Genomic DNA, 72,089 nt, shown 5'->3' on the forward strand with positions numbered 1-72,089 from the left:
ACTAATGACGAAGGGAAGTGAGACCCAACTTATCCATCCAAAAGATACCTTTCAGAGAACGTGGTAAAAGATGTTGTTCTTCGTAAATGACATTGTTTCTCATTTCTCATTCTCTAGCGAGAAAATCAGTTGCACTATTGCCTTCCCTATATTAATGGATCACTATGAAGTTCACTCCTTCTAACTCCACCACGAGGTCCTCCCAAAAATCTCAAAGATATCACAAAATACATCTACCTTTCCAAAATCAATCAACAACAATTCTTGAGCTACTTTCAATAATCATATTAAAATAATGAAGTCATTTGCATAAACGAATTCCTTCCATAATTGTTTTTAATTCCGCACTATTGTTCGTACCATTACCAAAATAGCTTGAAAAAGCCGCTTTCACCATGCCATGATAGTTCTAAATGATTCTTCCACCTCCTGAAGTACCCGGATTATCCCTACAGCTTCTATCACAATTAAGTTTTATCCATCCTGTTGTGGATTTAACACACGAGATAATTTTTTCAAGCTTGATGCAAACTCCCTGATGTGGAATTTGAAATTCTTTCAAAATGGTAATGTTCAATATCTTCAATTTTCGAAAAGAATTAAAGCTCTCAGATAAAAAACTAACCCAGTATCGAACACTTCTCCACGTCTGATTTGTACTTTGATAAACTCGTTCCATTCTCGTTTTGCATCTTCGATTCTAGAGGTACCATGTAATTAAACACGGAATCAGACCGATTAAAAATACCTTTAATAGATGATTTTCGAGCATAGTGGAACCAGTTTGCAATTCTGCTTTTCCAAGAAAGGAATCGTCAGAAAGGAATCCCTGACACCACACTAACCTGACGCCAAACCTCTTAAGCCACCTCGTTGAAAGAAAGAATGTGATAAGTGTTGTCCTAACTTCTCTGCACGCAGCAATCACAAGCCAAAGCCATGGATATTCTTTTTGCCTGAATTCTATCATCTACTGCCAGACATCTAAACTAGACTTTTTATAAACACATTGAGACTCTTTTAGGTTATAGAGAATGTCAAAACTAGTCATTCCACTCAAAATTATCACTTCTGCTCCTCACAGCCTTTAACTAGCCAATAGCTTAGTTACCTATACAATTTTTTCTTTGGTATTTATTTTTCAATATCCTAAGATACTCAAAAGAAGTTACGAAACCTATTTTGTTGGATTTGTAATGTATTTTATATTCATGACCACATGGATGTGCTGAGAGATATGCATATAATTATCAATGATCAACTTATGTCAATATCAGTTCTATAATAATTTACTCTTATATTTTCTCTCTCTCTTTGATTTAGTCTTTAACAAATAATATTCTCTATAGTCAATCTTATGTTTGGTTTAAGTCATAGAAATTTTACTGAACTTGATTGGGTGGTAGGAGGAATCAAAAGTCCTTCATGTAGTAGCTGGAGTGACTCAATCCATTAAAATTGTGATTATGCACATAGCCTTTCTATTTAGAGTGATCCTTAATGATACACATATTAATAATGTATCTTCCTTTTTTTTAAATGCATCTCAAGAGACCATACAATAGTTATTAAAAATATATGACTCTTATTATTGCATCCTATAGATTCAATAAATATGATACTTTACATTGGTCAATGTATCTCTTATTATAAGTTCATGTGGTCATGAAAATCAAAGTTGGTGGTTTGGATTGAGTTTAAGTATTCAAATATGTTTATTGCACAGGTGTAGACCTTGTGAAAGAATAGAACGTTGGGTACCCTCCAACACAGACGATGACCTACATACGTGTGAAGTGGTCGTGCCTAAGCTAAATCCATGTCCAAGTTAAAGAAGAAGATATTTATTATTGGTTGTAATTACTTAGTTGTTGTGCAATGGAATTTTTCATTTATTTGTTTGAAGATGAATGATCATATTTGGAAAAGCAAATTCAATTAAATGCGAAGTAATTCAGACAAAACATTTTCCTTAGAACAACAAAAGAAGGAGCGAGGGAGAGAAGAAATGCTAGTTTGCTAAAAATTTTGGATTGAAGGGGCTTGGGTAGTCAAGTTGTTCTTGATGATTGGATGACGATTTCCAATTTAATTGAGTTGGATAGTGTGATTTTCTTTTAAATCTCTCTAGAATTGGTTTCATAAAAAGGACAACAACTTATATCTTTTTTTTTTTTGTTGAGACCTATCTATTTTTATTCTTATTTGATTCCACTTTCTTGTCAACCATTTTCGTATTGTATTGTTCATGATTGTTAAGAATTTCCTATAGTTTATAGGAGACTTATCACAATCTACTTTTGTGAAACAGTAAAAGAGTAAAAGCAAACTCGAATCCCACTATTTCTCAACTAAAATACAAACATATTACACATACATTACATGTATCAATGGCCAGAAACATACTTTCTCGATCCATTTGTCGTTTTAGGGAATCAAGTGTCATGATTTCGCACCAATTGTCCACTAAAGGGATCTCAATCACATAAAAATGCTTACTACGAAACAAAAGTGACAACAGGATGTGCTAAAATGAACAATATTTGACCGAAATTGAGGAGAGAACTTTGCATCAATCAAGTGGGGGAAGTGGGAAGAAAAAGAAAGAAAGAATCTGGTATGTTTTCTCCACATTCACTCACAGGATGTTCTGCTTCACCAACCAAGCAAGCTGAGGGGAATTACATTCCTTTCCACACCATTCTTAAATATTTGTATGCATTCATTTCACCCTTTTCCAAAAGCAGTGTGAGATTCATAGTTCATGCCCCCTTCTAGACACTTTGGGTCTCTCACCATATTCTTTGAATAGAATAAGGCTCCCAGCAGCAGCCACCATTTCAATTAACTATATATTATCTGCATATGTCCCACAAAAAGTTTTTCAATCTTTAAACCCTAAGTTTTGTGCGTGTGTATGTGTGGGGTTAGATGATAATAATGTTCGAATCTCGAAATGGAAGTACTGGACTTCGGTATTTTATTATAGAGGTTTAGAGAAAAAGGTTCGTTATCTTGGTGAGTTGATTGAGTGATCAAAGTGTCTCTAGCACAAATAATTAAAAAATGAAAAGCATCTCGAACATCTTCGTATTTCTAAAAAAATAATAATGACTGTTTATATTAACGTATTATGATTTGTGTTCTATGTATGTCTCTGTGTAGTTATTTATCTCTTCCTTTAGCTCCTTGTCAGAGTGGCTCAATGCCACAATCCCATAATCCTCCTTCCCATCATAGGAAATATTTAAAGTGTTTTTGTTTTTCCTAAATGTCCTTTTCATCCGCAAACTTTTCAAATGTTCTATCTTAATTCACGAAGAAAAATGTTTATATTTTTGAGTTTAAGGATAAATTTAAATTGGACTTTGACTAATTAAATGAGCACATGATAATTGGATCGTGATGCTTGCATTACTTGCAAGAAAGTTAATGTTATAATGTCATGTGAGTGCACATCACAAGTCATCATGTACTTATTTGGTCAATTCTTCTCTTTCTATTATTTTAATTATCATGGAATTTGATAAATGTATGATAATTGGGATCTAAACAAGTACTTAGAGGACCAAAGAAGACCTTTACCTCAACAAAATTTAATAATAATAATAATAAAAAGGCAGTCAGGTGCACAAAGCTCCTACATATGTGGGTTCTGGAGAAGGGACGAACCACAGTTGGTCTACAGTACGCATTCTTACCTTAATTTTCGTACAGAAATTTTAAAATAAATTAATAAAATTTTATATTTATAAAATTTAGATTCAAAATTAAAATTTAGAAGTATTTTTTACTATAAAAAGTCCCTAAACAGCACGTGTTATGTTCCCTTGGGAATAACGTGAAAATGTATTTTTTATTTGCATAAAAACTGCACTAAATGCAATAATTATGTATTGTCTTCCCCCAAAAGTCTTAGCTCGGTAGTCCATTGACGAGTTTATAAGAAACTCGAGATTGAAAATGTGGTGCTACTTCTTCTATCCTAAATAAAAACTTACTCTTATTGCATATTAAAGTGATTAAAACAACATTGATTACTTGATTCTTTTGAAATAATATTTTTAAATTTATAAAGTTAAAGCTATTTTCAACCAAAAAAAAAAACTCGTGATTAACGTGAATGTATATATATATTTCATTTGCAAACATAATTGCATCAAACACTAATTGTGTCTTGTCTCCTTTCAAAAGTCTTAACTCAAGCAGTTAATTGATTTATTAAAAATTTGATGTTGAGAAACGTGCTTTTATCCTTTTGTCAGGGTTAGGACCACTAAAACAATATTAATTAACTTAAATATTTTTCTATCAACTAATTTTCTCGAATTTAACACACTTTTTTTTTTTCAATTTTCTTATCTTTAAGGTTATGATAAAAGTAATGATTGAAGATGTGCAAACTCTTTTGTAAACAACATTGGATGCAAAGTAAGAAAAACATATGATTAATTGGATATTTGTAGGAATGCTCAATTACAACACGCGAGAATGGTACAAAAAAGTCTATCTCTACTACAAAAAAGTCATTCACAATTTATGCTACTGGCACTTTATTTAATTAATGCAAGTGCTTATGCACCATCATTTGATATTTTTAATTAATATTCTATATCGAATATTACAAAATATTTTTCTGGTGAGAAGGGATTTGGAGGCACTCTAACCGTCTTGACTGTTATAGTCTATTTTCTATCATGATTCTAATTAATAGTTGTTGATACGATTATAATCTCCTATTTGTCTTCTATTTCGAATGAAATCTCTTCTTTCGCTAAAAGTAAAATAAAAATAAGAAATTGTTGTTGTTGTTAGAAACTGTGGTTGGTAAAAAAAAAGTTATAATTCAAATAGCTTAATCTTTCTTAAGTTTAAAAATATTTCTCAATTGTTAAAGTCTTAGCTCAAGTTTGAATCCTAAACCGAGTTGGGAGTGATATGAATTGAGATAGAGACCATCTCTTATTATGTAGTCCAAGCCTGGTGTGGGTTCACAATTGACCTAGGAATTTAAAAAAAAAAGGCATGTGTTCTTAATTTCATTAACTCTGACACTTTCACATTGACTTAAAACATGACATGTGATGCTTTTTATTAGACATTTTTACATTACTTTAATTTGATTTATCTGGAAAAATAAACACTAGTGCTTATTTTCTTATTTTACCATGCACAACACGCATTTCAAGTGATTACTCGATAATTTTTTACTCTTATATTTTTATTTTTCTTAACAATATTATTTACCAAAACAAATATAATTACCTCAATGAAGTATATGTCAATATACATAATTTTATCAAATCAGAGATTTCGAAAGTTACATTTATTTTTGTTAACTGTTTTGTATTTTCTTCTCACTATATTTCAGAAATTTTGACGATAAATCTTAAAATTAATGAATATTAAATGATGAAACACGGGAAAGAAGGAATCATTTGGCATTTATAAATACTTAAAAAAACTAAAGGAGTAAAGTATCAATCAAAGACATTAAAAAAATTCTTCAAATGGATAAGGCAAACACGTCCTATATGTCTATCTATAGGCCTATCAACTTGGAACATGGCCCAACATTTTACCCCATTAAACGTATAGGGACAATTTGGAAAACAAATAATGTTAATTGTGTGTGCTAGTAGTATTGTGCGCGCTTTGCGGTTGTTGGCCACCACTAAAATCACGCGGGAGAGTAGGCCGCAGACGACGTCGTTTCCGCTAAGCTGCTCCCCCGCTTTGGCAGCTTGCGCCTTTTCGTATAATTGCACCGTCCGTCCACTTGCTCACCCCACTTTTGGCCCAAACGATATAAACAAAAACAATATAAAAGACAAACAACCGGCGATTGGATGAGAATATATATTCATATCACACAGAGGAGAGAGAAAGCTCGGCAGAGGAGAGAGAAACTAGAGAGAGAGAGAGAGAGAGAGAGAGAGAGAGAGAGAGAGAGAGAGAGAGATTTCGCTACTGGAGCATTCATTCGATGGAGATGAGCTCTGGAGCCATCTGACAATCCCTTCGTCTACTACCCTTGCCGAAACCCGTGACCTGAATTCTCACTTACCATACCGACTCGCTGGCCTGAGATCGCTGGTCTTCGCCAACCGATGATCTTCGCGATGAACAACGGCGCCAATGGATTCGGCAGGGCGATGGAGGAGGAGTACATCAGGCGGCACCACAGGCACGAGATCAGGCACAACCAGTGCAGCTCTTCCCTCGCCAAGCACGTCAAGGCTCCTGTCCACCTCGTATGAAGCTAAACTATATATTTACTCCCTTCGTATTTTTTTATAAATTTTTTTTTTGTGCTCGATTGAATTCGTGAGTTATGTTTGAGTTATTTAGATGTGGATGACGATCCAATAAGTTTTGTTTTGCTGTGCGGGTTTTACTGTGGATTTTTTTAATGTTTGATCGATCTGCGGATCTGAGTAGCTTAGCCCTATCTTGCTTGAACTCTGTTTTTTTTTTTTTTCACTGTGTACGCTACTGTTCCTCTTAGCGTTTGGAGAACTCGTATTGTGGTGTTCTGTTTACTCTGCTGGGGTGATAAATTTTTTGTTAGTTTTTGGATGAATGTTAGGAAGAAAAAATTTGCTGGAAAGCCGAGTGGTCGTGGTTAGCAAATATTTTTCGTACGGCTGGTTGATCTTTGGTGGAGATATACTCAGTTTTCCCCTTTAATGTATATATTCGTTTAATATCGACAATATTTCATTCAAATTTTCAGTTCAAATTGGTAAGATATTGTTCATGTCGAAAGTAATGAATATGCTTGCCACTTTTTTTGGGGGAGGGGGGGGGGGTAGGTGGGTAAGGTGAGTACCGCTAGAATTTCTCTAACTTGTAATCGATGTGTGTTTCATTTTTTTTATTATTTATTTATTTTATTGTGTACAATCCAGTGATTCACTGGCCTATTGCCCGAGTGGCATCATGCCCCATGCTTTATATGTCTACGATACTGAGTTATCAGTTCAGAGTAACTCTTCTTTGTGTTTTGAGAACACGAATTTAAGGCAGCAAATTTGAAAATATGTGGATTTGGACGAAAATTCATGCAATTTTGTATTCAAATTTATCCAAATCCACACAATTTTTAAAAATTCAGTCCCATATTCATATGGCTGCACTAATATGTTTCTTTGGCATGTGCCATTTTTCTTAAATGGCCATAAATGGAGAGAAAAAGGAGATGTGAGAGATGAAACAGAATTTCCTTATTTGATGTCATTTCCTAAATTTAATGCTTCTTTATTTGGACAATCAGGTATGGTCCTTGGTGAGGAGATTTGATCAACCACAGAAGTACAAACCCTTTGTAAGTAGGTGTAGTGTGCAGGGTGATCTTGAAATTGGTAGTGTTAGAGAAGTTAATGTTAAATCAGGACTTCCAGCCACAACTAGTACAGAAAGGTTGGAGCTTCTAAATGATGAGGAGCATATCTTGGGCATGAGGATTGTTGGTGGGGATCACAGGCTTAAGGTATGGATTTTAATTTTTATTGTTCTGATTGTCTTAATTTGCATTTTTTCCTTTTACTTGCTTTCCCTTAGGCTTGAGAATATGTTATTAATTAGGCTTAGGACGTGTTGGTTAATTGGTTTTGTCTGAAATGAAGCCTAGGATCTTTCATGGTTTGGAGACTAATAAATTTAATGATATAATAGATTTATACTTAGAATTTTTACTAAATTCTGCCCTCACTGGCAATTATAATTGGAACCACTCCTTTACTTCAAAATTATGTATTTCTTTCACAGATAACTAGTTTTTTGTTGAGATACTTGCTTGCCTACCAAGTTCTATATTGTCTTATGCAGCTAGAATTGTTGGTTTGATTAGTTTGGTTACCGTATGGCCTGAAATCCATTTTGCAAGAATGAATCACCCATAAAGGTGGCATCAAGGTTGGAATATACTGAATGGCATGGCGGTGCCACAATTTTGGGGTCAAAGTTGGATGTGACTATTGGAACTTTTGCATAATTGACAAAGATATGATCATGCTATCGCTCTTCAATAATTTGTGATGTGGGACATAAGATGAAGCCTCCTTATAAAATTTATCTATATATCATGCCTGCCACAGATTGAGATGCACTCATTTTGTGAAATATTGCTATCAAACTACTCATTTAAACATCAGAATTTGTTCTAGCTTACTGTTATTGTAGGTTTTTATTTCTGGTCAGGCTATTATGAAGTTGTATTTTCATTAAACAATACCACACTTAGATGTTGCTTTAGCCACAGGCACCTAGACTGTTTGATTAAAGTTCTAAGTCAATAATATTTAGTAAAAAGTAAAAAACACTTATGTTCCTGCTTAAATAGGAATGCATTAGATCTGTTTGTGTTTCTGATTGTCAGTGGTCTCTTTGTGTGTGTAACTTTTGTTGCATAAAAGTATAAATTTACTCTAAAACCCCATTCTTATTCAAACCTGCAGAATTACTCCTCCATCATTACTGTTCATCCAGAGATCATAGACGGGAGACCAGGGACGTTGGTGATCGAATCATTTGTGGTGGATGTTCCAGATGGGAATACCAGGGATGAAACATGCTACTTCGTCGAGGCCTTGATCAAATGCAACCTGAAGTCACTGGCTGATGTCTCAGAGCGTTTAGCTGTGCAGGACCGAACCGAGCCAATTGGCCAAATCTGATAAGATAGGGTTCCAAGTGTAGAGAAGTCCAATCATTGTGGATGACAGGTTTTGAGGCTTTCTGTTGTGAGAAGCATGGACCCTTCCTTTCCTTACAGTTTATGCTTTGGTTTTTCCATCTTTTTATTTCAAAAGTGATCTTGACTGTCCATAGTAGCTCGTGATCAATCCCGTCTAATAGCTTACACGTTAAAAAACAAGCTTAGATGATATTCCTCCATGGTTTTGCTTGGTCTTTAACCATGAGGGTACATAGAGATCCTTGATTGTAAATATCCATGCTTGCTGAACCCGATGGTCATGAATCTACCTTTGCATGTTTTAATTTACCTCTAGAAAGGGGTGTTGCTTGGAGGGTACTTGCGTGCATCCACCCACTTTCACTAGGGTACATTCAAGCTAAGTTTTGACCAACTAGGATAGTAAAGTTCAAGACTCGGTTAAACCCAACTAGTTATAAAATAATATTATACATATACACAAATTATTCATAAAACAATGGAGTATTAATTACCAAAATTATTAAAAAAGTCAAACTTGATTGTCAAACTACTAACTCAACTCATATTTGAATTGAATTGAGCGGAGATATACTTAACATGCCTGATTAGTGATTACTTTTTGACCTAACTTGGTTCTGATTTTTCGCACACTAGTTGAACAAGTGGCGACTCAGTAAGGTCTTGAAAACCGAATGGAAATAGTTATCCAAAATTTGAAAAGGAAATCCAAAAAGTAAAGTAGAATTTGGCCAAATGCAGAATTTTATAGAAAGCTGACAAGACTGGAGCTCAAAGTTTGGTCTATTATGGGACAGGAGAAATTGGGAAAAGGGGAGGTGGGGAATATATATATATATATATATATATATATATATATATATGGTAGCGTACTAGCGTTACCTTAGTTTAAAAGAAATGGGAGAATCTCAACGGGTGACCAACCAAAATGGCTCTCTGTGTCTTTCTCAGCTTTATTCTTCTTGGGTCTCTGCTTGTTATCCTGCCTTGGAAAAAAAGTTGATTGGCCAGATCGCAAGATGAAGACCAAGAGTGGGTTCCTTCGTTCTCATGATTAAAGTTTGGAGGTTAAAGAAGTGTTGGAAGCAAAGTTTAAATTTAAATTTGTTTGGGTTTGTTGGAGATGGCGAGTCAATCCTTAAATCAAATAAATGAGTTAATGTTCAGTTTGAATTAAAATAAAATGTAATATTACCTAAAATATATGCTCTGAGATTTTTTGATTAAAATTTTATTATAATTCAATAAGATTAAATAGTTTTAATATAAGTTAACAAGAGGAAATGGAAAAGTGAAGATATAAAGGGCATTTAGTTTAGAAAATGATAGGAAACCATACCAATTAAAGTAGAAAAAAGATATAAAGGAAAGGACAAAGAACAACCACATGGAAGGTTGATAAGATGATCTGTGCTTTTAATAATATGTACGTAGCACTAGCAGCTGCTGCAGATGGCTACAGACTCAGCCCTGCTGACCTTAGATTGTGGATTCATTGTCAATAGGGCCATTAAGATCAGACCGTCCAAATCTCCTTGGCTAGGCGGTGGCTCATAATTGGTGTAGAAGTGAAGAAAGTAATGTATGAGGAAATTATTTAGGGACCATCTTTATTCGTTGGTGTACGTATTTATTAAATATCCAATATATATTAAATTGAACATATATTTATTAAATTGAACTTTTGTGCAGTGTTTAGGTTCTGAGATTTGAAGACTCAATATAAAATGTGTGAAATTGAACAAAATTTAGTATAATTTTGAATTTTATTTTGATTTCATATAAATTCAGAGAATTTTAAATGGACGGGATAATTTTATATGAAAGCAGAAAATTGCTAATGGTTACTTCCATGGTTTTTTATTTTTTGAGTTCTGACTCATATTTGGGTGGATGATTTACTTGAAATTTTTTGCAGGAAACTTTTCATTGATAGAAGGTATGATGCTTGAACATTAGACTGATATTAAGGCTCCATTGTGTATTGAGGGGTGTGACCCCATCCGTAGTATGATTTTGGTAATTTTTGCATAGAGTTATTTATATTTTAGTTGAGAATTAAATCTTGAAGGCAATTTTTCGCGACATTACAGTTAAAAGTTTCTAAGTTTCGTGAATGTAAATACACAATTAAATCGCATAAGATTGACTCGTAATTTTCATTTTTGTTATGGAGGAATTGGGGCTAGAAGGGAATTCTAATTTTGTAGCTAATTCCTTTACGTTGTTTGTGTTGGGTGTCCCTCCTTGTGAGGCCCATGTCTTGAAAAAGGTTCCAATATTTTTTATTGCTTTGTTGGGTTCTCTAGGCTGCAGGTCTGCGAGTTTTTTCCTATTTTATTATTAAATATAAATAAAATATAAAATAACACTCTGATTGGGAAAAATTTTCCCAAAGTAATGCTCACGTAATCTCGCAGCTTCATGTTGCGAGATTTAAACTGATGGGCCGCTCTGCCTTCGACGCGTGGCAACGAAAGAAACAGCGGGAAGCGAGGTTGGAGCAAATCTCGCAACTTGGTGCTGTGTGATTTCAAGAGAGCAGCCAGCGGGAAGGTGACACGTAGTAAATCTTGCAGGACTATCTTGCGAGATTTGCTTCATCTGCTCAAAAGCTCCCCGAGCTCTCAGAAGACTATCACAGAGGAGAAAGAGGTTGTAGAGAGGACCGTTGGAGTTTGCAGGTTGCCGTTCGAGCTGGCAGGTGATCGTTCAGGCGAAAGCAAGGCTATTTAAGGGAGAAGATGGGGTAGGCTTTTTTTTATTTAGCAAAAACGTGAGTTTATTATTTTAATTACTGAGGAATTTTCTGTTTTGAGTTGGATTATTTGGGTTCGTTGGATTATTTGGGTTCGTTGCTGCATCTAGAGGAAGGTTAGTTTTAATTGATTTAAAATTTTATAATTTTATTTTCATGTTTGGCTTGCCTGTTAAATTTACCTGACTTCAATATTTATGATTACATGCATATATAGAGTCGTGAATATGTGCATTGTAGTGGATGTATGTATGGATATATGAGAGCATAAACATATGTATATTGCTTTACATGAATAGGCTGATAACAAATGAGTATAAGCATGATGTTTAGAATATAAGTGCATGTGCATGAATGTAGAATATAGATGTGCATGTATGTGGATGTATGCATATGTAAGGATATATATATATATATATATGCATGTTTGGTCATGGATGAATGCATGGTGAACATGAAGGTGAGTTTATTCATATGAATATGAATGTATTAATGCATGAGGCAATGGGTATAGAGGTATGAATGGGAGTGTTTGGTAGTAGATACATGTGCATGGGTATTCATATGATGCATGCATAAGTAGATGGTAATGGTAGGACATGCAAATGAGTTGTGCATTTGTATGTCTAAATGGAAAACATATTGGGTGCATGGATATAAGTAAAATAAATAAATATATATTTTTATGTGTTATACATGTAGGAATGTCATAAGAATAAGGGCATGTATGTGTATGCATGTATTATGTGAGTATGCATGAGTAGTGTATGAATAAAATGTGCAAATGCCAAGATGAAATAATGAACTAATGTGCATGTGTCCTTTAGACATGACTAGACATGTATGTGTGCATGATTTTGTGTATATGTCTGTGGAATATATGCAAAAGCATAAGAGGATATATTATTGTGCTAGCATGTATTTTTATGAGTTTGCATGAATGCATATGAGATGTATATATATGTACATGATTATGCATGTGTATATGTGTAGATATATATGTGCATTGTGGTGTCAGCTTGCGTGTTTTAAGTGTGTGAACAATTGTTATAAATATTGTTGTCGCTATTATTATTTTTGAAAATCCAAAAATAAATATTTGTTGTTGCTATGTATCATTTTTGTTAAAAAAATCCCACAAAAATGTTCAAAACATCTTCGTAAAGAGATTAAAAAAGGGTATAAGGTTAAACTTTTTGAATTTTGTGTGCCTTGCATGACTTATTCTTCCTACATGTCATTTTTCCTAACTATCTAGGGGGAGAATGTTTAGGCACTCCATCACACTGGAACATAATTCTATATGTGCATGTAATTTATTAACTACTCTTATGCTTAAGTTTATTATTATTTGACCAAACTCATAATTAACTAATCCATATTGTTTTAGATCTTATCATTTTATGTTTATTGTTATTTTACCAAACTCATAATTAACTAATCCATTAATGTGGAAAAATATGTTGTAAAAGAAATATTACCGTTGTGTTACTTTAAAATGTTAGTTAGGGTTCGTAAAAAGAAAAGTAGTGTTTCAATTTTTGTGGTTCATATTTTCAAAAACATGATTTTTTTTTCATCATCACTACTTTGTCAAACATTTTCTCATACAAGTAGTATTAGAACACCACTTTTATTATAAGTATAAAAAATACGTTGTTATCAAGTGATTAAGTCTTTTTTTTTTTTTTTTTATAAATGCGAATTTAAATGCCTCCTGCATGGCTGATGCAGTGATGTGAATTACATGTTGGTAGATATCATAGGATCTCGTATGCTTAAATTATTTTATTATATTGTCTGTAAACATTTCAGGGTCATTGTAAAAATGGGTAAATGTTCAAATTACACCTGGCATGCTGCTGAAATTTCGGTACGACTTTTCGTAGAAAAGTCAGAATTGCATGCAAGAATATTTTCAAAGTGACAAGTGAAACATTTAGAGAATATTGCATGCACATGAACGTAGTGAAAATAAATCTTGTTTACTATTCACTTAGCATATCACTTATACATAAAATTTTTGTTTTGCGTAGGTCTTTTATATTTCCCAAGCGTCAATCTAGATGGCAGGAAGTTCGAGCAGTATTCCGATTTTGGTATTGTTGTACATGGGGGGTAATATTATAACCGGACAAACCGGTGTTAGTTATAGTATTCCGCCAATTCAACCTATTCGAATTGGCCATATGTGTAAATTAACTAAATTGTATACGAAGATATACAAGTACTTGCATATTGATCCAAATCAATCTGCATTGTGGGTAACCATAAGATACCCAATTATGGGGCATCATGATACAATCTTCTATGAGGTTGTTCCCGTGACTAATGATTACGGTTTGCGCATGATGTTGGATGTACACTGCGTAGGGACGACATATTTGACTGTGCAACTGTATGTCGAAAACATTCCTCACATGGGTGTCGCCGCAGATGGGCAGCTGGGAACGTCTATTGAGCACGTGGTTGAAGCGGAGGAAGCAGATCCAGCTGTTGGTGAGATGCCTGTTTTCGAAATGAACAAATGTCCACGATCGTCGTTCGAGCCGCAGACTATTCAAGGACCTACTATTGACGCGAATTATCATGTTGTCTGCGAAGAAGTTTTAGAAGAACAATGAGGATTGTTGTTCGCAATAGCGAACAACGCGCTAGACGAGGGGATGAACATCACGAACAATGTTCATTTACGAGATGACACGTATGAGGAGGAAATTGGTGAAGGGACGAACGAGTTCCCCGATGATGTCGACCCACCCCCCCGTGAATCGAACGATGCGACGTATACGACTGATTTCATGGACGAACCTCCTATGTATGGTGTAATTAACGTAGATGCTGCAGATTTGTCCCATGGTGACGAGCTTCCTATACGGGTAACTCGTTAGGATGAATCATCAGAACTGAGTACGGGGATGTTATTCGGGTCGAAAGATCAATTGATAGTTGTTGTGCGAATACCACGTTCGAACGCACCATGACTTCCACGTCTTGCAGTCGAACCCACTGTTATGGGTTGTTAGGTGTAAGAGCTCTGAATGTAGTTGGAGACTGCGTGCGATGTATCATCAGAAACACCGATTTTTCGAAATCACTCAATATGGTGGTCCGCACACATGTTTGAATGAACTCCTCTCGCAAGACCATAGTCAAATCACGTTGTCCCTCATTGCTAGGGAGATTGTGAATATGATAAGGGGTGATGCGTCGACCTCAATCGCCACATTGAAAGAATTCATAGATCGTCGTTTCGGCTATTCCATCTCATATAAGAAGATTTGGTTGGGCAAATAGAAGGCAATTGCCCAAGTATTCGGCGATTGGGAGAAGTCTTATCAGACTTTGTCTAGGTGGATGGAAGCAATGTGCTCTTATAATCCTGGTACTATCGTCAAGTGGAGGTGGAACCCTATACCAGGCAGCGATCAGATCGTAACATTTGTATCAGTTTTTTGGGCGTTCACAACATCTATTCAAGGTTTCCCCCACTGTCCTCCTGTGATATGTATAGATGGGACACATTTGTACGGTAAGTACAAGGGAAAACTCCTTATTGCGACGTGCCCGGATGTGAATAGGCAAATATTTCCCTTTGCATTCGCTATTGTGCAAAAGGAAAGTTTGGACACATGGAATTGGTTTCTGTGTTGTCTTCATTCCATTACCGACAGGGACGACATTTGCCTTATATCAGATGGGCATCCAGGGATCCTCGCTGTAGTGTCTCACAATCCCGATTGGCAGCCACCACGTGTGCACCACGGATTCTGCCTTCGACACGTGGTAAGCAACTTCAGAATGAAAGTGCACAGTGTCAATCTTAAGCGAATGGCTGAGCGAGCGGGAAGAGAGCATCAGGTCAGAAAGTTTAACATGTGGATGGAGATGATCTTCGATGAGCGTGGGGAACCCGCGAAGACGTTCTTTGATCAGATCCCTCCTCATATGTGGACTCAGTGCCACGACGGTGGCAGAAGGTATGGGAACATGACGACAAACCTCGTCGAATGTTTCAACGCCGTCCTTAAGGGCGCTCGTAGCCTCCTAATCATTGCCCTTTTGCAATTGACATTTTATCGCATTGCACATTATTTCAACAGCTGACGGGAGGCTGCTCCTAACGCAATATCAGGAGGAAACGCATTAGCTCCTCATATTTTTCTTGCGATGGAAAGAAGAAAGTTGAAGGCGACCGGACATCGCGTGACGACGTTCAACCGGTCTAGGGGTACTTTTAGCATCACGACTGCGCAGTTGGGACCTCATAAAGAAACAACGTGCAAATCCTGCGCATTCAAGATTTGCACGTATGCTCGCGTGGGAAGTGGCAAGTGTTGCACTTTCCATGCTCCCATCTTCTCGCTGCATGTGCGGAGACACGATTGAACGCTATGTAGTACGTTGAGCCTTGTTGGAGCACCGCTGAATACTATGCGACATATGCGGCGGATTTTCAGCCGATTATGCACGAGGCGTACTGGCCAGCATCGTTGTTGCAAACTATACAGGAAAATCCAGCGTATGCTTGACATAAAGGTCGTCCTAGGAGCTCCTGTATACACAATAAGATGGACGCTAGGGAAGGTAGGAAGAGGAGCACGTGCAGTATATGTCATCAAGAAGGACATAATCGCACAAGGTGTCCGAGAAGGACCCAACCTGGCGATGCAGCTGGATCGTCGCATTGATTTCGTATGCATTTTGTGACTCATTCACACCCTTCTTTTTTTTTTTTTTTGTATATAATTCATCTGATGCGAGGATGCATTTTACAGGATTGATCCAGGGCCGTCGGATCCGAGTGTCTTGACTATGGGCAATGATCACAGGGCCAGTCGAGCGTGGGCTGATGGGCATGCGGACCCCTTGTTCTGCCGAGGGGGCATGCAGTTTGCGGAGCGTTGGTTAGAGGCAGACCCCCGCATCGTCCAGCTGATACACGATGCAGGGTTTTATGGGATTTATCGGATTGCTCATATTCAGCTTGATTGGCATCTCGTCACAGCATTGGTGGAGCGATGGAGACCCGAGACGCACACGTTCCACCTACCTCATGGCGAGTCCACCGTCACATTACAGGACGTTGCTGTTTTGTTTGGGTTACCGATTGATGGGCGAGTCGTCACCGGTCGCACTGCTGGACTAGTGGAGGGACTTATAGACCGTCAGGGTCGAGTCGCCCTGCGTACTATGTGTGAGCGTTTGTTAGGCATCGTTCCGCCTCACAGCGAGTTGGTTGGTGCACGCATTCGTATGCGGTTTCTCGAGGGGGATATGTTTCGTGAGCTCCCGGAAGATGCCAATGCACAGACGATAGCATGCCACGTACGAGCCCACTTGTTGCGTTTGATGTGTGGGGTGATTTTCTCTGATATTTCCGGCAGCTATGCGCATCTGATGTTCCCTCCACTACTTGAGGACTTCGGAGCATGTCACTCATACAATTGGGGGTTCGCCACTTTGGCGTGGTTGTACAGGGAGATGTGTCGCACCGTGCATTACTCGAAGACACAGATTACGGGCCCCCTTCGCCTACTCCAGGTTTGGGCCTGGGAGAGATTTGCTTCCTTCACGTTGACGCGGTGAGGTTTCCTGCAAATTGAGAGGGGTCAGGACGATCGTCTGGTTGATCCTCTCCCACTCGCATACCGGTTAGTACAAATTTTATCTATCCCTCCTCATTCACTCTATAACTATTACGAATACTAATTTGTAATACGTAGCAGTCTTGCATTTGGAAACTTACGTTTCATCTTATACAGATGGAGGGACGACTTGAGGGCATCGATGGTTGCGCTTCACACATTGCCCTGGTACAGGTTCGAGTTAGACATGCACCGGGAGCATGAGGTATAAATCAGTTAAAGTATAGCACATGATATTCTTTCTTTCTTTCAGTTGTTTATAGTTCGCTTATCTATTGGTTTTGTCTAAGTGCAGTTTTTATGGATGCCCTACACAGAAGAGATTTTAGCTGACCTGTCGCATGACTATGTAGACGGGAGGGACCTGTGGGTAGCTCGAGTGCCACTCATATGCTTTCATATTATTGAGTGGTATCTCCCTGATCGAGTTATGCGAAATTTTGGGTTTCGATAGGTCATTCCCGCCCGATTTATGATGTCGGGGGTAGATATTGTTGGGGACGACCTCCACGGCATGGATGGGTGCGGTTGAGGGGTCACAGATTGGTCTAGTACGCATGTGATATTTGTCACAGCGTGGGAGCATCAGCGAGACTACATCATAGGAGGAGTGGCGGAGCACGGGGTGATGCGTCTAGATGACCCATACTTCACATGGTATAGGTCTATCACACGTCGCTTCGTCGACAGGACCGCTGCTATATATTTGAGCCTCCTAAGTAGACTAATGCCATTGTTCATTTTATGATATATACGTTCCGATTTGAACGCGTTCATAAAATATGTTCATATACTACAGGTTGACATAGTCATTAAGGCAGACCAGATCTCGTCGGATCCTACGATCCACCGATTGATGAGTGCTACACTGGATCTCGTCCACGAGGACGGTCGACGGATCCTAGGATGAGGAGGTCGACCAGCTCCAGTACGAGGAGGACGACATGCCTCCTCTAGTCATCCAGGGACTCCCATGTCCTCCCCACCGGTCGTATAGGCAGAGTACGTGTTCGGCCCGTCAGCGCCGTATGCGCCTTACACTGCAACTGATATTGCCGGAGCGTCGAGCAGACCGACTGATGCCCCATCCGACTCTGTTGCTACCCCATCGATGTCATTTTTGTTGGACGATCTTTTCGATGGGGTGGAGGTCGATGCACCCCCTATGCCGCCTCTTTCTCGTCTTGAGACATCGTATTCGTTCTCACCGCGTGCGCTCCGCATGGATGATGATGATTATGTAGCACCTCTTGGGGGAGACAATTCACATCCAGGACGACAGGATAGGTGACCTCATGATGCTGACCAGCAGGGAGAGGGTAGACGCAGACGGTAGCCATCACGACCCCGGAGACGACCTTGCTGCGGCACAAAATAGTTTAGCATTATTTTGATTACATTTTCATTGTATGTATATCATTGATTGTTTTAATTTCATTTGTATATAATTGATTATTTTTTTATTCTTTTTTATATATCATTTAATAATTCGTAACTCTAAAGAATTCAATACTGCCAAATATAAAAAATGACACAATTCGTATCGCTAAAATTTGCATGCCTAGTTAAGTTAATTCCTTAAATTGAATTGTCTTTTACTGCAAGATTCGTATCGGTAAAATTTGTATGGTATTTGGTTAATGGATTTTACTCTTGGCGGTGTATTTACTGTCGTGGGCAGTCAAAGCAAGATTACTTGCGTATTAAAAAAAAATAGCTTGAATTTTTTTTTAGCTAATTTTCGTATAATTTTCCAAGACTATGAAAACAAATTAGACATTTAAGTGTGCGTGGAAACTAGTATCATAGGTGTTTAAGACTATTTATTGTATTTAACTGTAATCGAGTTTTAATAAATAAATTTTAAATTTAAATTTTTAATAAAACAATTTTATACCTTATCTCAAAATAATAAATTAAATAAGAATAATCTACCTACCCATATGATAGTATCCTAAGGTAATTTTGGTATAATTTTAATTATTTCTCAGTTAAATTCCAATAGATTAGTACTTTGTTTTGTTTGGTCTCATAATATTATTCTATAAAAAGATGTCTCACAAATATAAAACTTAACAATTTTGTCTCAATCTCTTCCCCTCCATCGTTCAAAAAATTCTAACTTGATTTACCATTACATGTAAGAAATTATTATGTCACGCTTTAATTATATTTAAAATCAATTTTCAAATATTTTTTAACAGTCCCATCCTTGATGACTCGGGGGGTTGTAAATTGAATTTCTATTAAAATTGTTTCTACGCAATAGTCCACATGCGTCTAATAATTGATTATTTATTATCAATCCTAATATAATTCCCTTATAAAATAATTTTTGAACCTGACTTAATTAGGTAATATTTTTTAATTAATTATAAATCAGTACAACAGTGGTACAATGTTGTTCCATTTGAACATAGTCTAGAAGAGCTTGTCTATTCATTTCATACATGACACAAGTTTTATGCCCTTGAAAATTGAAAAATTTTAAATAGAAATAATAAACAAGAAAAATGTTTTGACTGCTACACTTTACACAGGAATAGAGTCCAATAACTTAAGCTCCTAATCTTAAATTGATTAAGCACCCATGAATTTTTAAAAGTGCCTTAAATTAATTCATATATTATATTGAGAAATTTATATTTATATATATATATATATATATTATATAGTATTCTTTAAAAAAATTGTATCATTATTACAGACAATACTCGGGTCGAGTTTTTTTTACTTTAATAAAATTTATTTTTGAACCCACTGACTGGAATTTAACTTTAAAAAAAATCTCCAAATTCTAGATCACTTCTTACTTTAGGGTTTATTTTTATTTATTATGCAGCAAATCTCGCAGGATAGTCCGGCGAGATTTGCCACGTGTCACAACACTACTAGACTCAGGGGGATAAATCTCGCAGCTTGGTCCTGCGAGATTTGCGCCACGCGTCACCTACCCGCTGGAGCTGCGAGATTTGCTCCAGCCTCGCCACGCGTCACCTTCCCGCTGTTTCTCTCGTTGCCACGCGTCAAAGGCAGAGCGGCCCATCAGTTTAAATCTCGCAGCATGAAGCTGCGAGATTACGTGAGCATTACTTTGGGAAAAATTTTCCCAATCAGAGTGTTATTTTATATTTTATTTATATTTAATAATAAAACGGGAAAAAACTCGCAGGTCTGCAGTATGTTTTTGTATTCCAAAAAGACTCACGCGCAGCAGCTGTGACCCCTTCACTTCCTTCACCATTTTTGCACTAGCTCCTCACGCCTGCAGCTAGCTACGAGCCTATGACCCTTCTTTAGCGTGCTGCCCTCCCTCCTGTGACTCCGGTAGCTTCACGATGCTGTTTCTCCGACGAGCTGCCGTTCCAGTGCAAGTATCTTGGTTTTTTGTCTTGTTCCAGCAAGCAAAAGGGATTATTTTTCAGCATATTGGGCTTTCGGTTTGTACTTACGTTTGTGCTCTATTTTGGTTGGATCTTTGAGCTCTGCTCTCGACATTTGGTGAGGTCTTTCATCTTACTACATTTGTCATACACTTTTGTGTATTTGAAAGACTTGTGTCTTTTTGTACCCACTTTGTTCGAATCTTGGTGATAGTGGATTTGGATCGTCGTGTCTTGTGGACATACCTCAACACTTGAGGGAACCACGTTAAATTTCTTGTGCCTCAATTTATTTATTTATTTGCATTACACCATTGATTTATTTGTGGGAATCATTCATATTTTTTCCTAACAAGTGGTATCAGAGCTATGTTCTTTGAACTCATTAGGATTGTGTAAATCATGGATGATAATGTTGGTCATATGATTAGCTTCAATGGAAGTAATTGGGTAACTTGGAAAACAAAAATGTAAGATCTTTTATTTTGTAAAGATTTGGATGGACATATTGAGGGTGATAGCTGAAAGCCTCAAAACATTAGTAATGATGAGTGAAATGGGCTTAATAGAAAAGTTGTTGGTGTCATCCATCATGGATGGATGATAGTGTTTTTTCATCATGTTTCTACCAAAACTTCGGCATATTGTGGAAAAAATTGGAGGGTCTTTATGATAGAAAGTTGACTACAAATAAAGCTTTTCTTTTTGAAAATTGGTGAACTTGAAATATAAAGATGATAGTCTTATTACTGAGCATTTGAATGAGATGAAAAATATTATCAATCAACTTGCTACTATGAAAATAGTTTTTGATGATAAATTGCAGGTCTTAATGCTTATTAACTCTTTACCGAAAAGTTAGGAGACTTTGGTTGTGACAGTTAGTAATTCGGCTCCCGATGGAATTGTTAGTATGAACCAAATTACTAGCAGCTTGTTGAATGAAGAAATAAGAAGAAAATCAGTTGGCTCTTCTCATTCAGAGACATTTGTGACAGAAAATCGGGGGAGAGGTAGAAGCAAGAGTAGATCTTCTCACTGCAATGATAAATCAAGAGGCTGGTCTAGCTTAGTTTCAAAAAATGATATTGAGTGTCACTATTGTCATAAGAAAGGGCATATGAAGCGGGAGTGTAGAAAATTGAAATTCAAGGAGTAAAACAAAGAGAAAATTTTTGAGAAAAAGAATGAAGACACAACTTCAGTTGCATCTGTTGGTGATCTTATGGGTTTTGTGATGAAAGTTGCATTAATTTGACAAGTCAAGAGACTAATTGACTTATTGATTCCGGTGCGTCATTCCATGTTACTTCTACGGAAGATTTCTTCACTTCCTATTCCAAAGGAAGTTATGGACTTGTTCGGATGGAAAATGAAGGTTTATCAAAAATTGTTAGCATGAGAAATGTTTGCTTGGAAGCAAATCTTGAATGCAAGTTGGTGCTCAAAGATGTGAGACATATACCTGACATTCGGCTAAATTTGATATCTAACGGAAAGCTTGATGATCAAGGGTTTGACAACCATTTTGGTGATGGAAAATGGAAGCCCACGAAGGGTAATTTTGTGGTGGCTAAAGGCAAGAAGACTAGTTGTAGAAATCCAAACCCAGAAAATAAAATAAAATAAATATAAAAGAGAGAAATGAAGTAAAACAAAAGAAAAAGAAGGAATTTGATTTGGCAGGATCCAAACCATCGACAGTTTTCTAGAGGGTGAGAAAACCATCATCGGTTTTCAGTCAACTGGCAGGGTTAACTGCCAAATTGCCGCCGGTTTTCTCCTAAGCTGCCCACCTATAAATAGAAGTGAGCTCATTTTTTCTTGGAATTTTAAAATCTCTCCTTTTTAGGCTCTGCTAGGGTTTTGGGATTTCTTCATTAAAAGGCTCTTATGGGTTCTCTCTTGTTCTCGGTTCACTCTCTCTCTCCTCCAGGCTAGTCGATACTCGTAGTTCTACCGGTTCGAAAAGCTAGGGTTTCGGGCCTTTTCGTATGTTCCGATTTCTTTTTTAGAAATAAGTAAGGGGATTAAGTTAAGCCAACTTTTTTAATGAGTTTGATCTGATTGAAATGTATTTGATGTAAGTATATTTATGTTTTCAGTTGTTACTTTGAAAACTGACCGTTCGAAATGGACCTTTTTCAAACTTAGGATATATGATATGATATTTTCAGTAAAAATGAACGGTGGAAAGTTTGGTTTGACCTTATAAACTAAATATACTATGTTTCTTGGTTGCCTACAGGCTATGTTCAAAATACTGAAATCGTGTGGCAGGTGGATATTATTTTGGGGATTTTTGTATAACCAAATTTGTGATTGTTTGTGAAATACTGGATCTGTTTGTGAAAAATACAGGGATTTGATATAGTGGTTGTGAACCAAGTTTTATATGATAGCCGAGGGTCGGGATTCGATATAGCGGCTATGAGCTGAGTTTTATATGATGGTCAAGGGCCGGGATTATGTTTAGCTGCTATGAGCCAAGATGTATCTAACGGTTGTGGGCCGGGTTTTATAATATGACAAATTTTATACGAAATGAGTTTAAAATACAGTTTTTATTACTTAAATTGCATGATATGCTTTAGGAACCCTGAACACCAGTTTTGTTATGAGCACAACACCATTGCTAGAGATTCAGTATTTGACCATGTGCGCCCACACTGTTATGGATTGAAGTGTAGGGTGGTTTTAGCCAATTAGCCTCAGTAGAGGGTGTTCCTACCCTAGAAGTCTGAATTAGGAAGTGGTAATGTAACACCCCGACCCCGAGGGGCCTGGGATATTAACTTTTTACTACTGATTTACAGCGGAAGCAAATAAACTCGACTTTTATTAAACCAGAGCGCTAATTATTCATGTTACAATTACTTATTTCAAATGAAGAGAATTACACAAACGTAAATATCTGAAATCATACTAATGTTTCTAAATAAATCTTTATTTTTCTAATCCCCACCCGCATGCTTGCTAAGCCTGATTTCCGACATGTCCTTCAGAGTTATCTGAAATAAAATATGATTGGGGTGAGACGACGCTCAGTAAGTAAATAAGATTATTATTAGTGTGTGGCCAAAATGAGCTTTTAAAGAATTTCATAAAACAATATTTAATACTATAACTTCAAGACTGCTTTTAGAATAAACATAAATTTAAAAATTCCTGCATAAAACTTTTGTCATCAATTTCAATAGTAAATTTTTATATTCATATACTATAACTGTTAAATTAAACTTTTAACTTTAAAACTGTAAAAATATTTAATGATAAACATACATATACTTTTCCTTATACGTTTTTCTTAGATCGTCATTTAAGCACCAGAATGATTCTTTTCACGTAAACTTATACTTTTCCTTCAAATCATCAGTAACTTGTATACGTAATTAAATATGTATAAACATATATTATAAAAACCCACCCTTAGGCCTGTTTGCCGTAAGTCATGTTTACCCCCATGACTGGGTTGTGCGGTCCGAAGACTGGACTTAGCTGGCTGGCCGACCAAACTAAATCAACGTACGTAAACTTTAAGTGAGATTTTCCTTATTAAGTCCTAGACTTAAACCAGGTGTGCACTCAGGAGAAATCCACTAACATAAATAACCACTCTGTAAACAGTGTGGGTGCACTCTGATCCGTATAAACTTTAAGCTGCGGTACCAAGCATCTGTAACTTTGAACTTTTGTTTGCCATAAGGGGTTTTAAAATCATCTTATTATAATTTATGCAATTTAATATAATATCGTGAAAATCTCATCTTTACTTATATTTACATAAAAATGTAACGTACAAATAAACTCATGCCACACAATTTTTGTGTTAAAAATATATATAATTTTACTTTTGAATAGAAAGAAATGCTGAAAATTTACCCGAGGGGATTAGAACATTTCTTAACCCAAAAATAGGTGCAAGTATATTAAAGATAGAATTGATATAATTAAATATGCGTAAAAATAAACTCATGGAAATTTTGTGGAACTAAATAACATAATTAAAATTTACATACAAAATAAACTCGGGTATGAATTTAAAATAAAAAGAAACTAACATAATCAAAATTTACTTACCTTCTTCTTTTACCGTGTGCTACGAACACAATAATTATCTTTAAGAAATGAGATCGGAAAAAGTGGGTGATTGAGAATTTATTCAAAAATTCTCTCTCCACCACAAATTCTTTCACTCACTAATTCTTCTCTTCCTTGGAAAATTGTTGTGAAAAATGAAAGTTGAGAGCTTCCTATTTATAGGAAAATTTTGGGGAAGAAATGAAATTTGTAAAAGTGTGGGGAGATGGGTGAAATTATAATTATTAAAAATTAAAGAATGGGCAAGGTATGGGTTGTGTATGGGATAGGGATGGAGGCCATGTGGGAGTGCTTGCCACCATTCCCATTAAATAATTTTTTTTTTAATTAATTACTTACCTAATTAATCAATTAGTTAATTAATTATTTTACTATTTCATTATTTTTCTTAATCATTATTATCAATATTATTATCATTGTTATTACTTTTAAACTATTTTTAGTATTTCTTTATTTTATTTTTTGAATAAGAATTAAATTTGAATTTTAAAAACTCATGTGGGCCCCACACAACTTCGAGACCCAAATGGATCCTGTGTCACTCGAATAACTCTCATATGATTTTATGCATCCTACATAGCTTTGAGACTCGTGTAAACCTCCATACGGCTTCGGGACTCATGTGGGCCCCACACAGTCTTGTGGGTCCCGCATAGGATACCTATATTATTATTATTTTATCATATATTTCTTCAAATTATATCAGTTAAAACATTATTTTATGTACTTATTTACGTATATAAACAGTGTCTTGTGGCTCCGGGACTCATGTGGACCCCACATAGTCTTGTGGGCCCCACATATGATACCTATATTATTATCATCTTATTATGTATTTCTACAAATTATGTCTGTCAAAACACTATTTTATGTATATATACTTATTTACGTGTACAAACAGTGTCTATCCTGTTTATCCTATGAAATTCCATTTTGACCAGGCCGACCTCCAGGGAGCGACTGAGCCGCAATGGTCTCTGAGCACTCGCTAAGACAAGGTCTTTCTTAGGCATCAAACATGGAATCAAGGATCCTACAGAAAAACACTTCCGTATTGATATTAACTTAATGACTATTTTTATTATTTTATTATTATTATACTTTAATCATATATATATATATATATATATATATATATATTTTTAGGTCATCACAGGTAAGGCAATCAGACCCGCAAGCAAGTTGTGGATGCCTGCAGTTGCAGTTAGCTGTAGATGAATGATTTTGACTTTGTCTGGGTTGATCCCCCAGGGCTTAGTCCTGGTTTCGGGCCACACAACTAGTACCATGGGAGAAATAAATGGTGTTTAGTTCCAGGGAATGTCTTTTATGAATATCAATAGATTTATGTAAATGATGTTACTTATTTACTGAAATATTTATACTATGGAAACAAGATGAGTATTTTCAACGATGTAAAGTGAGTACAATGTAAAACAGCTATTTTCGGTTATATGGAGAATGAATGTTTTCTATAAACACTAAATGCATACTGACCACACACTAATGTTAACTTAATCTTCCTTATTGAGAAGTGTGTCACCCCAATATACAAATCATCTTTTCAGGATATACTAGGGATCATGCATAGCAGACAGAGAGGTTGAGTTAGAAGTATAGTATGTGTATGTGGGGTGCATGGTTTGAGTTGTTTTTGTTTGCACTGTTTAAATGGATTGTAATATGAATAATTGGAGACTATTGTGTTAAAGGTAGTTTAGATGTAGTGACCCGATAGAAATTGTGGTATTTTAAATAATAACAGAAAGAGAGAAAATAGAAATGGAAATAGAAACAGAAGGAGACAGCGGACTTTGTCAACGAACTCAAAGTAATAACTGAGGAATTTAATCAAAGACTCATCGACGAATACAGGGGATTCATCGACAAGAATAACACAGGGTCTCGTTGATGAAGGTATGTATCGTTGACGAGAAAATACTTAGAGAATTTTTGGGCGACTGTGAATTTCGTCGACGAAGGGGAGAGTTCGTCGACGAATTTCTTGTTGACCTCATTGACGAGGTGATGTGGCTCGTCGATGAAGCCTAGTGTATAAATAGGGCCAACTTTCATTTTTGGTTGAAATCTTGTGCAAACATTTCTCCTTGTCTCTCCTTTATGCCCCTCCTCCCTTCTCTCTAAGATCTCGAGCCGATTTTCTATCGGTTCGACGATCTGAAGCCACCACGACGCTCCTAGGAAAGTTCTCTGCACGTCTGCCGGAGCGGATCGTCGGTGGGGCTGAGTTGGAAACCATCCCAAATCCAGGACAAGGCGTTCTACTCAATATTTGGTTATTTGACAGTTGTAGAAAGTGTAGTATGCGTAGAAATATAGAACTTTAGTTTTGGGGAATGTTGTTTTTAGAGTGTTGAATAGAGAACCTTGCGGGTGCAGGACTGTTTGTTTTAGGGGCTTTTCAGGACTCAAGTAAGGGGATAAACTAAGCTATTATTTTATGAAAACTATGTATAATATTATAGCATTTGATTTCAAAGAAATAAATATATTTATATATGATTTATATTTGGGAAATACGGCTGAAAATGATGGTATGTTAGATATATGAAAAACCTATTTCGTGTGGCATGAGTAGGAATTACAATGAAAAACTATTTTCTAGGAATGTGTTAATGATACAGATTTTTATAAAGGAAAACCAACGTATGAGCCGAGATTTTGATTTATTTGCCGGCGTACGAGCCGAGCTATGTGTATGATTTGCCAGCATACGGGCTGAGTTATGGATATATTTTTCCGGCTACGGATCGTGCTATGTATATGATTTGCCGGCATACGGGACGAGCTATGGATATGATTTGCTAGCGTATGGGCTAGGCTATGTATATTATTTTTCAACGTACGTGCCGAGCTATAGATGTGATTTTTCAGCGTACGGGCTGAGTTATGGATATGATTTGCCGGCGTACGAGCTGAGCTATGGTAAAATGTGAAATACCAGTGTACGGGCTGATGATTTTCATGATATACGTATATATGAAAAATGATATGATTGATTTGATAATTAATGCTATGAAATATCCATGTATCACAGTTTCAGTATATGTTATATGTTATCAGAACTTGGTTGGCTTGGTCTAGGCTAGCACTTGCATGGTACCGCTGCTATGTGTCCATGGTCATCATGATCATGATATTTGTGTTAACGCCGCTGTATGGAGTGGTGTGATATTGGATGGTCGATGTGGTTTTAAGAAGTGTGTGAGCGCCCCTGGTGTACGGACCAGGTCTAGCAGACCCGTCGAACTTACAGACTGTACTTTTGACTTGGCAATGGTCAGTCAACCAGTGTCAGGTCCCGCCTTCAGGCCACACAATCTAGTCATGTGGGGGTAATACATGACAATAGCCAACTAACCTTCCAGGGATGTTTGTTTTGTATTATTATTTATATGAGATGAATTATGCTATGGACACCATTATGTTCTGCCATGTTTTGGTTATACATGTTTTTCCTAGAAATGATATATATGCAGTTTTACTGGTTATGTTTACAATTATATGTATATCACATAAATACTCATGTTGCCACACACTAGTGTTAGTTTATTTCCCTTACTGAGAGGTGTCTCACCCCGAATTTCATAAACATTTCAGAAGCCCCTGATAGGAGAGTGGGTAAAGCTCTGCTGTTATAGTTCTGTTGATCTGCCCTCTCTGAAGGGGGTAAGTTTTGGCGGGGATGGTTGGATTTTTTGAAAATGTCCCTAGATTTTATTTTTGGGATGTAAAAACTTAAATACAGTGGATATAGTAACTCTCGTATTGTGATGGATAGGTTGTGTTTATGATATATTGATTTTATGTTTCCTGCTGCTTAGGCTTCTGCATTGTGTTTCTGATGTATCCCTGGTACCCACGGGTCTAGGTGGATTATGATCTACTGAGTTTTGTGATATTAATTTTATTATATTATGGAAAAAAATGTTGAAGATAAGCAGGTCGTCATAGTTTGGTATCAGAGTCTAGGTTGCTAGGTTCTGTAGACTTTAGAATGTAGCGGGAATGATACCAGAGTATAGGAAATGATTTAAGGTTGTTCAACAGTCTAGAGGCAGTACTTCCGTTGTAGTTTCTGTATTTTTCTTGGGGTGACGATTTTAGGAAAACCATAGTAAGCTATTGTCGAGTTGTGTTCCTAGAATGTAGGACTGGGGTTAGGAATAAGTTGGGAATGCTAAGATAAGTGGTGAGGTTAGGTGGGTAAATTATGAGGATTTCTAAGTTACATTTGTTATTTTTCAGGATGGATCCAAGAGGAAGTAGTGCCCATGTGAGTGGTAGTGATGGAGCAGGGCCATCAGGTGTAGCTGGGACCGACTCTGACGTGGTATTACGTAGTGTGGCTCAGCAGGTTATGGCTAAGATCTCTAGGAGCTCGAGGGAGCATAGTGGTCCCTCAGTTGGCCATGGGTGCACTATAGAAAAGTTTACAAAGATGAATCCTTTGACATTCTCAGGGGGAGTTGATCCTGCAGCCGTTAAGAACTGGATGCAGGAGACCGAGAAAGTCTTGGCTGTGTTGCAGTGTACTGAGGAACAGAGGGTCCTCTTTGCCACTTATAAACTGACGGGAGAGGCCAAGAGGTAGTGGACTGCGGTGAGACTGTTGGAGCAATAGAGGGCGACTCCGATAGCCATTACATGGGACCAGTTTAAAGAATTGTTCTTTGATAGATATTTCCCAGCTACTGTCAGGGAGGCTAAAGTAGAAGAGTTCCTGAGTCTGAAATAGGGACAACTATCTATCCAGTAGTATGCGGCACATTTCATCGAGCTCTCTCATTTCGCCCCATACATTGTCCCTGATGAGGTGAAGAAAGCGAGGTAGTTTGAGAGAGGCTTAAGGTAGAGTATATTAAAGCAGGTGGTGGTGTTACGGATCGAGGAATTTGCTAAGTTAGTCAACAAAGCAGCCTTGGCAGAGATTAGTGAGCGTCTCGATGCAGAGGAGCAGGGATAAAGGAAGAGATCTGCATCTACAGGTTATCAGCAGGGTCATAGACCGAGTCAGTGGAGGAGAGGAAACCATGGCAGAGGGTGGAGACAGGAGACTGGAGGACGCGAGGTTCAGGCAGTGCAGGGTCGTCTAGTTTGCCAGACTTGTGGTAGGAGACACTGGGGAGAGTGTCGAGCAGGTGGAGTTGTCTGCTATCGCTGTAGTAGATCGAGGCATATGGTGTGAGACTGCCCTACCCCACTAGATGTAGTTTCAGTTCCCAGACCATACTGGGGAGGGTACCAGTTGCCACGCGAGGGCTAGCAGAGGAATACGGCTCCAGCCAGAGTGTTTGCGCTGACCCTAGATGACATTGAGACGGCGGGTGACGTGGTCACAAGTATGGTTGTTATGCTTTCTTTTAAAGTTATTGCATTGTTTGATTCAGGTGTCACACACTCGTTTGTGTCTTCGTGGTGCACTAGACTATGTGGGGCAAAAACACAGTTGTTAGACATTGAACTGTTGGTATCTACACCGACTGGGTCAACAGTGAGGTGTAGTAGGGTGCTCCGAGGTTGTCTAGTTGATATTCAAGGGAAGACTTTGTCTGTTGATTTGATAGTGCTGGACATGCACGGGTTTGATGTTATATTCGGCATGGATTGGCTAACAGCTAATTTTTCCAGCATAGATTGCCGAGCACAAGAAGTGATATTCAGACCTCCGGGGAAATCGAAATTCAGGTTTGTAGAATCGCAGGTGCAATCCCCGCCTCAGCTAGTTTCAACTATCCAAGTTAGGAGACTACTGTTGAGTGGTTGTCAAGGTTTTGTGGCAGTTGAGAAGGAGATGTCAAAGAATGAATTGAAACTTGCTAGCACGCCTGTAGTAAAGAAATTTACAGATGTTTTCCCATATGAGTTACCAGGCTTGCCACCTGATCGTGAGGTAGATTTTCCTATTGATCTACTTCCAACTGCAGCGCCGATTTCTAAAGTACCTTACCGAATGGCGCCAGCGAAGTTAGCATAATTGAAGAATTAGTTGCAAAATCTACTTGATAAAGGCTTCATACGACCCAATGTATCTCCGTGGGGAGCTCTAGTTCGATTTGTGAAGAAGAAGGACGGGTCCATAAGGATGTGTATAGATTACAAGGAAATCAATAAAGTGACAATCAAGAACAAGTAATCTCTACGCCGTATAGATGATTTGTTTGACTAGCTCCAGGGTACACGAGTGTATTCGAAGGTTGACCTCAGATCCAGCTATCATTAAGTGAAAGTGAAAGCAGAAGACGTCTTGAAGACGACCTTCAGGACTAGGTACGGGCATTATGAGTTTCTTGTTATGCCGTTTGGTTTGACAAATGCTCCTACAGTATTTATGGACTTGATGAACAGAGTCTTCCATCAATACCTAGACCAATTTGTTGTTGTTTTTATTGATGATGTACTGGTCTATTCGAGGAGCTATGAGGAGCATGAGATGCACTTGAGGCAGGTTCTACAGATGCTTCGGGAAAAGAAATTGTACGCCAAGTTCAGTAAATGTGAATTCTGGCTTGAGAAGGTCGTGTGCTTGGGGCATGTTGTATCTGAAGACCGTATTTATGTGGATCCTAGTAAGGTTGAGGCCATAGTGAATTGGGCTAGACCGAGGAATGTCTAGGAGATCAGAAGTTTCTTGGGGCTAGCTGGGTATTATGGTCATTTTGTAGAGGGATTCTCAGCATTATCAGGGCCGTTGACACGAATGACTAAGAATAATGTTGACTTTGAGTAGGACAACAACTACGAGCAGAGTTTTCAAGAGTTGAAGCAAAGGCTAGTCACAGCGCCGGTACTGATCATCCCGTCAGGGGGTGAGGGTTATACTATCTACAGTGATGCGTCCTTGAAGGGACTTGGCTGTGTATTGATGCAGCATGGCAGGGTGGTGGTGTATGTGTCCAAACAGTTGAAAGAATATGAAAAGAACTACCCTACCCATGATCTTGAACTGGCTGCAGTAGTATACGCATTGAAGATTTGGAAGCATTATCTGTATGGCGAGCTGTGTGAAATTTTTTCCAACCACAAGAGTTTGAAGTACTTTTTCATGTAGAAGGAATTAAATATGAGGTAGAGAGTGTGGTTGGAGTAATTAAGAATTTCGATTGTTCTATCAATTATCACCCAAGGAAAGCAAACGTGGTAGCTGATGCATTGAGTAGGAAATCGAGGGAATTAGCATTGGTGACTATGGAGATCCAATATCCGATCATGATGGATCTGGAGAGACTCGGCATCAAATTAGTTAAGAGTGGTTCTTAGGCTTACATTGCTAGTTTAGTAGTGCAGCCTACTTTATAGGAGAGGATTAAAGCTGCTTAGAGAGAAGACCCAGAATTAGTAGAGGTGATGGACAGAGTGCAGAGTGGTCAGGGGGAGGAATTCAGTGTTGCAGATGACGGAGCTTTGCGGTTCCGTTCCAGGTTATGTGTTCCTGTTGATGCTGACATCATAAAGACTATTTCAGAGGAAGCCCACAAATCTTTGTATACAGTTTATTTGGGCAGTACGAAGATGTACAGGGATCTGCGAGAGTCGTACAGGTGGAGTGGTATGAAGAGAGAGATTGCCAAGTATGTAGCCCAGTGTCTGACGTGCCAGCATGTGAAAGATGAGCACCAGAGGCCGGCAGGGCAGTTGCAGGTGCTACTTATCCCATAGTGGAAGTGAGATCATATATCCATGGACTTCGTTTCAGGGCTGCCGTCAACATCGCATGGCCATAATGCAATTTGGGTGATAGTAGATCGGTTGACTAAGACCGCCCATTTCCTCCCTATCAAGATTAGCTATTCCCTTAACCGTTTAGCGGAGATTTACGTCCAGGAGATAGTTCATTCTCATGGAGAGCCTGTATCTATTGTGTGAGATCAAGACCCGCGTTTCATGTCACAGTTCTGGAAGTGTCTGCAAGAAGCTCTAGGGTCTTAGTTATCGTTTAACACAACATTCCATCCTCAGTCAGATGGGCAGACTGAGAGGATGATACAAATATTAGAGGATATGCTCCGAGCATGTGTATTAGATTTTGGGGGTAGTTGGACTCAGTTCATGCCATTGGTAAAGTTTGCGTATAATAACAATTATCAGACTAGCATTGACATGACACCATTTGAGGCTCTATATGGTAGGAGATGCCGTTCTCCTTTGTTTTGGGATGAGATGGGTGAGCGGCAAGTTGTGGGGCCAAAGCTAGTACAACAAGCGTGTGATAATTAAAGTTTGACTTATCAGAGATAGAATTAGTGCAGCTCAAAGTCGACAGAAAAGTTATGTTGACAATCGCCGCAGGAATCTGGAATTTGATGTGGGTAATCATGTGCTTTTGAAGATAGCTCCGCTGAAAGGGGTTATGAGGTTCGGCAAGAAGGGTAAACTTAGTCTTAGGTTTATCGGTTCATTTGAGATTCTAGATAAAGTGGGGCCGGTTGCCTATAGGTTAGCTTTGCCACCTATGTTGTCCAGGATCCACGACGTATTCTACGTGTCTATGTTGAGAAAATACGTCCCAGATCCTTCTCATATCATCAGTTATAGTGAATTAGAGCTCACTGATTCACTGGTGTATGAGGAGGTACCAATACAGATTCTGGATTGGAAAGTGCAGGAGTTACATAAGAAGGAGATTCCTCAGGTAAAATTTTTATGGAGGAATCATACAGTTGAAGAGACTTCTTGGGAATCTGAGGAGCAGATGAAGCAATAGTATCCGCACCTATTCCAAGAAGTCTAATTGGGTAAACTGTAGTAGTTAGATAGTATTTCTTTTGCAGGTACATGTAAAAGGTTTAGTTAGTAAGTGACATTTTAGTTTTGAGAGAATTTTCTTTTGTATGTGTAATCTCCCTAGACTCGAAATCTAACCATGGTATTCCTCCGCCATAAGCGAGGGTAAGTAATAAAATAAGCAGACCACTTTGTTTTAAGGAATAATGAGTTATATGAACAGTAAATTTCGAGGACGAAATTTTTATAAGGAGGGGAGAATGTAGTGACCTGAGAGTAATTATGGTATTTTAAATAATAACATAGAGAGAGAAAATAGAAATGGAAACAGAAATAGAAGGAGGCAGCAGTAACAACACCATTCCAACTTTCAGGCAACTGACTAAGAATCAATAGGGCCCGAATCTCATTATCAAACGTTATCTCGACTGAGGTGAGTTGATCAGACGACTCATTGAAGTTATTCAAATCTCTGCTAAAACTCTCACCTGCGGACATGCTCATTGTAAATAGTATTTTCATGAGATGTATCTTCTTTACGACTGAAGGTTGCTCGTACATATTAGAGAGCGCATCCATCAGAGACTTGGTGGATGTTATATGCTTGATATTGAATGCCACAGACTTTGACAACATCATTCTAATGGCTCTGAGGGCTTTTCAGTCAAACAACTCCCACTCGCTCTCCTTCATGGATTCTAGCTTCTCCATCAGTGGTAAGTGCAACTCCTTACCAAACAAATAGTTCTCGATCTGCTTTTCTAGAAACCGAAGTTCGTGCTGTCAAACATCTCGATCCAAGAGCTCTTTTCATTCGACATCTTGATTTGCTGATTTAGAAATGTAATTAGCTCAATTGGATAGCACGGTTGGATCCAGAACGGCCGAAAACCCTAGAAATGGCTTAAGTCGCTTGAAAAACAGACCCGAAATGGCTTCAAAAAGCCCGATCAAACTTTCAGTCAAACTTGGTCAACTTTAACGGAATATTCCCTAACGGCGTTAGTGATGCCGTTAACTGAACCGTTTGCTGACGTGGCACCATGGGGCCCGCCTACTGGCGAGTGACTGTGGGACCCACTTGATGATGTGGCGCTGATGTGGCGTGGGCCCAGGCTGATGTGGCAGCTGTCTTGGCTACTGACGTCGCGGTGACGCGGCTGTGGACTGGGCACTTACTTGGTGCCACGTGGCACGTACGTGGCTGCTTGCTGGGCGCTAACGAGGCCTGGGTTCTGGCTGACGTGCGCTGACGTGGACGGGTGACGTGGCGCTGACGCCACTCGTCTTCAACCTCCGTCCGTTCTTCGGCGCGTGGCCACGCGTGGATTGTGCTGTCGACTTCCTGCTAGCGCGTGAAGGCGCGTGAAGGCCCGTGGCAACACGATCTTTACGCCGGTGGCGTGTGTGGGCGCATGCGGCTTCGTCCGAACTCCGTTTGAGTTCCTGTTACCACCATTGGATTCGTCTCGGCGAGAGGAGTTTAATGGTAGCCTTAAAATTAAATTTTGAACTACTGAACCGAGGCTTAAAATCCAAAAATTTTTCTCCGATCTGGCGATTCTACTCCAACCAAGCTCTGTTACCAATTGTTGGGGATAAAACCTGGAGCAACAATCACACGGGAGCACACACCACTGCACTATACTAGAGAAAAAATACAAGGAGGAGCCACTGCTCAACTCTCTCTGTCTCTCTCTTCTCTCTCTCTCTTACTGCAACTCTCTGCACACACTCTCACTTCTCGCAGCTTACACTGCTCAACACTCACTACACACAACACACTCACACCTCTCTCCGCACACTGCACAACTCTACACAGCTACACAACTCTCTACTCACCACACTCATTACAACCCACACACATAGCACAGCTCCACACACACGTATATATATATATATATATACACACACACACAAGGGGGAGCAAAATTCAAAGGTGGTGGCTACAGTTTCAGCAAAATCTGCAGAGTAGGTGGCCGTCGGTCTTCAACGTCCAAGTTAGCGGCTGGGCTGGTGCGGCTGTCGGTGACTCCTCACCTACAATCTGAATAGTTGGAAAATCTTCAGAATAAGATCAACTTGAATATAAAGGCCAGACTTTGACACTGAGAGTGGGCGACTGCTGCTGTTGCTGTTCTAGTTGATCCTTGGCCAATAAAAAAAAACTTTACCCCTGTTGCAACTATTTTTTTTTTGCTCGTCACAACACCAAAAGAAAGAGTTTAAGTTCAAAGTGACCTCATGGAAAATATGTATAATGCAAAAATCAACAAACCACCATCCTGAATGAGTTGAGCAAAGACCCAGCTGCTTCGACCCTTCGAAAGACAACTCAGAGAAGAGCTTTGATTGATTTCTTATACACAGAAGAGGCTTGGAGCAGCGGGAGACTAGGACTGTGGATGGCTAAGAGCTGGTGAAGGGGAATGAGAGGCCGTGGACGACAATGATAGCGTGGGGCGTGGGCAATGTTGTGCGGCGTGGGTGACGTGCCGGTAGAGTCGTGAACAGTGTATGCCTCCTCCCTATTTTATAAGCTTATTTTTTTTTTGTATTTTGCTTGCCTAAGGTATGTACCCCCGGGCAAAGTGGGTTGCACCCATTGAGGAAGTGTACAAACTTTTTTAAAAAGACAAAATACATCCCTAATACATATATATACATATAAAAAGACAACATATACATATATATATACTTATACACATATCTTCTGCTTTTTCTTTTTTCATTTCTTTTTTTTTACTCTTATTGTCCACTTTTATCCCCCTGAACACAGAGACTTGGCCAAAAATATACAACTTAATTTCCCAAAAATAGAAGGACCCGGACTCCATTTTTTTAAAATGTTCGAAACTTGGTAAAAATGTATCGGGACTCGGTAAAGACACCGAGACTCACTAAAAATAAAACGGGACTCGGTAAAAATAAAGGGACTCAATTAAAATATACTGAGACTCGATAAAAACATTGGGACTCAATTGAAACATACTGGGACTTATTTAAAACATACAGGGACTCGGCAAAAACATCGGGACTCAACTTAAAGAATACTAGGACTCTTTTTCGAAAATGACCGGGGGCTCAACTTAAAACACTGAGACTCAATTTAAAACATCGGGACTCAGTTAAAAACATTGGGCTTTTCAAATAGGGTCCACCAATTTCTAAGGCAAGAAGTCAACTTTTACTACACAGGGTCTCCTTAGGGTAGCATGGTTAAAATTGGGGTGTCGACGCATATTACCTAAGTAGGGGAACTATAACATGCTTAACAATATATACAATACTAGAGATTCACTCTTTCTACATATAAATATAAATTGTAAGAACTTGAACCGTAGTATATGGATTAAATATTCGAAAGAGGGGTAAGTGGTAATTTGGGCAAGCTTCATCGACGAAGCCAAAGTTCGTCAACGAAGTCCCTTTTGTTCTTGGTGACGAAATTCAGTGTCTCATCGACGAGGAGATCCTGAGGGATTTTGGGAAAAATCACGAACCTTGGCTCGTCGATGAGGCCACCATCTCATCGACGAAGGTAATGGCGGAATCGTCGACGAGGATGCCAATTCGTCGATGAATTCACCCGAGTCAAAAGGCTATAAATATCCAAAAGGGTTGCTTCCAAGCTAAGTTAGCTTGATTCTCTCTCCCTCTCTCTCTAGAACTCGAAGCTCTCTCTCTCTCTCTCTCTCTCTCTTAATTTCTTCGTCGTTTGTCGCCCGATTCATGAATCAGACGTTACTGTGAGGATCAAGGAAGGATTCTCTACGTTTCTAGTGGATCGGAATTGCGTTTCAAGCGATTTTGGGTTTCGGGCTAGAATCGAGGTAAGACTCGGTTTTCGTTTCTGATTCAGAATATATGTAGTAGTATGAATTGTAAGCATGTATTGTATTGTGATTTGTAGGCTTTGGAGTCTCGGTTCGTAGTTTTGGGGACTGTAGAGTTCGTAGTTGGAATTCGGGTTAAGGTAAGGGGATTCAGTTTATATCAGTTTATTTTTGAAATTAAGATCGGTAAACTTGTAGGCTACGATTATATGTATGTTTTGGTAATTTATTTGGGGAAATCTATTGGGTAAAATACGAAATTTTTGGGTTACAGTTTTCAAAAAAATTTGGGGATTTCAGGTATCATCTCTGCTTTGTTTGGAAAATCGTTTGTTTTGTTTAAACTATATTATTGAGATGACTGTTATCCATATTTGTATAAATTGTATACTTGAATTGGAAAACGATATGATTTGTCGTAAACCAAATAAGTGTGGTATGTATGGTTGTATGTAGTTGTTCTAGGTATTTGTAAAAACTGCTATGTGGCGGCTAATTACCATATGCTAATATGTATAGGAGTGTGAGCTCCAAAATGATACCAAGTTTTGTAAAATCGGCTAAGGGCGGCTAATTACCGTACGCTGAAACTGCTATGTGGCGGCTAATTACCGTACGTTGTGCCATGTACCGGCGTCAAAACCATGGGCGGGAGTGTCTGGCTATATATCCGAGGGTGTGAAATATCACTACGTATCCCGGCTGGTCACCGAGGGGTGTGAGCTACACTGTATTGGCAATGTAATCACTGTGAAGTTTCGGGTTTCATGGAGTAGTTGCGTTTTCGCAATGTAATTGCTTTGAAACTTTGGGTTCATGGAATAGTTGCATATTAGTGTAAGCTACATCATATTGGTAATGTAATCGTTGTGAAGCTTCGGGTTTCATAGCGTAGTTGTGTATTAGTGTGACGACACTGACCGTATGTTTTGGGTATCGTATGTATTGGAATGCATTTGTAAAAATACTGGAACTGTATGGAACTGTATGGAAATGTTTTCGAATTGTATCGTATTGTATAGTGTTATGTTTTGCGTAAAATAACATTGGTATGCTACACATTGATATAACCCGCTTTCTTCCTTACTAAGAGGTGTCTCACCTCGAATGTACGTACAATGTTTTCAAGTCCATCAGGTAGCCGTATTTAGCATCCTAGCAATCAGAGGCGGGGGTATCATTACCTGCTATTAGTACCTGGTTAGGTACGAGATTTTGTAACCGGGTTGTCATAATGAGTTTTGTCTACACCCAGAGTATGTACAGTATTTATGGGATTGTATACCTTAGTATTGCATAGGTTCGTGTATCCTAACTTTGTACAGACTCTGGTATGGTGTGTAATATAAATAGATGAAGCATTTTTCGCTGCGTAACTAATGAGTATGGATGTATATGTGTACGTGTATAGGGCATCTGTGTGCCCCACGAGGTTGGACCCTCTTGTTGTATTGTATTATGTATGTTTGAATTAATACAGAGACAGGTAGGGTTACTATATCCACACCACCCATCTGCGGGTTCAGGGCGTGATAACTTGGTATCAGAGCTAACCAGGTTACTAGGTCTTGTAGACTTGGTTAGGAGTATTGATGTGTACATACCAGAGTATAGGATGTAAGAAATGGGTAGTGTTGTTCGAGGGTTGTTTTGTTTCTAGACCGGGATTTGTCGGCGGTATTTCATGTTTTTCTTAGGATAACAATTCCAGTAAAGGCAGGGCAAACCATTTATGGATTCGTGTCGATGTGACAGGGCAGACTTAGACCTGTGAGAGTAATAGTTTACATGATTAGGTCTATGATTGTGTTAACTGTGTACGATATAAGAATTCTAACCGATTCCTATTTTGTTTCAGAATGGAGCCCAAAGATAATAACTTGGAAGTGGCTCCGAGGAGACGGCAAGCGATGAATCTCCTTCTGTGTCTCATGGTTTGGCGAGACAAGTGATCCGAGAGATTGGGCGAAGTGTTAGGAGACGCGAGAGCTCTCCTACTGATGCGAGGTGTACCTTCGAGAGGTTCACACGCTTGCACCCTCCAACATTTACGGGAAGACCTGATCCGATAGTGGCAGAGGACTGAGTTGAGAAGACCGAGAGGATTTTGGAAGTCCTCCACTGCATTGAGAGGCAGAAGGTTTTGTACGCTACCTTCTAGCTGACTGGGGAGGCAGGGTGTTGGTGTATTGCGATGAGTCTGCTTGAGAAGTAGAGAGCTGTTCCATCTGATATGATGTGGGGCCACTTCAAGGAGGTATTTTTCGAGAGATACTTTTCGGTCTCCACTCGGGATGCGAAGGCCGATGAGTTCTCGGGCCTGATGCAGGGAACTTTGACAGTGCAGAGGTATGCCGCCAGATTTATCGAGTTATCTCGGTTTGTGCTGTACTTGGTTTTGAATGAGCATAAGAAGGCTCGGAGGTTCGAGAGGGGTCTAAGGAAAGACATCCGTCATCTTGTGGGTCTCTGTTCTGGTGGATAAAGCCATCATAGTTAAGACTGACCTTCGGGGAGATGAGGTAGTGTAGGATCAAGGGAAGAGGCCAGTATCGTCTGGTCCTTAGAGTGGTCCTTGGCAAGGATAGTGGAAGAAGAAGAAGAGCTACACTTGCGCTTATCGGTAGAACATCAAGCGGCAGAGTTATCAAGGGGGATCTGTCCCCCGCACCGTGCGCCAAGTGCCGTAAAAGGCACGATGGTGAATGTCAGTTGTTCTAGGGAAACTGCTACGACTGTGGCAAATCAGGCCACATGTCACAGAACTATCAGGCACCGAGGAGAGATACGCCTGCACAGAGCCAGAATCGTGGGAGTAATCAGATGCCTCGGGGAAATTACCCTGCAACCACGACTCCGGCAAGGGTATATTCACTAACTCCAGCAGATGCGAAACACGCTGGGAATATGGTGATAGGTACCATGTTATTGCTTTCGAATAGAGCTATTGTTTTATTTGATTCTGGGGCAACCCATTCGTTCATATCTGCTAGTTTTGTGAAGTTGTATGGGGCTGAAACCTCTGTGATAAATGAGATGTTGTCTGTGACTACACCACTGGGAGTGTAACGATCTGTAGTTAGATGTTAAGTAACTGGCCAGTGGAAATCCAAGGGAGACTACTACCAACAAACATGGTAGTATACGGCATGTATGGTTTTGACGTCATACTGGGGATGGATTGGCTATTCTCCAGTTTTGCAGTGATTGATTGTCGTAAGAAGGTAGTAGTGTTCAGACCTCCTAGAGAGCAGGAGTACGAGTTCGTAGGATCGTGTGTGCGTACAACGCCACAGGTCCTATCTGCGTTACAGGCAAGGAGGCTACTCTTGGATGGGTGTTAGGGGTACCTAGCTTGTATGAAGGAACCGTCGTGGGATGATTTGAGACTCGAGGATATTCGGGTAGTCAACGAGTTTCCAGATGTGTTTCTTGATGATTTACCTAGTTTACCTCGGGATCATGAGGTGGATTTTACGATTGAGTTTTTGCTTGGTAAGGCACTGATCTCTAAAGCTCCGTACCAGATGGCTCCAGCAGAAATTCGAGAGTTGAAGAAGCAGTTTCAGGAATTACTTGACTAGGGTTTTATTCGACCGAGTGTTTCCCCTTGGGGAGCTCCAGTTTTGTTTATGAAGAAGAAGGATGGGTCGATGCACATGTGCATTGATTACCATGAGATCAACAAAGTGACGGTGAAGAACCATTACCCTTTGCCTCGTATAGATAATCTCTTTAACCAGTTGCAGGGAACGCAAGTCTTTTCGAAGATCGACCTACGGTCAGGTATCATCAGGTGAGGGTTAGATCTCAGGATGTAGTAAAGACTACTTTTCAAACCAGATACAACCACTATGAGTTTTTGGTTATGTCATTTGGATTGACCAATGCATCGGAAGTGTTTATGGATCTGATGAATAGGGTGTTTCATGAGTACTTGGATCAGTTCGTAGTGGTGTTCATTGATGACATTCTGGTATACTCGAGGATTTCAGAAGAGCATGAGAATCATCTGAGGTTGGTGCTACAGATTCTGCGAGAGAGGAAGTTGTATGCTAAGTTAAAGAAGTGTGAGTTCTGGTTGAATCAGGTTGCGTTTTTAGGATATGTGGTGTCTAAGGGCAGCATCTTAGTTGATCCTAGCAAGGTTGAAGTTGTAGTCGACTGGGCGAGAACGAAGAGTGTGCAGGAGGTTCGGAGTTTTCTGGGACTGGCAGGTTACTATCGTTGGTTCGTAGAGGGTTTCTCTAAATTGTCTGGTCCTCTGACACGATTGACTAAGAAGGGGATGAAGTTTGACTGGACTAGTGATTACGAGCAATGCTTTCTCGAGTTGAAGCACCGGCTGGTTACTGCTCTAGTATTGACCATTCCTTCAGGGGATAGGGGATTTGTGATTTATAACGACGTGTCCCTGAAGGGTTTGGGATGTGTGCTTATGCAATAGGGTAAGGTGGTAGCTTATGCTTCTTGGCAACTTAAAGAGTATGAGAAGAATTACTCTACGCATGATCTGGAATTGGCTGTTGTAGTTTATGCCTTGAAGATCTGGCGACACTACCTGTACGGGTTCAGTGTGAGATTTTCACCGACCACAAAAGCCTCAGGTACTTTTTCACGTAGAAGGAGCTAAATATGAGGCAAAGGCGGTCGCTAGAGTTGATTAAGGACTACGATTGTACGATCAGTTATCACCCGGGGAAGGCTAATGTGGTAACAGACGTGTTGAGTCGGAAGTCAAAGCATGCAGCAGTATTTGCAATTGTAGCTTAACATCATATCTGGCGGGATTTGGAAAGCCTTGACATGGAGTTGGTGTCTGGTGATTATCAGGCTTTCATTGCTAGCTTGGTGATGCAGTCGACCTTGGTCGAGTGTATTAAAGCCGCGCAGGCTAGTGATGCGGAGTTAGTTGAGATTGTGGAGAAAGTGCAGCAGGGTTTGGTCGTGGATTTTAACATCTCTGATAGAGGTGTGTTGAGGTTTGGGATCAGGCTGTGTGTTCTAAACGATGATGAGATCAGAAGGACGATTCTGGAGGAAACGCATTGTTCTTTGTATATTGTACATTTGGGTAGTACGAAGATGTATCGAGATTTGCGTGAGTCCTTTTGGTGGAGTGGTATGAAGAGGGATATTGCCCGGTTCATGGAGTAGTGTCTGACGTGTCAGCAGGTGAAAGCTCAACCTCAGAGCTCGGTAGGGCCGTTGCAACCTTTTCCTATTTCGGTGTGGAAATGAGGACACATTTCCATGGACTTTGTTACCGGATTGCCGCCAGCACATCATGGGCAGAATGCTATTTGGGTAATTGTGGACAGGTTGATGAAATCTGCTCACTTTGTATCGATGAAGGTTAGCTACAATTTGAGTAGGCTAGCGGACCTGTATGTGTATGAGATAGTGAGAATACATAGAGTACCGGTGTTGATTGTTTCGGATCCGGATCCGAGGTTTACTTCTTGATTTTGGAAGAGCATGCAGGAAGCACTGGGGACAAAGCTTACTTTCAATACAGCGTTCCACCCCCAGACTGATGGACAGTCGGAGAGGACGATACAAATCTTGGAGGATATGTTACGTGCTTGTGTATTAGACTTCGGTGGTAGTTGGATCCAGTTTCTGCCACTAGTGGAGTTTGCCTATAACAATAGCTTCCAGGCTAGCATAGGGATGACACCGTTCGAGGCTTTATATGGTCGGAGGTGTCGATCTCCTTTATATTGGGATGAGGTCGGTGAACGTCAAGTTTTAGGACTTGAACTCGTGCAGCAGGCATCTGAGAAGGTAGGTTTGATCTGGGAGAGGATTAGATCTTCTCAGAGTCGGCAGAAGAGTTACGCGGATGTTCGCTGCCGTGAGTTGGAGTTCGAGGTAGGGGGTAAGGTATTCGTTAGAATCGCTCTTATGAAGGAAGTGATGAGATTCAGAAGGAAGGGCAAGTTAAGCCCAAGGTACATCGGACCATTCAAGGTTATTGAGCTAGTGGGTCCGGTAGCCTACAGAGTTGTACTACCCTCAGCACTCTTGAGGGTCCACGATGTGTTTCACGTATCCATGTTGAGAACGTACGTGTTGGATCCATCACATGTTATCAGTTATGATGAGTTGGAAATTGAGGGTACTTTAGCGTATGAGGAAATACCTGTTCAGGTTCTGGACCATAAAGTTCAGAAGTTTCATACCAAATATATACCGTTAGTGAAGGTATTTTGGAGAAACCACGAGGTTGAGGAAGCTTCTTGGGAACTGGAAACGGAAATATGCCGGAAGTATCCACAGTTGTTCTGAGTAGTAGTTAGATAGCAGGGTGGTATGAGTATGTATGTATGTATATAATACTCTGTTATCATATTAGTATTTGGTGGTTAGTCTTTGGGAGATTCCTGTTGTATTGTAAGCTCCCGAGGCCACGTATGTATGTAACCACGGTATTCCTCCGCCATAAGTGAGGTAATGTATGTATGTATATATGTATCATGACGGGGCTACGTATAAATGACCGCCGTTTTCTTTAGAGTATGTATGTATCATAGAGGAGCTGCGTATAAATGGCCGCCGATTCACCTCAGAGTGTGTATGTATGTAGTAGTATGAATGTGTTCATAACGAGAGATTGCAAGTTTCAAGGACGAAATTTTTGTAAGGAGGGGAGGTTGTAAGAACCCGAACCGTAGTATATGGATTAAATATTCGAAAGAAGGGTAAGTGGTAATTTAGGCAAGCTTCGTCAACGAAGCCAGAGTTCATCGATGAAGTCCCTTATGTTATTGGTGAAAAAATTTAGTGTCTTGTTGACGAGGAGATCCCGAGGGATTTTGGGAAAAATCTGGAACCTCGGCTCGTCGACGAGGCCACCGTTTCGTCAACAAAGGTAATGGCGGACTCATCGACGAGGACGCCAATTCGTCGATGAATTCACTCGAGTCAGAGGGTTATAAATATCTAAAAGGGTTGCTTCCAAGCTAAGTTAGCTTGATTTTCTCTCCCTTTCTCTCTAGAACTCGAAGCTCTCTCTCTTTCTCTCTCTCTTGATTTCTTCGTTGTTCGTTTCCTGATTCATAAATCGGACGTTACTACGAGGATCAGGGAAGGATTCTCTATGTTTCTAGTGGATTGGAATTTCCTTTCAAGCGATTTCGGGTTTCGGGCTAAAATCGAGGTAAGACTCGGTTTTCATTTCTGATTCAGAATATATGTAGTAGTACGAATTGTAAGCATGTATTATACTGTGATTTGTAGGTTTTGGAGTCTCGATTTGTAATTTTGGGGACCGTAGAGTTCGTAGTTGGAATTCGGGTTAAGGTAAGGGGATTCATTTTATATCAGTTTATTTATGAAATCAGGATCGGTAAGCTTGTAGGCTACGATCGTATGTATGTTTTGTAACTTATTTAGGGAAATCTATCGGGTAAAATATGATATTTTCGGGTTACAATTTTTGAAAAAAATTAGGGATTTCGGGTATCATCTCTGCTTTGTTTGGAAAATCGTTCGTTTTGTTTAAACTGTATTATTGAGATGATTGTTATCCATATTTGTATAAATTGTATACTTGAATTGGAAAACGATATGATTTGCTGTAAACCAAATAAATGTGGTATGCATGGTTGTATGTAATTGTTCCAGGTATTCGTAAAAACAGCAATGTGGCGGCTAATTACCGTACGCTGATATGCATAGGAGTGTGAGCTCCAAAATGATTCCAGGTTTTGTGAAATCAGCTAGGGGCGGCTAATTATCGTATGCCGAAACAGCTATGTGGCGGCTAATTACCATACGCTGTGCCATGTACCGGTGTCAAAACCGTGAGCGGGAGTGTTTGGCTCTATATCCGAGGGTGTGAAATATCACTACGTATCTCGGATGGTCACCGAGGGGTGTGAGCTACACTGTATTGGCAATGTAATCACTGTGAAGTTTCAGGTTTCATGGAGTAGTTGCGTATTGGCAATGTAAACGCTGTGAAACTTCGGGTTCATGGAATAGTTGCGTATTAGTGTGAGCTACATCGTATTGGTAATGTAATCGTTGTGAAGTTTCGAGTTTCATAGCGTAGTTGTATATTAGTGTGACGACACTGACTGTATGTTTTGGGTATCGTATGTACTGGAATGCATTTGTGAAAATATTGGAACTGTATGGAAATATTTTCGAACTGTATAGTATTGTATAGTGTTATATTTTGCGTAAAATAACATTGGTATGTCACACATTGATATAACCTGCTTTCTTCCTTACTGAGAGGTGTCTCACCCTAAATGTACTTACAATGTTTTCAGGTCCATCAGGTAGCTGTATTTAGCATCCTAGTAATCGGAGGCGGGGGTGTCATTAGCTGTTGTTAATACCTGGTTAGATACAAGATTTTGTAACCGGGTTGTCATAATGGGTTTTGTCGACACCTAGAGTATGTACGGTATTTATGAGATTGTATACCTTAGTATTGCATGGGTTCGTGTATCCTAGCTTTGTACAGACTCTGGTATGGTATGTAACATAAATAGATGAAGCATTTTTTGCTGCGTAACTGATGAGTATGGATGTATATGTGTATGTGTATAGGGCATCCGTGTGCCCCACGGGGTTGGACCCTCTTATTGTACTGTATCATGTATGTTTGAATTGATATAAAGACAGGTTCGGTTACTATATTTACACCTGGGACCCATTTGCGAGTTCGGGGCGTGACATAAATACCCCAAAAATCCATCATATCCCCGACTCGACTACTTACCCTGCTACTGGGTAAAACTAGCGAACTCCTCAGTCATGGAGCTCGCTCCACTTGTCTATCGAGATTTCCTAAAATATTTATAATGCTAGGGTGAGATACCTCATAGTAATGAAAATAAACTAATATGAGTGTGTGACAACATGATTTTGTCATATAATAAACATATGCTGCAAATAATTTCATTATAGTATAACTTAAGCTGTAACTGATAATACATGAAAATCTTGTCTTATAGCATAATAATAATGGAATTACATAACATTTAAATCATCTGCTAAATCTGTATAATATTGAAAATATACCCTGGATGTCCATGTATCATGACTCCACCCCTCATGATCTGGGTTGTACGGCCCGAAGGCTGGACCTAACCTGGCTGGCCTATCATGTTAAGTCAAACATAACATACTATGCACGATTGCCCACCCATGTTGGCCTGCCCATCCTACTACATCGCACGCACTTCTAGCGGATCAATAACACAGTGGGTATCCTACTATACCGTCACACTTCTGGGCTAATCGGCCACCGACCCACAGTTCCTTACTAGTGTGGTTGCACAGTCGACTATACCCAATCTGGTCTACCCAACCTACTACACCGTCAAAACCACTGGGGTAGACACTCAGTGGATATACCTATTACACCAATCTAATTAGCTAGCTATGGTAACATGCTCTTAACGAAAGTAACCATCCGGTTCTGATACTATATAATACATTTCATATAATATATATTTCTGTTCATAAATAACATTTTCATATTCTTGAAATAAAATCTGACTTTTAAATATTTATGAATAAAACTGTTATTTCATAATTTCTGAATCATAACATCATAATAATATTGGTCACAGGATATGTGCTGACTATCATATCTCGGCATCTATGCCGGCTAACATATCATAATATACTGGAAATATTCTTTAATTTCTGTACTGATTATTATCGTTCTAAAATCATTGTAATATCATGCTTATTCCATGAAATAAAAACATATTCTAATATACTGTTAATAAACTCAATTTATACTTATGCCACACGAGTGAGTAATTCTATATAATATTATCTGGTCTAGAAAACGTAATTTACTGATAAAATATTATTAAATATAAAATCATGCTTTACTCAATTCAACATCAGAATTTCTCAAAACTAATTATATCATACATATCATTCTGAAATGTATATTGAATAATAATAAACGTTAAGTTTTTTGAAAAACTTAATTTAATCTATTCCCTTACCTGGTTTTCTGAACTACGCTTGTAAGGATCCCAAAATTGTACCCGCAACACTCACCCGAACCCTGAATTCAATAACCCTAATTTAATCAAATCAACCCTAAATAAAATACTATTTTAACATTTCCTACGCCCATAAATTCCAAATAAATAATTAAACTTCCAAAATAACCAATTTTCTTATTTCCCTAAATCCCACTCTCGCTTTAGAATGGTGCTTAGGACCCCCAAATTAAAACTTTGTTCTGACCAAAATGACAACGATCGAGACTAGGACCCCATGGTAGTGTCCGATCATCAATTTAGCCAAAGATTTAAGGAGAAATTGAGAAAAGAGAGGGAATATACTTTTCTCTAGGAGTGGTACCTACGTCGCTCCCACGACAAATCCGCTTCGGTAGAAATGTTAGTGGTGGAGGTAGGAACCCAACGGTATCTTCAGTTTTCTGATCGGCCGAATATTGGCCAAGAAAATAAGGAGAGAGAGGAGGAAAGCAATGAAGAGTGAGAGAGAGACGTGGGGCGCACAGGAGAGCTTGAGATCTCTCTTATGAGTGTCTTCCAATTTCAATTTGAAATTGGATTTTCAGGAGGTAAGCTTACATCTTAAGCTTATATATTATTTAATAATAATAATAATAATAATAATAATAATAATAATATACATTATATAATTTAATTAATAATTATTATGATTTAATTAATTATTTAATTTAATTTAATTTAATAATTTTTTATTTTTTATTTTTTGGTTACTATACCTTGAGTCCAGATCAGGGCTATAGGCCGGCGAGTCATATTACAAACACATGGATGGATTTCCATTTTGATATAATCAGGTAGGCTAACCACGGTTAGATCCAGCCTTCGGGCCGCACAACCCTGACCATGGGGGAAGCATAACGTGGAAAAGAGATTCTCAGGGTAGCCATGAGTTATAGATGCAATGTTGGTATTGAATACCAAGGATACTCATGTGTTGGATAGTGAAATGAAAATGGAATAGAAAAAAAAAATGAAAAGTGAAATGAAAGAGTGTGAATTTAATAACCTAAATAATTAAGCGAAATAAAACTCTCCGCCTGAGGGCTTACTGAATAAGGTGAGTGCCCTGATAAGTATCAATTGTGGCCGCACCCAAACTATTCGGGTAAGGTTACAAATGATATTAGGGCAGATGGAAGCTACTTGTATGGGTGGGCAATCTTCCCTATTATCGAAAACTTCGTTGGTAAACATGAGTTGTATGCGAATGAGTAGAAAATGGAATTAAAAATTTATAAAAACTTGTGTTTTATATCCATATGATTACGAGCATATGTTAATTTAATTTCATTGATGATATGATTATTTTTAAGAGTATATTATGATATGATGAAACTCATATTGCCACACACTGCAAATAATTTATTCCGTCTTACTGAGATGTGTCTCATGCAAATTATCTAAACTTTTCAGGAAACTGAGTATCAAGGAGAAAGAGCTCGGAGATAGTAGGGAGCAAATACCCTGATATACACGGTTAGTTATAAGTTAGGAATGTGTATTTTTGTAATAACCCAAAAAATGACTATATAAGATTAGTGGAGTGATTCCAAAAAAAAAAAAAATAATTCATTTAAATTTATAAAAAAGAAAAAAAGAAAAAAAATAATTACAAATTTTTTTATAAATAAAATATATTATTATTATTATTATTATTATTATTATTATTATTATTATTATCAAACTTTTTGAAGCTTCCTTAAGGAGGATTTAAAAAAAAAAAAAGATCCAGAGAGGGAGCTGTGCAGAGCCCCCCTCAGCCTCTCGTCTCTCTCCCTCTCTCCTCATTTCCTTGATGATACTCGCCCGATCAAAAATCAGGAAATACCGCTGGACTCCATTTTCCACCACCGTCATTTCTACCGGAGCGGATTTGTTGTAGGAGCGGCGTAGGCGTATCTCTTGGGGTAAGTTAAATTTCTACTTTTACCTCAATTTCTTATGAATTTTAAGCCCAATTGACGATTAGACACCACTACGAGAATCTAGGGATAATTTTCTACAAGTCTAACAGAGTGGATTTTTCGTAGGGTCATTGTAGGCATAACCCCAAGTTTGGGATAAGGGAGTTATTAAGGAGCTAATTGTTATTTAATTAGTGTTGATTTAGAAATGCTAAAATATTGGGCATTCTAAGGTTAAAGTGGGGTTTTTGGAATTTGGGGTCCGAGTGAGTGCCACAGGTGTAATTTCGAGACCCTACAGGCATAGTTCAAAAAACCAAGTGAGGATGTTAAATATTAATTTAAATGTTAATATGGGATATATGAAGCCTATGGAAAGTTATATGGGTATTATTTGAAAAAATGAGTTAATTAATCTGGGAAAAACGTGAATTGTAAGATTTGAGTTTTGGGCGCCAAGGGTGTAAGATTTGGGTTTTAACGAGACTCTCAGTAAGTCAGGTAAGGGGAATAAATTATAACAGTAATTTTAGAGTTACTGTTTGAATTGATATGTGAAAATGAGCATATGGTATTTTTTCTAGAAATTATTATGATATAAATATCAAATAAATTGTGTAACATTTGAGTAATATTAAATTGTGATATTTTGGAATATGAAATATGATTGTAGAAATATTGTCTATAATAAATGGGGAAATATGAGAATATGATTTGTATTATTGAAAAGTGTGGAAATTCATGAAATGAGTTATATATATTATTATGAGAATGAAATGTGTATATTGAGATGGGGAAAATTTGAAATTATGAATATTGGAAATGTGAAAATTGTATTGAGAATTCAGTAAGGTAAATACTGAAATGTGAAAGTGAGAAATATGAATATTATAATGTAAAATAGTTGAAACATGAATATTGTGAAATGAGTATACTGAAATGTAAATATGGCATTGTGAATATTGAGTTGAGAATGAGAAAACGAGAATATTGCAACGTGAATACTGTAATATGTAAATTGAAATATGATGATTGAATTGAGTATACTAACTGTGAATACTGAGGAAATGTGAGCATTGCAAAGTGCGAGAGCTACAATGGGATCATTGAAATGTAATTGATGAAATGTCAATATCACATAATGATTGCGAATATGTGGTAATGATAAACTTGATGGATGGTTATGGAAACCCTAATGATGGGTTGTGATATTGAGCACGTACCATTGCTAGTGGTGTAGTGCAACCACACAGACTCTTGAAGCGTATGGCGTGACAGTCGACTAAACTGTTTAGTAGAGTTGTTATGTCCCCTGAGTCCAGATCAGGGCTATAGACCAACCAGTCGTACTACATACGCGAGATATGTGATATGATATTTTGATCTAATCGGGTCGGCCAACCGCAGTTAGACCCAGCTTTCGGGCCGCACAACCTTGACCATGGGGGGAAGCATGGTGTGGAAAGAAAGTTCCTCAGGGTAGCCATGAGTTACATACGCGATGTTGGTACGAGATACCAAGGATACTCATGAGTCGGACAGTGAAATTGAAACGGAAAGTGAAAGAATGACAAAATGGGCTAAAATGAGAAATGAAAGAAATAATGGAAATTAAGAAATAGAGAATGATAAAATTGAGAAATGGATCCGTGTGAGTTAATAATATAAATAATTAAGGCGAAGTGAAACTTTCTACCTGAGGGCTTACTGAGTAAGGTGAGTGCCCTGATAGGTATCAGATGTGGCCATACCTGACTGCATAACGTGTTAGGGCATGGGGAAGCTACCTGTATGGGCGGGTAATCTTCCCTATTCTCAGGAACTTCGCGAGTAAATATGTGTTGGAAATGATTGAATTTGAGGAATGATTTTAAAACTTATAAAAGCTTGTATTGTATATCTTTATGATTATAAAAATATGTTTATTAGTGTATTTTTCTCAGATGAAATGATGACATGAAGTAAAGTGTGCTATAATTGAACTCATATTGCCACACACTGTAAATAATTTATTCCTTCTTACTGAGATATGTCTCACCCAGATTATCTAAATTTTTCAGGGAACATAGATAGTGTCACGCCCCAAACCTGCAGGTGGGTCCTAGGTGTGAATTTAAATCACCTAACCTGTCTCTGTATCAATATAAACATACATGATACACTACAAATAAGAGGGTCTAACCCTGTGGGGTACACAGTTACCCTATATTCATACACATACCAATTTATACTCATCATATATGCAGCGAAAAACAGTCTTTTATACATAAACAGTATCATACCAGAGTCTATACAAACTAGGATATACATTCCCATAATTACAACACATACCCCAGGTGTCCACAAAACTATCCTGACAACCTGGATACGAAAACTTGTACCTAGTAGGTACTAGCAGTAGCTACGACTGTCACAACCTGCTCATTTTTCACATATTTTTTTTATAATAATATCATCATAAAATCAATACCACACATCTCACATTCCAGCTCAGCAGGTCACAATCCACCTGGATCCGTGGGTACCAGGGATACATCAGAACATACAGCAGAAGCCTACATAGCAGAAAATGTATAATTATATACATACCATCATATCATACATCACAATGTGTATTACAATACTAGAGTTACTATAATCACTGTATCCCAGTATATACATCCCAAAAATCATATCTAGGGACATTTTCCACAAAATCTAACTGTCCCTACAAAAAGAATCTTACCCTTCAAAAAGTGCAAATATCTAGCACTAGGTCAGCGGGGCTTTTCCCGCTCGCCTATCAGGGGCTCCTGAAAAGTTTGTAAAATTTAGGGGTGAGACACCTCTTAGTAAGGGAAATAAACTAATACCAGTGTGTGACAACATGAGTATTCCGTGTTCTACATATATCATACATAACATATACAGTGTTGTTTATCAAATCTGGGAAAACATAAGTATATCAAAACATGGCAGAACATACTGCATTCTCATTAACATTTCTCATCTCATATCACAATAATAATAACATAAAAACAATTCTGGTAGGTTAGCTGGTTGTTGTCATGTATTACCCCCACATGACTGGGTTGTGTGGCCCGAAGGCGGGACCTGACAATGGTTGGCCGACCACTGCCAAGTCAATAGTCTAGTTTGTAGGTCCGATGGGTCTACCCAGACTGGTCCATACACCAGGGGCGATAACAGCACACTTCTTGAAATAACCACATCGACCATCCAATGTCGCACCACTCCGTACAGTGGCGTTAACACAGATAGCATGATCATGAGGACCATGGACACATAGTAACGGTATCGTACAAGTGCTAGCCTAGACCAAGCCAACCAGGTTTTGATATCATATAACGTATACTAAAATCGTGATACATGGATATTTCTTATCATTTATTTTCATATCAACCATATCATTTTGCATATATACGTGTATCATGAAAATCATCGGCCCGTACGCCGGTATTACACATTTTACCATAGTTCGGCCTGTACGTCGGTAAATCACATAGCACAGCCCTTACGCTGGCAAATCACATAGCTCGGCCCGTACGCTGGCAAATCTCATCCCCATAGCACGGCCCGTACGCCGGCAAATCATATATATATAAAAATATCTCAGCCCGTACGCCGATTTTCCATCATAAAAATCCGTGTCATAATCATATTCCCAGAAAACAGTTGCTCATACATTTTATACTCATGTCACACTAGCGGGGTTTTCACATATTCAATCATACGATCATTTTCATAGTATTTTGCAAATATAAAACATATATATATAAATACATATACATTTTCCGCAAATTAGATGCTAAATATATATATATATATATATACATGCATTTTTTCAAAACAAAACTGGCTTAGTTTATCCCCTTACCTGATTCTTGAAATACCCCTAAGAAAAATCATCCCCGCACCCGCAGGGTTCCCAACTCAACACCCTAAAAATGGAAATTCCCAGTATTAAAGTTTAGTATTTCTAAGCATATAATACTTTCCCCAATTTTCAAATACCCAAATATTGAGTAGAGAGTTTTTACCCAAAAGTATTCAAGTCTAACACCTGAGGGATTCCCTGACCAATACCCTGAAACTGAAAACCCCCAGTTTTAAATTTCAGAATTTTCATGCGCACAATATTTCTTATAACTAGCGCAAGACCAAATATAGTCTAAAAAGCCTTACCTCAACTCTGGGATGATTTCCAACTAGCTTTCTTCCACAATCCGTTCCAGCATATTTGAAGAGAACTCCACCAGGAGCGTCGTGGTGACTTCGGATTGTCGATTCGGCGAAGATCTGGCCCAAAATCTACGAAAGAAAAAGAGAAAACCGAAGGGGAGAGAGAGAGAGAAAAGAGATAGCTTCCTTAATAAAATAAAAATTTAGATTTTCATATTTATAAGCAGAGGATTTTGTCGACGAGCCCGTCCTTTCATCGACGAGTCCTTCACACATTTCGTCGACGAAATCCACTCGTTGACGAAATTTAGTCGGCTCCAAAAACCCCTCTCGGTATTTTCTCGTCGACGAAGCCCTGTGTTCGTCGATGAATTTTCTTAAGCCTTCGTCGACGAAACCCTGTGTTCGTCGACGAAGCTTGGTAGCTTCCCTTCTTTCCCAACTTCCATTTCCCTTTTCTTTTGTTGTTTACAGACCATTTTTATTCGGGTCATTACAACGAAACCCTTGCTCCCAGACATTAGGATGCTACTTACGGCTACCTGAAGGACCTGAAAAAAATTGTACATACATTCGGGGTGAGACACCTCTTAGTAAGGAAGAAAGTAGGTTATATCAGTGTGTGGCATACAAGTGTTATATTACATACTTCATAACACTATACAATAAGATACATTTCAAAACATTTCCATACAGTTTCATACAGATATGTATAGTTCTAGTATTTTCACAAAAACCATTCCAGTACATACGATACCCAAAACATACGGTCAGTGTCGTCACACTAGTTTGCAACTACACAAGGTCACCTCGTCTCACAGCGATTACATTGCTACATACACAACTACGCTGCGACGACCGAGACCCACAGTGACTACATTGCTCCATACGCGACTACACAAGGTCACCTAGTCTCACATCGATTACATTGCTACATACGCAACTACGATGCGACAACCCAGGCTCAATAGTGATTACATTGCTACATACGCAACTACATAAGGTCACCTAGTCTCACAGCGATTACATTGCTACACACGCAACTACGAAGTGATGACTCAGGCCCAATAGTGGTTACATTGCTACATACACAACTACACAAGGTCACCTAGTCTCACAATGATTACATTGCCACATGCACAACTACGTTGCGACGACCTAGACCCACAGTGATTACATTGCTACATATGGTGTAGAACACACCCTTCGGTGACCAGCTGAAACATACTGGTGATATTTCACACCTCGGATATAGAGCTGGCCACTCTCACCTACGGTAGTTAATCGATACATGACTGTTTTACAAATCCCTAGCATCATTTTGGAACTCACGTTCCTATACATTTGAGCGTATGGTAATTAGCCGCCACATAGCTATTTTTCAAATACCTGGAACAAATACATACAACCATACATACCACACTTATTTGGTTTACGACAAATCATATCGTTTACAAATTCAAGTAAGTAGTTTATGCAAACATGGATTATGGTCACCTCAATAATACAATTTTAACAAAACTAACAATTTTTCAAATAAAGTAGAGATGATACCCGGAAATCTCTAATTTTCTCGAAAATTGTAACCCAAAAATCCTGTATTTTTACTCGATAGATTTCCCCAAATAAGTAGTCATAACATACATATGATCGTAGCCTACAAGCTTACCGATCCTAATTTCAAAAATGAACTGATATTAACTGAATCCCCTTACCTTAACCCGAATTCCAACTATGAACTCTATGGTCCTCAAAACTACAAACCGAGACTCCAAAACCTACAAAATATAGTACAATACATACTTACAATCTGTACTACTACACATATTTTGAATCAGAAACGGAAACCAAGCCTTACCTTAATTTTTGCCTGAAACCTGAAATCGCTCGAAATGAGATTTCAATCCGTTAGAAACGTAGAGAATCCTTCACTAATCCTCACAGCAGCTTTGGATTTACGAACCGAGCAACAATCGGCAAGAAAACTAGAGAGAGAGTGTGTAGGGAGAGTTCTAGAGAGAGAGAGAGAGAGAGTTTAGGGAAACTTAGTCCCAAAGAAACCCAAAATATCTTTTATAGCACCTTTGACTCGAGTGGATTCGTTGACGAATTGGTGTCCTCGTCGATGAATTCTTCGCTAGCCTCGTCAACGAATCGGCAGCCTCATCGACTAGCCAGATATTTCAAATTTTTCCTAAACCCCTCAGCATTCACTCATTGACGAGCTTCTGAATTTCGTCGACGAGAAGCCTTCTACCTTTGTCGACGAATTATGGCCTCATTGATGAAGTCTGTGCAAATTCCATTTTTACCCCTCTTTTACATAAACAATCCATATATCACCGTTCGGATTCTTACAGATAGGCTAGGTGATAGAGCTCCGAGACCGTAGGGAGCTGAGACCCTGATACACAGGGTGAGTTATTAGACTAGGGAGGGTAATTCCCCAAGGGTTGTGTTGTTTTTGGGTATGTGATGATAATGTACATATATGTATATTGATACTCTAGGTATTGTATTCTGGTTGTTGGGTATATACTATCTTCCGCTGTTAGGTTGTATAAATGAAATGACTATTTACCCAGTACCCAATGCGGGTCGGGTCATATGAGTGGTAACAGGGTTGTTGACGTGGCTGATTTGTGAATATTGTTAATGACGAGTGAATATTTATTATTGTTTATAAAAAAAAATTGTATGAAAATTGGGGTATCACAATTTTCCCTAGAGTTCTATGGTTTTGGGAATGTGGTAAAAATGTATGTATATGGATATTAATGCTTTGGTTATTGTATTTTAGATGGTTTGTACATTATGTCTTCCACTGTTAAGTTAATATGAATAAAATGTTTGTTTACCCGATACCCAATGTGGGTCAAGTCATGTGAGAGGTATCAGAGTTGTTGACGTGGCCGATGTGATGGTTGATGAATATTTGCTATTTATTTAAAAAAAAATTAGTACGAAAATCGGGGTGTCACAACAAGGCAATGTATTTTTCTTGGCTATGGGCATGATGAATTTGGATATAGATTGTGGGATCCGGTTGACAAGAAAGTTGTTAGAAGCCTCCGTTGTATTTTTTGAAAATCAAACAATTGAAAATTTTGGCACGGTTGAGAAACTACAATCTAATGGGAATGATTTTGTTGATTTAGAGTCACCTTTTCCACCTTTGACACATGATGAAAATATGGAAAATGTTAATCCACCTCTTGAAGATGTTGGAAATGATGAAATTCTTAGTGATGTTGAAGATGAAAATGAGGGGGAGCAACAAGTTGAAGAGCAAGCTCCATTGAGAAGATCTTCAAGAGAGCCAAAACCTTCAACTAAATATCCATCAAGTGATTATGTTACTCTAAAGGATCAAGGGGAGCCCAAAAGCTATCAAGAAGCCATGAAACATGAAAATAAAGTTGAATGGAAGGAGGCTATGCAAGAGGAAATGAAGTCTATAGTTGACAATCATACTTATGATTTGGTTAAACTTCCTCATGGAAAGAAAGTTTTAAAAAATAAATGGGTGTTTAGGTTGAAAAATTATGGAAATAATCTTTGGTACAAGGCTAGGCTTGTGGTAAAAGGCTTTGGTCAAAAAAATAGAATTGATTTTGATGAAATATTCTCACCGATTGTGAAGATATCATCTATTTGGGTTATTCTTGGCATGACAAAAAACTTGAATTTAAAAGTTGAGTAACTAGATGTAAAAACTGCTTTCTTACATGGGGACTTGGAAAAAGAAATTTACATAGAACAAGCGGAAGGCTTAAAATAAAAAGGGGAAGAGAATTTAGTGCACAAGTTAAAAAAAAGTTTGTATGGGTTGAAGCAAGCACCACGGAGATGGTACAAGAAATTTGATTCTTTCATGATTGATCATCTCAAAAATCTCTTCGAATAATTGTGTGTTATTGAAAAAAAATTCAGATGGTTCTTATATTATTCTTTTACTCTATGTTGATGATATGCTCATTATAGGACAAGACTTCTCCAAGATTGACAAGTTAAAGTTGGAGTTGAGCAAGTTTTTGCTATGAAAGACTTGGAGTGGCAAAACAAATTCTTGGCATGAGAATTATTCGTGATTGTGAAAATAGGAAAATTTGGTTGTCTCAAGAAAGATACATTGAAAAATTACTTGAGAGGTTCAATATGGATAAAACAAAATCCGTTGGTTGCCCACTTGCTAGTCAGTTCAAGCTTAGTACAAAACAAAGTCCTACAAGTGAGAAAGACAAGGAAGAGAAGAAGAAAATTCTTTGTGCTTCGGTCGTTGGTTCTTTAATGTATGCAATGGTTTGCACAAGATCGGATTTAACTCATACCGTTGGAGTTGTTAGTCGGTTTCTCTCCAATTTGGGAAAGGAGCATTGGTTAGCGGTAAAATGGATTCTACGATACCTTAGAAGCAGTTTAAAGGTGTGTTTGTGCTTTGAATATGGTAAATCTATGCTCTATGGATTCATGGATGTCGATATGACTGGTGATGTTGATTCTAGAAAATCAACTTCAGGTTATTTGATGACTTTTGCAATTGGAGTTGTGGCATGAAAATTTAAATTACAAAAATGTGTTGCTCTATCTACTACGGAAGTCGAGTTTATTGCCTTATCGAAGCTTTCAAAAAATTGCTTTGGTTGAAGAGATTCTTGAAAGATTTGGGTATGGAACAAGAAAAGTATGTTATTTATTGTGATAGCTAAAATGCAATTAGTTTGAGCAAGAATTCAATCTTCCATTCAAAGTCAAAATATATTGGTGTTAGATTTCATTGGATTCAGGATGTGTTGGATAAGAAATTGTTGCAACTTAACAAAATTTACACCGATGATAATGGTTCGGATATGATGACAAAAGTATTGTCTAGAAACAAGCATGTGAAGTGTCGAGTTTTGGCCCGATTGGTGGAGTCGTCCTCATGAGTTGGGAGGGGGAGATTTGTTGGGTGTACCTCCTTGTAGGACCTATGTCTTGAAAAAGGTTCTAATATTTTTTATTGCTTTGTTGGCTTCTTTAGGCAGCAGGTCTAGAGCATGTTTTTGTATTCTAAAAAGCCTCACGCGTAGTAGCTGTGACCCCTTCACTTCCTTTACCAGTTTTGCACTAGCTCCCCCGCCTGCAGCTAGCGACGACCCATCTCTAGCGTGCTGCCCTCCTTCCTGCGACTCCGGCAGCTTAATGACGCTGCTACTCCGGCGAGCTGCCATTCCAGTGCAAGTATCCTGGTTTTTAATCTTATTCTAGCAAGCAAAAGAGATTATTTTTTCAACATATTGGGCTTTCAATTTGTGCTTACATTTGTACTCTATTTTGGTTGGATCTTTGAGCTTTGTTCTCAACATTTGGTGAGGTCTTTCAACTTACTACATTTGTTATATACTTTTATGTATTTGTAAGGTTTGTGCCTTTTTGTACCCACTTTGTTCGAACCTTGGTGATAATGGATTTAAACTGTCGTGTCTCGTGAACGTACCTCAAAACTTGAGGGAACCACGCTAAATTTCTTGTCTCAATTTATTTATTTATTTACATTACACAATTGATTCATTGATTTATTTGGAGAAATCATTCATTATAACAATCCTAAAAATATGTATACATAATTGATGTAATGATCTTAAAAAACTTATTATTAATTTATTAATTAATTATAAATTAAATTATTAATTAAATAAATAAATAGATAAACAAATAATAAAGTATTAAATAAATATATGAATAATATAATATTATATATATCATGATGGATGATAAGGATGATGTATCATCCTTATCCTGAAATTGAATTCAGATTCAATTGAACCTGAATGTAAGCAGCCCCCTCAAATTCCTCACTCTCTCTCTCTCTCTCTCTCTCTCTCTCATTTCCTTATCCTTTAACACATTTTATATATATATATATATATATATATATATATTCATTTCTTAATCCTTAAGAAATCTTTAAAATTATGAAAATATCCTTCCTCCAAATTCCCTATAAATAGGAGATCCTTAATTCATTTTCCATAAAAAATTTTAAACAAGAAATTAAAAAATAAGTAAAAAAAAAAAGATTTAGTGTGGGGGGGGGGGGGGGGAGATTTTTAGATATTTAAAATCCTCACTCTTCTCTCTTTCCCAACTCATTTTAGGAATTCGTCTTTACGCTTTAGAGGAACAAATCAAAGTCGAGTGAGTTAAATTATGTCATATTTTATTTTAAAATATATTTGATTTAAATTGAGTACGTAAATTTAATTATAATTGATTTATTTAAATATATATCTGAGTTAAATTAAACTATGCAGATTTGATCATATCCATTTTTTATTAAATATATGTGAGTTAAATTAAAATATGTGAGATTGATCATACCCGCACTTTTATTTAAATATACCAGTGTATATTATTATATATTTTCTTAGGTAATTTATAAAATTATAATTAACACCCAAATCGTGTGACATGAGTTTATTTTATTGCATAAATGAGCAAGTATGAGATTTTTGCGGTGTTATGTTTATTACGTGATTTATTGCGAATAATGATGAAATTTTATTACAAGTGTTATATTAAGAAATGATAAGATTTTTATGATATTATTTTATTTGCATAAATTATAACTGTATGTTTTAAGAACTCTAATAGTTTGAATGTGGTGGATGTTCAATACTGTAGCTACATATGAGTATGAGTGTAGCCACACTGTTGTGGAGGTGTTGACGGTAGATAGTGGATTTGTCCTGAGTGCACACCTGCTTCCGCATCAGAATATAATAGGAAAATCATACTTATAGATATGATATTTTTGATTTAGTTTGGTTAACTAATCAAATTAAGTCCAATTTTTAGACTGCACAACTCGATTTGGAGGTTAAACATGACGTGCATAGGCTAAAAAGAGTTTTTTTTTTATACATATTTATTATGTGATCAAGGCCATTTATTAGACCTAAATGATGACTTGAATGAAAAAGTATGCATATATTTATATATTTATACATGGTCATATTTGAAGGACCTACATGATGATTTTCAATAAAGAAAAATATGTGAACAAAGTTCGGGTAGTAGGGCTAAATTGTGAAAAAAAAGGTATAATGGGAAATATATATATTTATGTGCATTTAACAGTTAAAATGTTAAATGAGATATTTTAACACTGGAAAGTTCATCTTAGTCACACACTAATAATAATCTAGTCTATTCTTACTGAGCATTGTCTCACCCCAATCATTATTTCATATTACAGATAGGATTGAAAAGCATGTCAGAAATTAAAGTGGCACAGTGAAAGCGTGGTTGAGATTAGAAAGGATTATTTAAAATAAATATTAAATTAATCAAGTATTTTAATGTTTTGAAATTTTTGAGGATGTTTATTTTAATATTAGAGATATTAATGTAATAAAGTAATTAGCACTATGATAATAAAAATATTCAACGTTACGCTGTAAAATTATTTATAAGTTCGAGTCATTACATTCATATTTTTCCCCAACCGTTTGAAGGAATCTTATATCATTTGAAATGGGCATTTTCTTCATTAAAGTGATTAGCATTCATTAATTATACGCCACAATGAGCATTTCATTCCTTATCTTTCCGTCTTAAACGACAAAAAAAGTCATAATTAATTTTTTATTCCACCATTGATATCGCACACATAAACACACGCATCTACACATACACACGTGTGAGAGAGAGAGAGAGAGAGAGAGAGTCCATATTCTTTTGATAAGTTCTTGGTCACCAATTTTTGCATCATACTATTTTCAAAATTAGATGAGAAAAAATAGTATTTAAAACCTTAATTGAAAGTAAAATGCTTAGTGATGTAGGTCTCTAATGACATTGTTACACAATAGGAATGAAGCTGTAAATTTTTATTAGCAGGGGCAAAAAAATATAAAAATATATATATTTTTTGTAGAAACCCTAACATATTTTCTCGAAGAATCGATAAACACTAACAATATTAATTTTAAATAACATTTATTGATGATAAATAAAGAAAAATAGAAGAACAAAAATCTTTCATATTTATTCAAATATAATATATTCTCCCAATATTTGCATAAAAAATAATAAAACATAAATAGGTAAATAGAGTAATACTTCTTCAAACATATTCTATAATTATTTTCGACAAATCTCTATATTTTGGAATTTCGAATAATTCGTTTATTATCATCACTCTCAAATACATATTTTTTAATATGTATAATCGTGCAATTATTTAACTATTTATCTCTCAAATGAACTGTATGCTCCGACAATTTCGTTATTGATATCTTATTATATGGATCTGTATGATAAGAGACTCGAAATCTTTTATCAAAAATGCAAATCTAATTAAATTATTTTTAAAATAATCATATAAAGTATAAACAATAATAGGAGTACATGCCTTCGAGCATAAGCTCAGGTGATAAGAAGGTTTACCGGACAGGCTTAAACATGAATAAAGTCCGGGATTCAAACCCTGTCACCGCATCTATCCGCGATTTGCTCCTACATGTTAACTACGGCTATTTACATTCTACATATTGGCTGTGGCATGGCTGGTATACAAAAAAATAATAGTACGGTGGCACACCCACACCCTGGTGACGTGTCGGCTATGTATCTTCTTATTCACAGCTCATTAACTGCCTTCACTGCGCATCTAGCAAACTGACTCCCTCACTTTCTTTCCGGTTCTCTCTTTTTCTGGCCCCCAAAACGCCATCCCCATCTTCAAATCCTCTGCTTCCATTGCTCCTTTCCATCTTTCAAATCCATTTCAGATTTCACCATCTCTGAAACTCTCTCCTCTCTCCCCCCTCTCTCTCTCTCTCTCGTAGTATTTTGTTTGAATTTTCTTTTTCTTTTTCTGTTTAAATTTTCTTGAACATTCCTATCTCTGTATCTTTTTGCTATAAATTAGTGCAGATTCATACCCATAAATGATTTCATTGTATTCTTCTCCTCAAACCCTTTTCCCCATCTGCTACAATTACGTAATCTCATTAGTCTCTCTCCCCCGTCTGCGACTACCTTTTGTTCTTTTCTTCTTGTAATTGCTTCCTCTGCTCTTAGCTAAATCCTCTTGGAATTTTCCAGCACCCTTCATCAAAACCCAAAAGCATATTTTGGAATTTTCCCTTTGGCGCCGAGCCGCCCAAACATTTTCTTTCCCGGGAAATCCTTGTTTTTTCTCGGCAGCGGATCTATCTGAAGAATCTTCTTTAAAATACGAGAAAATGCTTCGATGTGCGTTCTGGATTATCCTGTGCTTCGCGGCCCTTCCGCTGTTCTCGAGCCGGGGGGCTCAGGCGGCGGCGGAGGTAACGTGCTCGGGGATAGTACCGATGAGGTACAGGAACGACAAGATCTCGATCACGGATTTCGGGGGTGTCGGAGACGGGCGGACGCTGAACACGAAGGCCTTCAGGGAGGCGATATATAGGATTGAGCATTTGAGGAGGAGAGGAGGTACGCTTCTCTACATACCTCCTGGGGTTTATCTAACTGGAAGCTTCAATCTCACCAGCTACATGACCCTCTACTTGGCTAAAGGTGCTGTCATTAAGGCTACTCAGGTGGGTTCTCCATTTCTCCCTTTAGGTTTGAATCCTTGATACATTTTTGTGTGGGAAAAATGATTTGAGTAAATTGCACAGTTAGCCTCTCAAGTTTTGCTAGTTTAATCCTAGTGTTTGATTGATTTTTAATAGACACTAACTTTCTCCAACTTGGAACCAATTAAGTTGTAATGTTACCTATGACAAACTGAGTTAGGTCTTGTAAAATACTTTTTTGATTTCTCTTAGGTGCAAAGAAAATGTCAGTAGTCTTGTCATGGAGTTCAAATTGGAAATGTTTTGCTGCTTAGAGGGGCAAAAGGGTAGTTCACCATGTTTTGGTTGCGGGTTTTTCAACTGGGTTAACACATCTATTAGCTAATTTTTTGAAGATTAGGATGAGGAGTGAAATGTCAAAATTAAAATGTCAGGAATTGAAGTGCGATTGGGCAAAATTTCGAGGACAATTTACCCAAAAGGATTTCATAGGTTAAGATAAGTATTGTTGTGTTTTAACTTTTGATTAAGTAGCAGGGGGAAAAAAAATAAAGGGGGTGGGTATTTTGTTGATAAGATTCTTACTTTGCATTTGGAAGTATGAATTTCAGGTCTTATATTGGATTTGTGTGAATCTGAAAAGTACTTTAAATAAAATTATATTAGAACTTTTCCAAATTTAAACAAATTCAAGTTCAAAACTCAAAAAAACTGATGCCCCCAAACACTACCTTAGTGTCTAAGAGAAAAATGGGAACAAAACATAGGAGGAAGCCCCCTCAATTTCTTTTGAATAAAGGGAGACATCTAAATGCTGAAATAATTGGTGTGAATTCAAAAAGTTCATCAACTGTGATCTAGAAATTCTTGGGTCCAAGGATCTCCAAGAACTATGGTGGGCCCTGCTTAGAGAGGGGAATGAATGGTGGGTGGGTCCATGGATTTGATGCACATGCAGGTTGCATGTGCATTACTTTCAGATTGCTGACATAAGTATAGTTGGACAGCTAGATAGCATTTCTCCCGTACTGTCATGGTCTAGATGTTGTCACATTAAATTATAAAAAATCCTAATCCCTGCAGCACACAAATTGTAAGTGGTGTGGTACACCCCATTCTTTAATAACATCTACCTATCAATCTTAGCAATATTATATCTTAACCAAATCAAGTAATTAAAATAATAAATTATCACATTCTACTGATTAGAATTATATTGAAAAAAATTGCTAAGTTCGTAACTGTGATTGCCAATATTCTGCGTGGCTGGGTCATGATCTATCTAAAATGCTTAGCCTGTAAAGTAAATTTATGGTCCATTGTTGGATATCCAAATTCTGGACTAGCACTTGCTGGTTTGGCTGATTTTTGGCTTCCAGCTTTGTTACATATTAGAAATTGGGATTTAGAAAGTTGCATTATTTATACTACTTTTTGGCGACATAATTTTTGCTGATTGCTGCAATTTTTTTTTTTTTTTTGTAATGGAAGCGTGTGTTTGTGCCTATTTATTTCAGGGTAATATTGTAGAGGGTACCAATGACTGAAATGTTAAGAGGGTTTTAGGTTGGCTCGCGTGAACCAGTGATGGATTATAGTTTTCTTGAGATGAATAACAAAATTTCATTAGCAGTTCATTTTTTTTAGTTATTCAAAACACCTCTAAAACAACCCTAATTATTTTTTTCAAAAACCTTAGTTTTCATAAACCCTAGAGGATCTAGGGAAATTGTTTTGTGATTTTTTATTTTTTCAAAAAAAAATCAAAAGCCTACAATTTTTACCTAAATTTATGAAAATATTGAAGTTTATTTTTTTTTTTGGATTACGCACTGGGTTTCCACGTGTTCGTTTTACGGTCCACGTGATTAATCCCGCGCCCCTTGAAACCGACCTCACAATTCCAAAGGAAGGTAAATTTCAGGAATCCAGGGGCGGAAACGAATCCAAGAGGGTTTGAACACCTGACCTCGTGAGAGGCACTCCCGCAACCCACACTACCACCTGAACCACACTCTGAGGGTAAATATTGAAGTTTATTGGTAGCACTGGTGATTGGTGAAGATATTCTTTTTTCTTGATAAACCCTAGAGGGTCTAAGAAAATTGTTGTGATTTTTTATTTTTTTAAAAAAAAATTCAACAGCCTACAATTTTTACCTAAATTTATGAAAATATTGAAGTTTATTGGTAGCATTGGTGATTGGTGAAAATACTCTTTTTTATTTTTGATTTATTGTCTTTTATGTTTTATTTGATTCATTTTCAGCGCATAGGATTTGTTTATGTCTGGAGTTAAATAGAAGTAGTTTAATGATATTTATCTGATCAATTTTAGGATTTGGAAACTCACTTTATTTACTCTACTTTTGGTATAATGATTTTTGCTGATGGCTGCATTTTTTCATTGTAACGAGCTCATGTGTTTGTGCCTTATATACTTTCCAGAATTCTATAGAAGTATTTTATGTTTTATATTAGATCAGCATTAAGATTTAGTAAGTCACATTATTTTTTTCTCTACTTGTAGTGTAATGATTTTTGCTGATGACTGCATTTTCTGTAAGGAAATTAACACTAAATTCCCAAATCCTATGAGAAACAAAATAGAGAAAAACACACTCCAAAGAAAAACAAATCAAACGCACAAGATAATATTTACGTGGTTCAGCAATTTTGCCTACATCCACGGAGTTGTAGGGATTTTACTATTATTAGGAAGAAAATATAGAGAGTGCGACAGTACAATTTTTTCGCTCTCTCACAAAACTGCGACGGCCAACACTAATCACCAAAACAACGATTTTAATATCTTGTGTACAGGATTTCCAATGGGCTACAAAATGGGTCAAAAAAAACCCTTTGCTCTGTGGATTAAGCCTTAGGATAAAAATCTCTCGTTAAAAGACCACATAACATTATTTCGGGTCAAGTCATTTTTTCAGATCAAACACAACTAGGCTCCACAAAGCCTAACATTTTCCATTGTAATGAATGCATGTGATTGTGCCTATATATTTTCAGGAGTTCAATGAAAATATTTTAATGTTTTGTGTCAGATCAACATTAGAATTTAGAAAGTGACATTATTTACTTTTGGCCTAATGACTTCTGCTGATGATTTCATATTTTTCATTGTAATGATTGCATATGAAAAGATGGGTTTGTGCCTATATATTCTGGAAAACAAAATGGAACTTATATTAAGAAATATTATCTCCATGAATATGATAGCATTTTCAGCATTTATTCAGTTCCTCCATTATGATCTTAGACATTGCATGTTTTGATGGAGATCCTTAGCCTTTCTTATATTTTTCTTACATATTATATTCCTTTTTAGTGTACCTGATTTATTTGAAAAGAGCAAAGGAGAATTACAATAAAAAAAAAATGTCTGAGCTAATGCCGAATTATTCTTCTATTTAAAGTTTCTGTTACTTGATGCTGAAGGAAACATGGAGCTGGCCTTTAATTGCACCCTTGCCTTCTTACGGAAGAGGAAGAGAGCGTCCTGGAGGGAGGTATATGAGCTTTATCCATGCAGATGGTGTTCGTGATGTGATCATAACTGGTGGGTATATACACTTGCCTTATTGGTTGTAACTGCTTTATATCAAAGCATAATAGATAACTTCTTTCTGCTCTTCCAAAAAAGAAAAAAATAGTTAATGTATATATACCTTCTACCAACCCTTTGCAAATTAAATTATTTATGATTTAAAGATCACATCCTCACCCTCCTTTGGGAATGGGCGGGGGGTGTGGCGTGGGGTGGGGTTGTCCATTTGATGGAGCATAGTATCTCAACTCTATTGTGCAAGGGCCTGTCTTGGACCTCAAATTCGATAATAAATTGTTATATGGTTTCCATTATCATGCCCAATCAAATATTGTGCTTTCAAAGCAAAATTTTTGGCTGCATTTGCTTTCAGGAATGAGAAACATGAGTAATTCTTTCATTTAGGTGAATATTTATTACTAAAAGGAATGGCACTTTACTAGTTTGTACCATACAGTGATATTATGTTGCATCTGAAAAGATGAAATTCTGAAATGTGCTGGGTTATGCGTGATACCTGCGATGGATTGTATCTGTATTGAATGAACTATTATAGCCATATCATGGTTTTAAATAAAGGCCGCGACCGTTACGTAACACCGTTACGTAAAGGTTTTTTGGGTTACCGATACCGTTACACACCGCGAAATCAGTGGGAAGAAAAATCACGGCCGTAGCGGTCGTTACGGACCGCGACCGTTACGTAAAGGCCACTACGGCCGCTACGTAACCGCTACAGGACTATTACACCAAAAAAATATTTTATTTTTTACTTTTTCTTCTCATTTTTTCTCTCTTTTATATATCATTCTCAATATACCAAGTGGCAAGAGGGGAAAAGATTATAATGAGGATGACAATGATACAAAATTTACTATTTCTTTAAATACTCACAATAGATGCATTAATTAACAATTTCAAAATACTTACTTGTTAGGAAATTTTTTTTTTAATAATATTAGTAATGTGATATTTATGTTCTTTATTTTTCAACTTCAACCTTCTTTCTTTTCTAGCTATTTTATATTTATATTATTCGTATGTCTTATGTGTATAATGTATTTTATTTTATTAATTCATTTAGCGCACATAAGAATTTATCACAGATAAGAACAATGAGAAGTATAAATACGCGCACACACGTAATTTTCTATCAATGATGGTTAAAACAAATGTAAACTTGTTGCCCTTACTAAATAACTTAGTTACTCGAACTAAAGGTCCAAAATACACTAAAACCCTTTCTAAGAATGGCTAAAAGTTTAAAACATGCAAGTACGCTAATATGCACGAGGTTGTGCGTGCTTCAAAAAAATTCACAGCCGTTACACCCGTTTCCCGTTATGTAACATCCACTACTCCTGCTTCCTGTTACACCCGTTACCGTTACGTTACGCTACCCACTACCGCGATTTAAAACCATGAGCCATATATTCTTTTGATTTGATCCAATTGTTTGCATCTTAGGCGAGAATGGGACAATTGATGGCCAAGGGGATGTCTGGTGGAACATGTGGAGGCAGAGAACTTTGCAATTCACTAGACCTCATCTCATCGAATTCATGCATTCCAGCAACATTATCATTTCAAATGTAGTATTCCGAAATTCTCCTTTCTGGAACATTCACCCTGTTTACTCCAGGTAATAGTTGGATATTTAGCTTTGAACTCACTAAATTTTGTGTTCTAAATTGTCTGATGGGATGGGCTCCCAATATCGGAGTGTGGATGATTCTAGACTGGTTCAGTTGATTTAGTAATTAGTACCTTGTGCACAAGTGATAGTGTGGAAATATGAAGCAGTCAAAATTTAAAGAGAGAAAAATTCTGACTGTCTTATTAATAAAAATTTATTTTTTGATACCATATACATCCATTGGGCATGCACTTGAAATTTGAAAACAATTTGGTTCTCTTTCACTATTTGTTTCTTTTTTCCCCTTATTCTAGGCATGCCTAAACCTATTGAATAGTCTAGACTGATGCTTCATTGAACCAGTTTTTGGGCAAATTTATGAATAACCTACCCTTCATACAAATTTATGAATTATCTACTTCGAAATTAGTGGCATCTAATCATTGTGATCATCTTTTTAGACTACATCCAATACCCAAGACAAATTTTTTGTTATTCGCAGCATGCAAAATATTATTGGTTGCTTGCTACTGCAATGATAGAACTGTAGTATGGTCTCTGATACTTTCTTCTTTGCAGTAATGTTGTTATCCGATATGTCACCATATTGGCTCCGTTTGACTCGCCCAACACTGATGGAATTGATCCAGGTACACTATTATGCAATTTTATTCTGGGTTGTAAATTTGCCAATATCTGCATTCATATTTTGTTTAGAAGTGACATGAACTCAGGCACACACTCAAGCATTCGTGCATATTCAGATTTTCGACTTCTTGTACTGAGCATATAAGAAATAGCACATGCATATGCGCATGCTATCGTACATAGTTACAACAACTCAGATAATTTTATGGAGGGTTCTCATAGAGATTAATTTTAGTTTCTACAACAGCATGCTCTTAGATGACTAGAATTTGGAGCAGGGCACCTTGCAAATGTTTTTAACTTCTTAGAATCAAAGCGTGTGCACATTTGAGCATGAAATAGAATTGGTAGAAGATACATATGAGCTTATATATTTTGGTTGTCATGTGCAATTTTCAAGGAGAAAGGTTATAATTGTTTGATCTGTGTTTTTCTTTCTGTTCGTCAATTGTGTGAGCTTCATCTTTTTATAGAACCGTCTTGAGGTCAACATGTCAACACATGGGGGTGTAAAACTTAATGCACACATTGTGACATGCAGATTCAAGCTCCAACGTCTGCATAGAGGATTCGTACATTGCCGTGGGAGATGATCTTTTGTCTGTGAAGAGCGGGTGGGATGAGTATGGGATAGCTTATGGCCGCCCTAGCTATGGAATCACCATTCGGAGAGTGACCGGATCATCCCCATTTTCTGGAATTGCAGTTGGAAGTGAGACCTCCGGTGGAGTGGGAAATGTGTTGGCAGAGAACATAAGCCTTTACAATATGGGAGTTGGCATCAACATAAAAACAAACATTGGCAGGGGAGGAACCATAAAAAACATTACGATATCTGATGTTTATCTGGGAAATGCACGCAAGGGGATAAAGATTGCTGGTGATGTAGGAGATCACCCAGATGACAATTTCAACCCGAACGCCCTCCCAGTCGTTAACGGGATTGCGATTAAGAATGTGTGGGGAGTGAAGGTTCAGCAGCCGGGATTGATCCAAGGTCTGAGGAACGCGCCCTTTACCGGGATTTGTCTCTCTAACATAAACCTTCAGGGTGTGACAGGACCCGGAGCTAGAAATACTGACTGGAAGTGCTCTGATGTTAGTGGGGCTGCCCTGGAGGTCAGCCCTTTGCCTTGTTCAGAACTGACCAGCGCCCATCAAACTGGTTTGTGTTCAATTAATTTTTGAGGTTCATGTAATTGTTTCAATTTATTCAAGCAAGGAATAAGTATCCTGAAATTTTGGTTATCCTGTTCAAACTATAGTTCGTCTCAAAACTAGTCTCATGTCTGTATTTTACTGAATTGATTAATGCAACTGCAAATTGACTTTATATGCATCATTTTCTTCATCATTCAGGCAGGATAACTGTACAAAGTTCAAATGAATAGGCTTTGTTTGGATTGAATGAAAAAGAAAAAAAGGAGATCCTTTCTCTCTCTATATATATTTTTTATTATATTTCATAAAATGAAATAAGAGAAATATTTGGAGAGAAAATGAATCGGATGGTACAGTTTTTTTTTTTAAAACTTCATGAACGCGGGGGGGGGGGGGGGGGGGGGGGGAGGTGGTGGAATGCAAAAGGAGTTAATTAGTTTAGTTAACAAATAAAATGCTAAGTAGGTAACATATATTAAAATTTTGGATAAAAGACGGTTTTGAGGATGAGCACTCTAATTTGGTATCAGAGTTGGGTCTTGGGCTGTTTGGCTCCTCTCCTCGCCTCATTTTTCCCCGTGGGCTCTTCTTGCTTCATTTCCCCCCATGGGCTCGAGGGGGAGTGTTGGTGTGCGTCTAGTCTCACATCGCCTCTATGGGCAGTCTCAAGCCAGTATAAGATCTTCCAGCGCTCTCTCCTTGATACCTAAGTTTTGAGGATGAGCTTACTAACAACCTCTTTTGAGTTTTAGCAAAAAGACAATGACTTTCCTTTATATTTTGTAAAAAAAGTAAGTTTTTAAGGGTTTGTTTGGATCAAGGATTTTGTTTGGGAAAAAGAAAAGGAAAATAAGGAGGAAACTTATTTTTCCTTATATTTCCTTTTATATAAAATACTATAAAAAATGAAAATTTATTTTAATATGACGAAAATTAGGGAAAACTAAATATTAATGATGTATAAAATTAAATTTTTGTTTATAGATTTGATATATATTCTCATTTTTCTCGATAACCAAACATGAAAATGTGGATTTCTTGATATTTTCCTTTCATTTCCCTAATATTTTATAAGTTCCAAATATAAGCTAAAGGAAGGTTTATATTTTTTTGACAAATCTCGGGTAAGGTCTGTGACATTTTTGAATCCTTAGGATAGGTAAGTGTCTTTTGTCCTAAATTTTTTATTTTCTATCCTATTATCGTCACTTTTTTGCTTCTCTCTATAATTATTCAAATAACACAAAAAGAAATCACTCTCTTTTATCTTTTCACTTCAAATCTCTTTTTATCTTTTCTCTTCTGGTTGTCCAAATAAAGTGGTACATGTGCCAAACTCATAATTTCGTATAAGAATGGCTAGTTATGCTTATGCATTTGGTTTAGAAAACATCATGCTTGAAATATAATGTAAGATGCTATTTACTTGCTGGGTTTGCTTAGAACTTAAAAAATGTGATATATATATATATATATATATATATATGTGTGTGTGTGTGTGTGTGTGTGTGTGTGTGTTGTAGTATGTGGCTCATATCGAGTGGAACACGTGTACAAAAAAAGTAGGTAGAGAAATTTGAGGAATTTTTCTAATAGTTCTGTACAACTAGGGTTAGTATAAATACATATGATATAACCCTACTTTGTACATATAGTGAAATTCTGCCGCCACTTGTATATGTGGATGTAAGCATTATGTTGAATTATGTTAAATCCATGTGTTTTTTTTCACTTTATCTATCTCTTTGTTTTTCCATATTATTTATCATAATTGTTGCATGTTTTTCAATAGAAATTTATTTTTTGGTGTTTGGTTATTGAGCAAAGTAATGAGGAAATAAAGTATATAAGAAATTAGTAAATAAAATTTTATTTTTACACATGATCAACACTTGATTTTTCTTAATATCTAATAATATTATAACACATTTTTATTTTTAATATTATTTGATATACAATGAAAATGCGATGAAAAATACATTTCATTTATTTTTCTTTTTTATTCTCCAACAAAATCTTTGATCTAGGCGGGGCCATACAAATTTTATATTATTAGAAAATTGAAATTTTCATGCCCATTTGACCTAACTTCTTCAAGCAAACTCAAATCAGAATTTGAATTCCAAGACAAAATCAAATGTAAGTTCTTAACTTGCAAAAAATTTTAAGTCCTATTTAGAACTTGAAAATTATTTAAAATATATAATTTATCTTTTCATATTTAGTTATTAAGAAAAATAAAAAAGAAAAAC

General features: G+C 37.5%; 3 protein-coding genes across 3 annotated transcripts; all 3 read left to right on the forward strand.

The window, feature by feature from the left end:
* The first annotated feature begins 5,790 nt into the window (after positions 1-5,790).
* On the forward strand, positions 5,791-9,032 carry LOC131157657 (abscisic acid receptor PYL9-like). The gene is made up of 3 exons (XM_058111971.1): positions 5,791-6,254; positions 7,277-7,492; positions 8,460-9,032. Exons 1-3 carry the CDS (start codon positions 6,111-6,113, stop codon positions 8,676-8,678), a joined length of 579 nt encoding a protein of 192 aa, XP_057967954.1. The 5' UTR covers positions 5,791-6,110; the 3' UTR covers positions 8,679-9,032.
* A 6,985-nt stretch (positions 9,033-16,017) lies between these two features.
* LOC131157738 (serine/threonine-protein phosphatase 7 long form homolog) lies at positions 16,018-17,518 on the forward strand. The gene is made up of 3 exons (XM_058112086.1): positions 16,018-17,110; positions 17,222-17,309; positions 17,400-17,518. The coding sequence occupies exon 1, from the start codon at positions 16,272-16,274 to the stop codon at positions 17,043-17,045; it is 774 nt and encodes a 257-aa protein (XP_057968069.1). The 5' UTR covers positions 16,018-16,271; the 3' UTR covers positions 17,046-17,110; positions 17,222-17,309; positions 17,400-17,518.
* A 44,401-nt stretch (positions 17,519-61,919) lies between these two features.
* On the forward strand, positions 61,920-70,015 carry LOC131158023 (probable polygalacturonase). The gene is made up of 5 exons (XM_058112571.1): positions 61,920-62,852; positions 66,284-66,404; positions 67,860-68,034; positions 68,608-68,678; positions 69,218-70,015. Exons 1-5 carry the CDS (start codon positions 62,514-62,516, stop codon positions 69,862-69,864), a joined length of 1,353 nt encoding a protein of 450 aa, XP_057968554.1. The 5' UTR covers positions 61,920-62,513; the 3' UTR covers positions 69,865-70,015.
* Positions 70,016-72,089: the final 2,074 nt, after the last annotated feature.

The sequence above is a fragment of the Malania oleifera genome, chromosome 6 (genome assembly GCF_029873635.1).
Source record: "Malania oleifera isolate guangnan ecotype guangnan chromosome 6, ASM2987363v1, whole genome shotgun sequence".
Lineage (NCBI taxonomy): Eukaryota > Viridiplantae > Streptophyta > Magnoliopsida > Santalales > Ximeniaceae > Malania > Malania oleifera.

Excerpts from the sequence above, each read along its gene's own strand:
- LOC131158023 (XM_058112571.1), top strand. The coding sequence starts at position 62,514 with ATGCTTCGATGTGCGTTCTGGATTATCCTGTGCTTCGCGGCCCTTCCG. Across the intron at positions 68,035-68,607 it reads ATTCACCCTGTTTACTCCAG|TAATGTTGTTATCCGATATG; the intron begins GTAATAGTTGGA and ends TCTTCTTTGCAG. Across the intron at positions 68,679-69,217 it reads CACTGATGGAATTGATCCAG|ATTCAAGCTCCAACGTCTGC; the intron begins GTACACTATTAT and ends TGTGACATGCAG.
- LOC131157738 (XM_058112086.1), top strand. The coding sequence starts at position 16,272 with ATGGGCAATGATCACAGGGCCAGTCGAGCGTGGGCTGATGGGCATGCG.
- LOC131157657 (XM_058111971.1), top strand. The coding sequence starts at position 6,111 with ATGATCTTCGCGATGAACAACGGCGCCAATGGATTCGGCAGGGCGATG. Across the intron at positions 6,255-7,276 it reads TCAAGGCTCCTGTCCACCTC|GTATGGTCCTTGGTGAGGAG; the intron begins GTATGAAGCTAA and ends TTGGACAATCAG. Across the intron at positions 7,493-8,459 it reads GTGGGGATCACAGGCTTAAG|AATTACTCCTCCATCATTAC; the intron begins GTATGGATTTTA and ends TCAAACCTGCAG.